Here is a 72,089-nt window from a genome sequence, read left to right as displayed (position 1 = left end):
ATATAGATTTGATAGATACGAATGATAGTTAGATAGATTCGTTAGCCAATAGAATGAGAGCTCAATAGAATAGCCAATAGAATGCGAGCTCAATCTGATTGGCTGATTGGATCAGCCAATCCTATTGAACTTGAATCTGATTGGCTGATTCAATCAGCCAATCAGATTTTTCCTACCTTAATTCCGATTGGCTGATAGAATCCTATCAGCCAATCGGAATTCGAGGGATGCCATCTTGGATGACGTCATTTAAAGGAACCTTCATTCGGACTTAGGACGCTCCGCGCCGGATGGAAGAAGATAGAAGATGCCGCTTGGATGAAGATGTTTGCCGGTCCGGATCTCCTCTTCTTGCCGGATAGGATGAAGACTTTGGAGCCTCTTCTGGACCTCTTCTTGCCGGATAGGAGGAAGACTTCGGACCCTCTTCTGGACGGATCGGTGATACCCGGCGTGGTGAAGACAAGGTAGGAAGATCTTCAGGGGCTTAGTGTTAGGTTTTTTAAGGGGGGTTTGGGTTAGATTAGGGGTGTTTAGACTCGGGGTTCATGTTAGGGTGTTAGGTGCAGACTTAGGAAGTGTTTCCCCATAGGAAACAATGGGGCTGCGTTAGGAGCTGAATGCTGCTTTTTTGCAGGTGTTAGGTTTTTTTTCAGCTCAAACTGCCCCATTGTTTCCTATGGGGGAATCATGCACGAGCACGTTTTTGAAGTTGGCCGCGTCCGTAAGCACCGCTGGTATTTAGAGTTGCAGTGGCGGTAAATATGCCTGTATGCTCCCTTTTCGGAGCCTAACGCAGCCCTTCAGAGAACTCTAAATACCAGCATTGTTTAAAAGGTGCGGGGGGAAAAAAGCATGCGTAGCTAACGCACCCCTTTGGCCGCAGAACTCTAAATCTAGGCGTTAGGTTTTATTTCACAGGTATTATTTAGTTAATAATTGTTACTTTAATTGAGCTCTATTTTAATTATGTTAAAGTTAGGGGGTGTTAGGTTGTAGGGTTAGGGTTATGGTTAGGTTTAGGGTTAGGTTTAGGGGTTAATAGTTGAATTTAGGTTGATGCGATGTGGGGGGCTGGTGGTTTAGGGGTTAATAGGTTTATTTAGCGGTAGTGATGTGGGAGGCCAGAGGTTTAGGAGTTAATAACTTTATTTAGTGGAGGCGATGTTGGGGAGCGACGGAATAGGGGTTAATATCTTTATTATAGTTTGGGCGATGTTGGGGGGTGAGGGAATAGGGGTTAATAACATTTGTATAGTGGTGACGATGTCGGGAAGCGGCGGAATAGGGGTTAATAAATTTTATTAGTGGCGGCGATGTCTGGAGCGGCAGATTAGGGGTTAATAACTTTAATATAGTGTTTGCGATGCGGGAGGGCCTCGGTTTAGGGGTTAATAGGTAGTTTATGGGTGTTGTAACACTTTAGTTATGAGTTTTATGTAACAGATTTGTAGCGTAAAACTCATAACTACTGCTCTCAGATGGAGGTACGAAACTTGTCGTTATAGGGTGTAACGCAAGTTTTTTAGCCTCACCGCAAAACTTGTAATGGTTGCGCTATGGAAGTCCCATGAAAAAACATAATTTTTACGAGTGCGGGACTGACGTTGCGTTACAGGGTAAAAGGCTTGCGGTACAGCTGTATAGACAAGACTTGTAATGGCTGCGGTGCTGTTTTAACGCTGAAATTACCATTTTTTCAACGTTAAAACACGAACACACAACTCGTAATCTACCTGATATTTATTAATTATTAATGACTAATTATTAGATTGTGTGCAGCCATAGCTAATTTGTCTTTTTTATAGCTATTTTGTCTTTATCAGTCAGGAAGGGCTTTGAAAAAGACTCGTTTTGGTAATAATGGGTTAGCTTTGGTTGTAAAAAACTATGCTAAGCAATATAAGCGGCTCTTAAGAGAAAACGTAATAGACCCAGTGATTGTTTTCTAAATCAAACAAACCAAGTAATATTACATTTCCCTAGATCTAAACTAAAGTCTTAAGACTGCTGCTCCTTAACTCGTCCGCCACTTCTGAGATGGCGGACAGCAATCATCCCAATCGGATACGATCTGGATGATTGACACCCCCTGCTAACGACTGATTGGCTGAAAATCTGCATGGGGTGGTATTGCACAAGCATTTCATAAGAAATGCTTGTACAATGATAAATGCAGACAGTGTATGCTGTCGGCATTTATCGATGTCGAGCGGATATGATCTGCTACAGCGGATCATGTCGGTCTGACATTTGTTAAATTGTCCCCTAAGTTATTACTGATTTTTTTTTTTGTATTAGTTTTCTTTTCTTTTTTTCTATACCTAATTTGAATTTAAATATAAAAAAATGATATTACAAAGCTGCTTTCTTGCTGAAAATATCTAAAATAAAAAATATTCCTGTCGACTCCAGTCAAAACAGATGACCCACTGTAACCTAAATTTTGTCTTTTGGTCACTGCAAGATATCTCAGCTAGTTACAGTATCCAAAATTCAGAAGACACAAAACTATAATTTATGAATGATCTTCAGATTCAAACGTTCTATTTATTTTGACAACACATATTTCATTTATTCAACCTGCGTGGATTTGGGAAAAATGGGGGGGGGGGGGGGAATCTGATAGAGAGGCGAAAAAAATCACAGTACAATCATCGAATAAAATCCATAACGTATGAAATGAATGAATGTCATCTTTTGCTCCACAAGTAAAATTGACTGGCAACGTTATGTTTACAATGGCTAAATCAAATGTCCAAGAGAGTTGTTGAGGACTGATTTGGCTGTTAAGTGCTTGTCAAAGCTCACAGGCCCTTTCACGACTCTATAAAATACAAAAGAATTATTGGACCTTCAGGGTCACATAATTCATTGCACAGTAGATTTAACCTGCCGGCAAGTAATTCATATTTGTGGGAATAATATTGTTTTCCACTTTCCGAGAGTTATCGCTGTGTCTCTCTTCCAGGTCACTATGGATATCAAAAATCAATTTAGAAAGATGGATACTGTCAGAGAATAAAGCATGAACGCAATAGTGCCTTCACTTTCTCTCTCTCTAAATACAGAGGCTAAGACAGTTCTACTTTCTTTGTGAACCTTGGCATTGTTCTCAAAAGGACAGTAGACATTACAAATGAAGGTGTTTGTTGAGTGATAAAGGTCAGATTTGCTACACATTTCTAGAGTGAGGTTTTGACTTTTTTTGTTCAGCATTTAACCTGAAAAAAAAATCTATTTGCAGCTTTTTTTTGTCACACTTTGTTTTTTAACTTCTATGTAAAAAAAAACTTTATTTTGTCATTATTTTATTTTTGTTATAATTCTTTATTTAATTTGTGGAGAACCCATTCTAAATAAAACAAGCAGTTGGCTAATGACTGCATCGACCCCGCTTAAAGGGACAGTCTACACCAGAATTTTTATTGTTTTAAAAGATAGATAATCCCTTTATTACCCATTCCCCAGTTTTGCATAACCAGCACAGTTATAATAATATACTTTTAACCTCTGTGATTATCTTGTATCTAAGCCTCTGCAAACTGCCCCTTTATTTCAGTTCTTTTGACAGACTTGCAGTCTAGCCAATCAGTGCCTGCTCCCAGATAACTTCACATGCACGAGCACAGTGTTATCTATATGAAATACGTGAACTTACACCCTCTAGTGGTGAAAAATTGTTAAAATGCATTCTGAAAAGAGGTGGCCTTCAAGGTCTAAGAAATTAGCATATGAACCTCCTAGGTTAAGCTTTCAACTAAGAATACCAAGAGAACAAAGCAAAATTAATGATAAAAGTAAATTGGAAAATGACATGCTCTATCTGAATCATGAAAGTTTTTTTTGGCCTAGACTGTCCCTTTAAGGTTTACCAGCATTAAGCATAAAAAGCTCTATGCATTTCTACAGATACAACTACCTTCCTTAAGAGCATAAACTCACTTCAAAAAGAGTTTAATAATGAATATAATGTAAAATTTCCCAAGCAAAGGGATACAGAATAATATAGTATTGGGGACCACTGATAAACACTCTAACTGTTCATATTGCGTCTAAGTTTGCATGCAAAATCAGCTCTAAAATATCTGTCTGAATATCTAGAAAGGTATTCATTTTTTGTTTTCTAAAATATTTAAATCTACAAAACTAAAGGGTCACTTCCATATAGTAATGCAGATAAAAATATAATTCATATATTATACATTTGTTTAGTGATGGGCAATTTGGCCTCTTCTTCGTCCCTCAGTCTTTTGTTCAACACAGCGACAACAAACTTTTTTGACTTAATTTACTTTACCCCTCAAAACATTTGCACTCCATCACCATCAAATGGATTTTGAGGGTCACATATGTGCCACGTTACTCATGTAAAGTTCCCATTTCAAACCTCCACTGTGCAGACAAATTTAAGAAACTAAATTTGTGTGGTCATTTACTGTTCTGTGTATTGTTTTCCTTTTTTATAATTATCTTGGCTAATCCTAAACACTAATCATCCAATTACAATTAACCTGCACCCCCAATCCAGTGCGACATCCTCTAGTGGTCGGACAACAGATGTAATACCCTAATACCTGCCTCAGTAGACCTAAGCCCTTGAGGCCCATTTATCAAGCTCCGTATGGAGCTTGTGGGCCCGTGTTTCTGGCGAGTCTTCAGACTCGCCAGAAACAGCAGTTATGAAGCAGAGGTCAAAAGACCGCTGCTTTATAACCCTGTCCGCCTGCTCTGAGCAGGCGGACAGGTATCGCCACAATTCAACCCGATCGAGAACGATCAGGTTGATTGTCAACCTCCCTGCTGGCGGCCCATTGGCCGCGAGTCTACAGGGGGCGGCGTTGCACGAGCAGCTCTTGTGAGCTGCTGGTGCAATGCTGAATACGGAGAGCGTATTGCTCTCCACATTCGGATCAGGTCTGCAAAACCTTTGATGCATAGGCCCCCTTGCCTTAACACCTAAGAGACCACTAACTGCAAACTTTCATCCCAAAGACCTTTTCCCTAAATAAACTCACCTCTGGCGGGCTGAATTCCTCTGCCAGAATTCAGCATTGCATAAGAACGCTATTTCGTGGGCAGGAGCGTGGGCAGGAGCTATCAATCTCCCCGGTCGGTCGGCCTAAGAGGTGGAGAAGAAGTTAGGGAAGCAGTGGTCTGATGATCGCTGCTTCATAAATATGGACTGTAGGTTCTCTTGTGAGGACCAGCAGTCATAGGGGGGCGAAGGCAGGCGAAGTCTTTGATAAATCGAGCCCTATAAGGACAGTCAACTACAGAATTGTTGTTGTTTAAAAAGATAGATAATCCCTTTATTACCCATTCCCCAGTTTTGCATAACCAACATAGTTATAATAATACACTTTTTACCTCTGTGATTACCTTGTATCTAAGCCTCTGCAAACTGCCCCCTTATTTCAGTTCTTTTGACAGATTTGCATTTTAGCCAATCAGTGCCCTCTCATAAGTAAATCCACGGGCGTAAGCGCAATGTTATCTATATGGCACACATAAACTAATGCTCTCTAGCTGTGAAAAACTGTCAAATGCATTCAGATAAGAGGCGGCCTTCAAGGGCTTAGAATTAGCATATGAGCCTACCAATGTTTAGCTTTTAACTGAGAATACAAAGAGAACAAAGAAAATGTGATGAAAAAAGTGATTTGGAAAGTGGTTTAAAATTGCATGCCCTATATGAATCATGAAAGTTTGACTAGACTGTCCCTTTAAGTATTTTCCCTTTGAAAATCCTCTTCAGTTTCTTTCTCGTCTTAGTCTAGGCCCTGTCTGAATTGCCATAAATGTATTCTTTTTTGAGGTAAAACCTGATAGATTAATTAATAAATCAATTAAAATGAATGAAAGAAAGAAAGAAAGAAAGAAAGAAAGAAAGAAAGAAAAAAAGAAAGGGGAATTAACTGGGCACACCCTCGTTTCTGATTTGTTAATTGGGGAAGGACGGACAATTCTGGCAATTGCTGGTGCAAGTGATGAAATTAATTTAGTGAGACAGTAAATACTGTGTAATCACAAGATTTTTTTGCAGTTTTGTAATTAATTTATAAATGTGATTTTTTGTAATGCATTTACACCTTGTTTGCATTTAGTAATGTTCTTATGATATAGTGAGAATATTTTCTATCTCTTTTCCTTGAGCTGTCTCATCATTTTCTGATGTATGAAAATGGCCAATTTGGTCATGTTCTAGTTCTCTTAAGTTTAAAGGGACATATAGCTGCAATAAGAAAATGCTCTAAGGTGTTAAAACATTTTCTTATTGCACTATGCAAAATGGGTTAAACACACAGTTAAAGGTAGCACTGGGTGTCAGCACATTTCCAGACCTGAACTGTACACAGCTGGTGATTGGAGCTGTACACAGATATTACTCTTGATTGGCTCCGTGACTGTTTATCACTGGGTCAGTAGTGCCTTCACTTGGATTTAATGCATAGATATATTCAAGCAATAGTGAAATAAGAAAATGATCCAATGTGGCCCTTAAGGTGAAATTCTTTTTTGCTGATCTGCAGACCTGCAATGATAGGAAATTAAACCAGTTAATGGCAAATGACTGCATCATCAAAAAATGTATACATTGTTATACTCTACATAAGCTCATGTTAATCAAGTTAGCTGTGTTGTATAACTAGGTGAGAATAAAAAGCAAACTTAAAATCTAGATGTTTTATTATTTAGATAACACTTAATACACATATACATACACAGCACACAAATGTGACTCTTGAAGTAAAATTATTTGTTGATCTTGATAACACCTATCTATACCTCATATTTATTTCACATTACTGTTTTCACATCCCACTAGCCTACAAAACACTTCCAAAAGTATTCAATATGAAACTACTTTCCAGCTTATTAAATATGTAAAAGCAAGAATTCAGTCAGCACATTTTACTTGTATCTTGTACTACAGCACAGAGAAATCTCTTGAGCTCTCACAATCAGATTTTTAATATAATTGTAAAAATGTATCTTAGTTGTTAACTTTGATAACGTTCCCGTTTGTCTGTAGATCTTTACCTTTAACAGATGACACTTTAATAGACATTGTATCACGTAGTGGTCAGGAAGATAAATTATGTTGTACAATCATGCAATCCACATTCATAATCTCTTCAATCAAATTACGGCCAGTCAATGCATTTCCAAGTTCATGCCAACCCATTACAATGCTTTACAATTTTGCTACCTTTGAAGGTTGTGTCAGCTAAATGAATTTTTCCTTTGCTGACATAGGGCAAGAATCTTATTTGAAGCTCCCTTCCCTTATCTAAGATTTTTTCCCCCGAGTTTGTGAGGATTGGTGTTATAGAGAATGTTGACAGTTTGCTGTGCTGTGGCTTTGTAACCCCTCAGGTGCTGTGAAAGTTAACAGATATCACTCTGGATCTTATCCCAAATCCATACATCTCACATTTTGTCAACTTTATTAGTGTTTTTGTTTGCGCTGCCATTTATCATCCTGATTTTTCTTCACCTCTTGCGTCCTTGAGTGGTGAGTTTGTTGATTTATCCAAGAATAAAAAAGTATTTTTCGTTTAAACGTCTAACATAAAACATTTAAATATTAGGGTCTTTTTAACTTGAAAAGTATATTTCAAAAGAAATATTATTTTCTTAAAATTAAATAGTTGAAACAACCACAACATTTGATGATAATTTAGACCACAAATCCATCTAATTATTTTGTTGTTGTTGTTGAATTGTCAAACTCTATTTAGTTTGTGATTTTGCTCTTGGTCAGGAAAGCTTCAATACATTTTTTTTACTTCACAAAATGCAAATTTGAAGGGACATTAAAGTAATTATTTTTCTATGATGCTTCTAAAAGAATTAATGTAGAATATACCACTTTTTGCAACCCATTACAATCCATTAAAGATGACCATGTAAAAATATATTATTACACTTGGGTGTTGTTTAGCTGCCTTTTCTAAGCCACTCCCCAGAATTTGAATAGTGATAGTTTGAATTAGAAACACAGCTTGCTGACACAATATTTCCAGGTCTTCAATGAATAAATGTATGAATATGGATGTACAAAGGTTGTTACCATGAAATATATGTAGACTTTGACATTTTTGCAGGCTTCTCACAAACCTTTAAGAGAGGAAATTGAACATATATGAGTCTGTGATTTTCTGATGGCTATCACATGACACAGGGGACAAAGAAATGGAAGGAATTTGAAATTTGTCAGAAGGAAATCTACTGCCCCTTTTAAATTCAGAATAAGTTATATTAAACTAGTTTTTATTATGCATGTGTTGATTATGCAATGCTCCTGTATTTAATAGTCCTTTAAACTTTTTTGTTTTATGTATCTTTTTTTCCATGTTGCTTCTAAATATATCAATGCAAAATGTGTTCTAAGTTTTCAATATATTATTAATCTTAATAATCATATTCAAAGAATCTAAATGCACTGGATATTTTTGGACATGGAAAACATTTGTTTTAATTACAACAGATGTTTAGCACAACTACCAGAATTAATGTAGTTGAACAAAGACACCTGGTGAGAGTAAGAATCATTGGTCCTTTTTAACATCTGAATAAGCTGCTTCCATGCATCAAGCCAGTTCGTCCTAATTTACTGGAATGATACATTCACTGCTATCTGTACAAAACCATGTCTTGTGACCTAATAATGGCCTCTGTTACAGTTATGATTTATACAAGTATATGTGTGCCCTTTTCATTTATTATGGCATTGTATTTGCCAGTCTCAAGTTAATTCTTAAACTGAGATGATTACTTATGGCAAACGGTCTGTGTGTCTCTGTAACTGAGTGATGACTTTCGTTCTACAATGGTCTATTAGAATAGAAACCTAGGAGACCTCAGCATAGATAGTAACTAATATACCATACACTGCAAACTATTGTAATTAATCATCATAAACAGATTCACCTGTGTGCGCAAGGAATAAGCCTGTCATTCCCTCCAATCAGCAAGATTACAAGTAGCGTGTTATGAGTTTTCCACGCGATGTGGTCCTTTCACAATCAATTTCCATTGCGCAGGTATTACAAGTCTTAAAAAATCGTGATTGCGGGCGTGCATTCGCCTTTTATGCAACAATCCTTTCCAAACTCGAAGATCTGTAGTTAACGCTTTTCCGCAACAAAAAGTTTCACGAAACACTTAAAAAATGCATTACAATGTACAGTGTACATTTACACTCATATTAATACTGTCTAATAAAAATTCTTAGTAAAAATATTGTACACAAAAGTTATAAGGGCTCAAAGATACAAGATCTCGGGTGTTAGGAAAAAAAAAAAAAAGTCAACGCAGGGGTTTTACATTGACATACATACATATACATAGAGACACATGGATTTATATACATACTGTAGATATATGCTTAACTATGGAGATAATGAAAATATTTTACATTACAATCTTATGCACATTAAACAATATATCAAATGTATTTTCAATGGGATATTCCCATATAGATCTTGAGATATATAGACATATATATATATATTCATATACATATCTCGCAATAAATAGATATATCAATTAAATATATAAAGAGATATTTATTTATAAATAAATAGATCATATTCCATTACAAAAAGATTTTTGCAATATGAAATGTTCTCATTTTCATGTACACTTTTCAAGGAGAATACACTATGGGCGTTCGCAACATAGTTTTTTTTTTCTTTCTATTTGTCTTCTCTATTGACTTCTATGGGGAATATGTGAACACGATTTTGCAGTTTGCATTAGGCAGCTTAATGCACACGCAATATAAGCTATTTTGCCACTTGTAATACCTGCGCAACCCCAAATGCGAAAAAGCCATAACGCGACGTGTTTTTGCAACTGACTTGCAATCTTGCTCAAAGTGAGGTCATTTTTAATCACACTTGCCAGTGGTGCATATGTATAGACATACAGGTGAAACTCAAAAAATTTGAATATCGTGCAAAAATTAATTTACTTCACTAATGCAACCTAAAAGGTGAAACTAATATATGAGATAGACTCATTACATGCAAAGCAAGATAGTTCAAGCCGTGATTTGTCATAATTGTGATGGTTATGGCTTACAGCTCATGAAAACCCCAAATCCACAATCTCAGAAAATTAGAATATTACATGCAATCAATAAAACAAGGATTGTACATACTTGTAGAACAATATCGTAACTTTGAAAAGTATAAGCATGCATACTGTATGTACTCAGAACTTGGTTTGGGCCCCTTTTGCAGCAATTACTGCCTCAATGCGGCGTGGCATGGAAGCTATCAGCCTGTGGCACTGCTGAGGTGTTATGGAAGACCAGGATGCTTCAATAGCGGCCTTCAGCTCTTCTGCATTGTTTGGTCTCATGTCTCTCATCTTTCTCTTGACAATGCCCCATAGATTCTCTATGGGGTTCAGGTCAGGCGAGTTTGCTGGCCAATCAAGCACAGTAATCCCACAGTCATTGAACCAGGTTTTGGTGCTTCTGGCAGTGTGGGCAGGTGCCAAGTCCTGCTGGAAAATGAAGTCAGCATCACCATAGAGCTCGTCTGCGGAAGGAAGCATTAATTGCTCCAAAATCTCCTGGTAGACGGCTGCGTTGACCCTGGACTTAATGAAGCACAGTGGACCAACACCAGCAGAGGACATGGCTCCCCAAATCAACACAGACTGTGGAAACTTCACACTGGACTTCAAGCATCTTGCAGTGTGCGCCTCTCCATTCTTCCTCCATACTCTGGATCCTTGGTTTCCAAATGAGATGCAAAATTTGCTCTCATCAGAAAAGAGGACTTTGGACTACTGAGCAACAGACCAGGTCTGTTTTTCTTTAGCCCAGGTAAGACGCTTCTGACGTTGTTTGTTGTTCAGGAGTGGTTTGACAAGAGGAATACAACATTTGAAGCCCATGTCCAGGATCCTTCTGTGTGTGGTGGCTCTTGATGCACTGACTCCAGCCTCAGTCCACTCCTTGTGAAAGTCCCCAACACTTTTGAATGGCCTTTTCCTGACAATCCTCTCCAGGCTGCGGTCATCCTTGCTGCTTGTGCACCTTTTTCTTCCACACTTTTACCTTCCACATAACTTTCTATTAATGTGCTTTGATACAGCACTTTGGGAACATCCAACTTCATTTGCAATTACCTTTTGAGGCTTTCCCTCCTTATGAAGGGTGTTAACGATGGTTTACTGCACAGCTGTCAGATCAGCAGTCTTTCCCATGATTGTGATTCCTACTAAACCAGACTGAGAGACCATTTAAAGGCTCAGGAACCCTTTGCAGGTGTTATGGCTTAATTAGCTGATTAGAGTGGGACACTTTGAGCCTAGAATATTGCACCTTTTCACAATATTCTAATTTTCTGAGATTGTGGATTTGGGGTTTTCATGAGCTGTAAGCCATAATCATCACAGTTATGACAAATCACGGCTTGAACTATCTTGCTTTGCATGTAATGAGTGTATCTCATATATTAGTTTCACCTTTTAAGTTGCATTAGTGAAATAAATGAACTTTTGCACGATATTCCAATTTTTCGAGTTTCACCTGTATAGGAAAGACTTAAGCAACATTATTGAAGTGAGTGCTAAATCACTATATAAATATATATATATAAATATATATATTGTCATGGTACCAGGGATACCTTCTTACCTGTTCACAGGTGGGTAAGGCGGTGGGTGCTGTCGCAGGTTTCTCCTCGCCAGTGATTGCGCCTATTGTTTCGTTTGCGCATTGGCGTGCGCGTGCATACGCGTGCATGGGTGCACATGTGTGTGGACTGTGTCACAGGTGATTTGCATCTGCTAGGGAAATCTTTGTGACACGCCTCTCTCTGTCTTCTCATTGGTACAAGGTATCTGACGCTATCGTTGTCTTGGATATGGGGGGCGTTCCTGGGCCCTGTTAGGTTTAAATTCCGGTCTGAGCCCTGGCTTGTTGCTGAGTTATTTTGCCAGTTTATCTGCATAACTAAGCATTGTATTTTCTCTATTCCTATTCCCTTCCTTTGATCTTGCATTTCCTGGTTTCTACCCCTGGCCTGACTTCCGCTTGCCATACTTGCTGCCTGGCCCGACTTATATTACCCTGACTACGCCTTTTGGATTTCTCTTGTCTGTACCTTGCCTTTGGATTGTGTGCTTCTTGATATAGGGTCTTCTCTCGTACTCAGGGTAGCCCTGCTCCCTGACATACAGTATATATATATATATTTTGCTGTATATATTGAGAATACAAGCACACTAGATTTAATCTCATTAGTTTATTCCAGTTTTTGGACATTTATACCCAAATGTATTTAAATATATTTAATTATTCTGAATGCATTAATTCCGTACATGCTATGTATTGCATAGCACAATTGTTATTTATTTAGTATTGACATAATCAGTTTTCAGTGAATGGGGTTTTTGGATTTAGATTTCATTAACATTCCCCAAATGCATACCAAGACTACAGAAAGTAAGACAGTTGATATACTGAGTTCTAGCAGATCTCAAGTTAAATACAGTACATGGTAAGAATATATTGAAAAAAATATGTTTGTTACAATTAAATTGATGGAGAAACTGTGAGAAAAAATAAATAAAACAAGCTTTAATACAATGATAAATATAACATATAACAGGCTATAGGGAAACGTTTAATAAACAGTTATCATGCTTAGGTTGGAAGGCAGTACAGAAGCACTGTTCAAAAATATATATAATCTCTTCTTAATCACAGACGTCCTTTAAAAATCGCTTTTTCTTAGTAGTCAGTGGCAATTAGTTTGTTCTGTAAGGTTTTAAATGGTTTTGCTGATATTCTTCACAGTAAAGCTTGTTCTATGCACCAAGAAACGAGAAGTTACAAGCTATACAAAGGATAGTTCCTTACAGCTCTCGGATGTGATGATAATAAGGTCCAGGGCTCTCAGCAATTTTTGAGTTGCTATGTTGCAGGGAGTTTTTTTGCCACAAGATAATAACAATTTCAACAATGGGTTTGATAGAATTTACGCCATTTTTGCTTAAGCAATGATATCATCTTCCTGCTGGTTTTTAGTGGTCCCATTCCAATCCATTAAAATTCCTGCACAAAAACATTGTATGGCAGCTAAGGTAATGTTGGAGTGATTTTATAAATAATAAAAATTTTCTCCTTTAGTAAAATAAATATGTTTTATCAACTTAACAAAAACGGAAACGGATTGTGTTAAAAAACAGCAAACCTGCTTATTTTCTTGCAAATGAGCATTTAGAATTTCTCATTGTAGCGTCTGCCCTCAGGGAGATGAGTGAGGAAACATCTTTTGAACTTAAGAAGAATTCTGCCTCTTCTGAGCATGAGCAAAACAGACAAATTGCTTCCCTAGCATTATCTGAATAGTAAACAAGCTCCTGCTACTATAGAAGATTTATGATATCAAGCTAGATAAACCAAACTGTATAGACCCCAGCTTCCTTGTAGAGCTGTGACAGGAAGTAATGGACACTGCACAAATTAAGTTAAAAAATAGAAATAAAAGGCACAATACTTTGAAAATTATGAAAAATATATACATAGCGCAATGATTTCTATTAAGCATAACCCAGTGCTTTTTTTTAATTAAAACAATGTTACATTTCCAACGTGTCCTTGCAATCAAATAAAGTATTCTGATAATAGTATTTCATTTGTGTTCAGTTTTCATATTTTAAATATATGATTTGAGCAAAACATATTTTTACTTAATTAAAAAAAAAATATTGCGTTCATTAAAGGGACATTAAATCAAATTTTTTTCTTTCATGATTTAGACAGAGCTTGCAATTTTAAAGTAGTTTTCAGTTTAGTTCTATTATCATATTTGCTTTGTTCTCATGCTATTCCTTGTTTAAGAGATATCTAGATAGGTAGCGTGCACATGTCTGGACTACTACATGAGAGGAAATAATGCTGCCATCTGGTGCTCTAGCTAATGTATAACATTGTTACAAAACTGCTGCCATATATTACTGCAGGTACGTGCACACTCCTGAACGTACCTTCCTGCTTTTCAACAAAGGATAACAAGAAAACAAAGACACTTTGATAAAAGAAGTAAATTGGAAAGTTGTTAAAAATAGCATGTTCTTTCTGAATCCTGAAATTAAAGTTTGGGCCCTAATAATCCTGTGAAAGTTGGAATATCGTTGTCTAATTGCCCTGATGCAAAATATATATGGGATGATATTGTGCCACAAATCAATGATTAAATGAGTTGGATTTGCTTTGAAACGGAAAGCTAAAAAGTAATGAAGGTACTTTCCATCAGAAGTCTGATAGATTGCAAAGGGGCTTAGGTTGGTTTGTGTATCTTGTCTGTATTACTATGGATAATAAAGACAGTTGTCTCTGCAGGATCCTATTACCCTGTGTCATAACCTATAAAAAAGCAACTTGACGCAATAGAGTATCTTACAGGGCAATGTCGTTCTACCCTACCCTTCTGATACCCTTGAGTCACTAACAGTCCCATTTTCCTTTCTAAGTGTTAGATCAATGGAATAACTTAGTTCACATAACCTCTGGGAGTTGACGTGCCATTTTTGTATTAGGAGATAATGGGCTGGGTAGGTAGCTTAAGAAGACAGAGATAAAAATCAGAAAAATAAAAATCAATTAATATTAATATAGAGAGCCTACGTCTGGCGAAGGTAAAGCGTTGTGTATTTTTCCACAGGGGCTGTAAGTTCATTTGTTTGTTTTACAATCACTTGTTCAGAAAGCTGTGACTTGATGAGGTTAAAGAGATCCTCCAAGCAAAATCCTATTGATTTTAATTACTGAAAACAGCCCACAGGGACTATAGGCTTTTGCTGTTTATTTAGCCGTCGCTTTGCTGAGGCATTGTGTAATAGCGATAGCATCGGTTGCCCTCATTATTACGACAAAAAAAGCACAAAAGGTGCATCAAGCCCCAGGGTGAGAAACGACACATCCTCCATCACAATAAAAGCTCCCAATTCATAGAAAATGTCTTTTCAATGAGACAATCCCATTTTGGTTTTACCAAAAACACCTTGTAAGCAAAATTAGTAAAATCAGCCCCTCTGCTGCTAATATATTGCTATTCAGTCTTCTGTGATAGTAAAAGAGTTAATATAGATCTTTTTTTGTGTGTGTGTGTTTTTTTTTTTTTAAAGGAAGAATCCTTGTGCTTGGCAATTTGTGTGCAAATAATAAAGCTTTGTAGGGTCTATGAGATTATTATTATCAGGTATTTGTAGAGCGCCAACAGATTTCGCCAATATGATATAGAATAACATATTTATTTGAAATAGATTACTAGTGTATGTTGGAATTACAGTAATTTATCACATACAATCATTCACTCAGCTTAGATTTTAAATGATTCAGGAAATATAAGAATATTTTTTCTCTGATAGACTTTGGCAACTTACAGCATTAGTTGATCAGAATGTCAATAAAGTTTTATTTTCTCTTTTGAAAATACTGTAACCTGCTTGTTTGGCTCCCTAGTTCCTATGCAATTAAATTTGACTAAAGCTCCATTATCTCTATTCATTACTGAATTGTCTCTGAGAAATGGGTAGACTGGAGAAGCTGGGGTTTTAGTTAGCTGTCAGACATGTGTTACTTGTTTATTTAGTGGCAGTTGTTCATAGACGTGTGCAGACAAAAAAATGGAATGAATCAGTTGCAATGGAAAAAAATATATTTTGTTTCGTCTGATTTTAGTTAAGAGGGTCATTCAGAATTTGTTTGGTAACACACATCCATTTGTTTGCGATTTCCCATGGGTAAGCCAAACAGGGCAGCAACTGCACCGAATCTTAAATGCAGTTAAGTAGTAGTGCTACTGCGACAAGCCAGCAACAGCACAACAGAAGTATTTTTTTAAGGGGGACTTTTTAAGGACTAGTCAAGAACAAAAGTGAAGCTTACATATGTATTGTCTGACACCAGAATCAATAAACTGACAAAGACTTTGCTAAATATTTATTGAATAGGGTAAATTTAAACTTTCAAAGCATTTCTCTCCTAATAGTATAAATTTGAACTTTTTAAAGTATTTCCCACCTGAAAAAAAAACCCTTTTCTGCCTGCAAAAGCCTTATCCTCCTTTAGATTAATGGGACCCCATTTATTAACCAATTGATGCAGCTTCAAGGCCTAGAATTTCAGGATTTGGGATGATTGACAAGCCCTGCTCTCACTCTATTGATTGTGTCAGAGCAGGAGCGTGGCTGCACAAGCAATTGTGGGGAAACAGGTTCCTGGGAGCAAACCTTGTCCACTTGGCAATATTATATTTATTACAATTCTATTCATTTATTATTTATCCTCAGTCTCATTTGCTCATTATTTTGTATTATTTTGACATTTTCATTTCCAGCACTGTATCCACCCCACTTTCTTATTATATAAATGGAGCTCATGGTCTTAACTGCACCAATGAATCAACTACATTTTTAAATGGTGATCACCTGCCTCAGGTAAGTTCTTCTAGTGGCGATGGGGGCTACTACAGAGCCCTTATCTACTGCTCTGATTTAATTACAGGGATATGAGACCCCTCATATCAAAAAGGAAACTCCCTCCTTTTAAATGAATTGTCACACCCTCTCTAATTGTCAGGTGATCACGGTAGTAGTTGTGATCAACTGCCCCAATTATTCACCCATGCAGTGTGTGATGAGGAGGTGGCACTTTCAATGCTTCTATCTTCCCCTAAAACACAGAGAAGTGTGAAACCCTAGCTATTGTATGGGGTTCCCCTCTCCCCTAAAGACAGCATACAAAACACACACACAATAACTCTGGAATTGTAATCACCTGTTTACTAGGTTGTAATCACCTGTTTACTAGGTTGTAATCACCTGTTTACTAGGTTGTAATCACCTGTTTACTAGGTTGTAATCACCTGTTTACTAGGTTGTAATCATCTGGTTATGGAGCTCTCTGCTTTAAAATTGAGCTTAGCAATCCAAAAAAATAAAAAAGAAATCACTTCAGATGGGAAAGCACCCCATCTTTTAAAAGAGGAGAAGCCCCTCTTCCAAACAAGGAGTCAAATGCCCAAGTGGCTATCAGCTGAACACAATGAATATGGCGATCACCTCACATAACTATAGGCATATGGAATAATAGCAGAGGGTGTTGTATCCTCCTATGTTACCCCCCACAATACATGGAGAAACTTGAGCCCACTTATTTAAAAGCAATGGTCATGTGTTTTACCAGCTGTAGGGTAATTCTCATAACAATGTAAAATACCTTTCAACACTGCTTTTTGGAGTTATGGCATTTTTCAAGACGCCTTTATTGCACCTCACCATGGAAATATATAATAAGATTCCTCATTTGAAAGAGTAACACCCCATAATTCAAATAAGGGGTTTCATTTTCTTATAGCTGTCAGTTGTTTGTAACAGTTAAAGGGACAGTCAACACCAGAATTTTTGTTGTTTAAAAAGAAAGATAATCCCTTTATTACCCATTCCACAGTTTTGCATAACCAACACAGTTATAATAATACACTTTTTACCTCTATGATTACCTTGTATCTAAGCCTCTGCAGACTGCCCCCTTATTTCAGTTCTTTTGACAGACTTGCATTTTAGCCAATCAGTGCTCACTCCTAGGTCTCTTCACGGGCATGAGCTCAATGCTATCTATATGAAGCACATGAACTAATGCTCTCTAGTGGTCAAAATGCATTCAGATTAGAGGCAGTCTTCATGGTCTAAGAACTTAGCATATGAACCTCCTCGGATTAGCTTTCAACTAAGAATACCAAGAGAACAAAGCAAAATTGGTGATAAAAGTAAATTGGGAAGTTGTTTAAAATGGCATGCCCCTTTTAAATCATGAAAGTTTTTTTGGACTTGACTGTCGCTTTAACAGTAATATTACTAATAATAGTTTTATATTGTTTGTAGGATTAATTTTAATGCAACTTTTTATGTTTTGTTTTTTAAGGATTTTTTGAAGATCTGTTTGCACATGGGTAGGAGCATGAGTATGATTTGATATTTAACAACTACTCTTTTTCTGCATAAATGAAAAAAAAGCAAAATTACAAAAATAATACATTTTATTTTCTGATTTTCCATTAATAATTTTTATTGAACGGTATAAAGTCTAGTGTTTTAAGAAGGTGAACTTATTCTAAATGTGGCACCATGAAATGTGTGTTTGAAACATTTAGAAATGAATTACTCCCTTGCTGCTATTTAGCATGTGTGCCATAGAAAATTACAGATTTTTTTTTAAAATTTTATTTATGATATTTTTCCCCCATATTATGTTATGTTTGCAAAGCTGAAAGAAGCAAGATATGATTTGTTTGGGTACCTCAGAATTTAAATATTGAAGTTGATGTATAAATTTAACAAGTGCTAGACAACTGAAAACAGGTCTAGCACAGGGGTGTGAAATGATTCGGCACTCAATTGGTTAAACATGTTTAAAATATATGCATTGTTATTTTACCCAGCAAAAATGTTAAAGGGACACTGAACCCAATTTTTTTCTTTCGTGATTCAGATAGAGCAGGCAATTTTAAGCCACTTTCTAATTTACTCCTATTATCAAATTTTCTTCATTCTCTTGGTATCTTTATTTGAAATGCAAGAATGTAAGTTTAGATGCCGACCCATTTTTGGTGAATAATCTGGGTTATTCTTGCTGATTGGTGGATAAATTAATCCACCAATAAAAAAGTGCTGTTCAGAGTTCTGAACCCAAAAAGAAGCTTAGATGCCTTCTTTTTTAAATAAAGATAGCAAGTGAACGAAGAAAAATTTATAATAGGAGTAAATTAGAAAGTTGCTTAAAATTGCATACTCTATCTGAATCACGAAAGAAAAAAAAATTGGGTTCAGTGTTTCTTTAAGTACAATATATTATATAATTTATATTAAACATTTAAATGGAAACAATACTAACAACTGTGTACTTCCTACTAATGTCCTCTGGCTGACAAGGACAACTCCTACAGCTCTATTGGAGCAGAGAGACATGAGAAAAAAACATTGGTTTAATTCAGGAATATGCATTTTTCTTTCTAAAAACATAACAATGGTCATACATTTTTAAATAAGGTCTTAGAAATAGCAACGAAAACAAACTACTTTAAATATTAAAAACAATGTTAAAACTGTATATTTCATAACCAATAGGTAAAAATAAACTAAATAATACAATTAACCTTAGAGTTAGCTCTTTCATTTTATAACTAATTTATTTGACACCCTTTAAAATCGATAGCGCAAAGTGTGTTATCTTGTACTCATTCTCATGCTAAGAATAACTCTCAATCTAGTATTACAAATGGATAGTAATTTTAGTAATTTTAACCAGAGCAACTTAACATGGACAAAACCTTTTTAGCGTGCCCTTTAAATACAGAGCACAGTGAGTGCTATTAGTGTGTTTACTGTGCTCATGTTTAGTACTTGATCATAAACCAAAATACAGCTGAAAAATGTAGCACTTTTTGAGACATGAAATAAACAATTATTATTAACTAGTCCTAAAGCCCGTTCACACGGGCCATTTTTTGCAGTACAGCGGTCCCACCCCTTGCGCTCCCTCCCTCCCCCTCTCTTTTGCTCTCTCTCTCCCCCCTCTCTTTTGCTCTCTCTCTCTCCCCCTCTCTTTTGCGCTCTCTCTCCCCTTCTCTTTTGAGCTCTCTCTCTCCCCCCCTCTTTTGCGCTCTCTCTCCCCATCTCTTTTACGCTCTCTCTCTCCCCCCTCTCTTTTGCGCTCTCTCTCACCCTCTCTTTTGCGCCTTCTCCCCCATCTTTTGCGCCCTCTCTCCCCCTCTTTTGCGCTCTCTCTCCCCCCTCTCTTTTGCGCTCTCTCTCTCTCCCCCTCTCTTTTGCTCTCTCTCTCTCTCTCCCCTCTCTTTTGCTCTCTCTCTCTCCCCCTCTCTTTTGCGCTCTCTCTCCCCTTCTCTTTTGAGCTCTCTCTCTCCCCCCCTCTTTTGCGCTCTCTCTCCCCATCTCTTTTACGCTCTCTCTCTCCCCCCTCTCTTTTGCGCTCTCTCTCACCCTCTCTTTTGCGCTCTCTCCCCCATCTTTTGCGCCCTCTCTCCCCCTCTTTTGCGCTCTCTCTCCCCCCTCTCTTTTGCGCTCTCTCTCTCTCCCCTCTCTTTTGCTCTCTCTCTCTCTCCCCTCTCTTTTGCGCTCTCCCCGCCCCTCTCTTTTGCACTCTGCCCGCCCCTCTCTTTTGCGCTCTCTCCCATCTCTCTTTTGCGCTCTCTTCCCCCTCTCTTTTGCGCTCTTCCCCCCTCTCTTTTGTGCTCTTCCCCCTCTCTTTTGCGCTCTCTTTCTCCCCCCTCTATTTTGTGCTCTCTCTCCCCCTCTCTTTTGCACTCTCTTTCTCCCCCCTCTCTTTTGTGCTCTGTCTCCCCCCTCTCTTTTGCGCTCTCCCCCTCTCTTTTGTGCACTGTCCCCCCTCTCTTTTGCTGTCTCTTTCCCTCTCTTTATGCCCCCTCTTCTGCTCTCTCTCTCTCCCCTCTCTTTTGCGCTCTCTCTCTCCCCCTCTCTTTTGCGCTCTATCTCCCCCCTCTCTTTTGCGCTCTCCCCCTCTCTTTTGTGCACTCTCCCCCCTCTCTTTTGCTGTCTCTCTCCCTCTCTTTATCCCCCCTCTTCTGCTCTCTCTCTCCCCCTCTCTTTTGCGCTCTCTCCCCCTCAGTTTTGCGCTCTCTCTCCCCCTCTCATTTGCACTCTCTCTCTCCTCCCTCTCTTTTGCGCTCTCTCTCCCCCTCTCTTTTGCGCTCTCTCTCTCCCCCTCTCTTTTGCGCTCTCTCTCTCCCCTCTTTTGCGCTCTCTACCCCCCCTCTCTTTTGCACTCTCTTTCTCCCATCTTTCTTTTGCACTCTCTCTCCCCCCTCTCTTTTGCGATCTCTCCCCCCTCTCTTTTGCACTCTCTCCCCCTCTCTTTTGCGTGCTCTCTCTCCCCCTCTCTTTTGCGCTCTCTCCCCCCTCTCTTTTGCGCTCTCTCCCCCTCTCTTTTGCGCGCTCTCTCTCCCCCCTCTCTTTTGCGCTCTCTCCCCCCTCTCTTTTGCGCTCTCTCTCCCCCCTCTTTTGCGCTCTCTCCCCCTCCCTCTCTCCCCCCTCTCTCTCTCCCCCTCTCTCCCCCCTCTCTCTCTCCCCCCTCTCTCTCTCTCCCCCATTTCTCTCTCTCTCTCTCTCCCCCTCTCTCTCTCCCCCCTCTCTCCCCCCCCCCCCCCCTCTCTCTCTCTCTCTCTCTCTCTCCCCCCTTTCTCTCTCTCCCCCTTTCTATCTCTCTCTCTCTCTCTTCCCCTCTCTCTCTCCCCCCCTCTCTCCCCCTCTCTCTCTCCCCCCCTCTCTCTCTCTCTCTCTCTCAATCTCTCTCTCTCTCCCCCATCTCTTTTTATCCCCCCCTCTCTCTCTCCCCTCTCTTTTTATCCCCCCCTCTCTCTCCCCTCTCTTTTTTTCTCCCCCCTCTTTCTCCCCTCTCTTTTTATCTCCCCCCCCTCTCTATCTCTCTCCCCTCAATCTTGCGTGAGCGACCGTGCCCGGCCACGCCCCATTTATGCCGGCCACGCCCCGTCACGACCGACCATGCCCCCTTCACGTCCGGCCACGCCCCCTGATCACGCCCGGCCAAGCCCACTTCTGCCGCAGCTCAGGTAGGGACTCAAAGGCCAGGTGTGTTTGTCCTCGTGCTGTCTCTACTGCGCATGACAGCTTCGGACAAACACACTTGGCCTTTTATTATATAAGATAATAAAGTACAGGGCTACATGAAGAACTCTACTACTTGCGCACCATTGGCTTAGCGCACCATCTGACATATAACTTGAGCGATATCGGACATGAAATTTACTGTGCACCCCAATAAGAAGTCTGTTGTGTGAGGGATTTAGCGATCCAGTGTTATTCCCCATGCAGATGCAGGATCATAGACTATCACTTGAGTAATAGAAAATAACTTTGGAATTGCAATAAGAGCGCAAAAATAGATGCTCTATAGATTACGCTCTAGCAATGTTAATGCACAATACCTAGAATATTTTTGCCCACGCCTTATAATCTATACCTACATTTTAAGTATAATATATATTGTATAGTGTAAGTATATTGTGTATAATATTTAAATACATGTTTAAAAAACAAAAAAAAAAAAAATGTGTATACTTTCATTGAACTGTAAATATATTACAAAATTCTATTTAGTTTGTGTTCTATTACTCACTAAACAAACAAAAAACAAAAAACAAAAACAATATAAGCTTTAACAGACATCTGATGAATAGTTGGACAGCACCATAAAGATTCTGTGATGGCAATAACTCCCTACTGCAGTGTATGATACCTATTAGGAATGCTGAATCATATATTGATACTGAATGACACCTTTAGGTCATTGAAATCAAAACTGACAGCTGCCCAAAACCTTCACGCTGTGTTTCACAATCCAACTTAAATAAGTAGTTATTTGTTTCAATTTCAGCTCTCAACCCTGTTTTAGTAAGAGACCTCTAGCAGTTCCAACCTTGTACCCTGTGTGTGTAATACGTCCTTAGCTGAGCACTGCGCCGCATGTTTAAATTGTAACTTCACTATAGGTATGATCTTTTTTTTATTGACTAGTAGATGCCAGCTGTTAAAGATTAGATCTTCATAGTAGGTCAATTTGAAAATGGGATTTATTGCACGCAGTAAATTGCTATTGTTAAATTACTGAAGAAGTATTTTAATGTAGGGAAAAACACTGGATATCTATGAAGCTGAACCAAATTGTTATAAGGTTTAATATGTCTGTTATCTAAGACAAAACACTAGTTAATAGTTTGAGATAAAAATATTTTTTACTTATCCAGAAACTGCGTGGTAATGTAATTTATTTCATTACACCAGAAAGATTAGTCATTAGTTTTCTTAAAGGGAGAGTCTACTCCAGAATTGTTATTGTTTAAAAAGATAGATAATCCCTTTATTCCCCAGTTTTGCATAACCAACATGGTTATATTATTATACTTTTTACCTCTGTGATCACAAGATGTCTTGATAAAGCCCCTACTAGGGCGAAACGCATCGACTTGTTGCTGACCACCATTTGAGGATTTCCAGTATTGCTAACAGAGGATATCAAGAAGAGTAACCCTTAACCTGTAGGATCTTGCGACCAAGAACAGGGAAAGGTGTAATACCACAAACGGACGTTTGTTTTCTTTGTGTTCCTGAAAACACGCCTGGGCGTGCAACATAGTAATGGTTCTGGGTCCACTGCTTTATCCAAATGAAAGTGACATCATCTGAGTCACGTGGGCCCTAAGGGAGATGCTGCAAAGTCACCGGAGAAGAACGCTGCAAGTTGAAATTGTCAGTTAGACGTTTCTGAGGCTACCGGTAAGACCGAATCCTTTTATTCTTACAAACAGTAAACAATCACAAAAGGCAGAACCCATCCTCCAGGTTAATACACAGGTATATACAGGTGAAATCTTGACCTGTGTGGACAGGTAATAGCCATTACTGTAAATATGCTACATGAGGATATATATCCTTAATTGTAAAAGAAGGCTATACGGACAATACATATTTAGGTTTTAAGGTGGAATCAGTATTGTTTTACAGTTTTAGGGGCCAATTTTTCAAGCTCTGTGTGGAGCTGATGTCCCTGTTTCCGCACGAGCCTTCAGGCTCGCCGGAAACAGTCGTTATGAAGCAGCAGTCTAAAGACCGCTGCTCCATAACTTGTCCACCTACTCTGAGGCCGCGGACAGAAATCAACCTGATCGAATACGATCGGGTTGATTGACACCCCCTGCTAGCTAGCGGCTATCTGCAGGGGGTGGCATTGCACCAGTAGTTCACAAGAACTACTGGTACAATGATAAATGCCGAAAGCCTATGCTGTCTGCATTTATCGATATGCAGCTGACATGATACGCTACATTGTATCATGTCCGCTCGCACTATGATAAATTGACACCTTATTGTTAATTTTATTGCTGCATTGCTTATGCGATTTTTATATTCACCTAAGAAGTTGATCTGGCTTTTATTTCTATAAAAGCACAAACATAAGTACTGTATCTAATTAGATTTTGTAACCCAGGGAGACGTCCCTATATGCCCTTTATGCTGCACATATTGTTTTATAAATTGCTACACAAATAAATATAGTTTGTTTTACCTATAATAGGACTTCAAGTTTTATTTTTCCTCCAGGATTCCTTAGCTTTTTCTAAACACTCCTTTACTTCTGCTTTTATCATTGTAAAGTACACTTAGAGCAATAAATTTTTTTCGCTCATGAGGGCTAACTGCACTAAAGGTAAAAAGTTAGAGCTCCTAGGTTAGCACTGGTATTACAAGTTGAAAGTAAAAAGTTAGCTTGAGAGAGGGAAACTCCATATCTCCATAGACTTCTATGGGGTAAGCTAAAGATATTGTTTTTCTATTTTTTGCTTGCACGCTAATCCGAAACTGCGCTGAAGCTGAAGGTGCATTAAAAATACTGTCCTTCACTTAGTAAAATTATTCTACAACCCCGATTCTGAAAAGTTGGGACAGTATGAAAAATGCAAAAAAACAAACAAAAAGAGTCATTTGAAAATTTAATTCACCCTGTACTATATTGAAAACACATTATTAACACATTATTTGATGTTTTACTTTGTGAATTGTATTTTTGAAAATATACACTCATTTCAAATCTGAAGACTGCAACACACTTCAAAAAAGTTGGGAAAGTCGACTCTTTACCACTGTGCAACATGAACTTTAATGTTAATAACACTTATTAAGCATTTGGGCACTGAAGACACAAGTTGGTTAAGTCTAGCAAGCAGAATTTCCCCCCATTCATCCATTAGGCATGTCTTCAGCTGCGCAACTGTAAGGGGCCTTCATTGCCTTATTTTGTGCTTCATAATGCACCACACATTATCAATTGGAGACAGGTCAGGACTCTAGGCAGGCCATGCTAGCACCCACGCTCTCTGCTTACGCAACCATGATCTTGTAATCCAGGCAGAATGTGTTTTGCCGCTATCCTGCTGGAATGACGCTGATAACAGCTTGGGTGGTCATTTTTCTCTTTGGCCCGGAGAACACAACGACTGTTTTTTCCAAAAACTATTTAAAATGTTGACCCGTTGGACCACAAAACACAATTCCACTGTGCTACTGTCCATCTCAGATGAGACCGAGCCCAGAGAAGTCAGCAGCTCTTCTGGACAGTGTTGATGTATGACTTCTGCTTTGCATAGTAAAGCCTTAACTTGCATCTGTGGATGCAGCGGCGAATGGTGTTGACTGACAATGGTTTACCAAAGTATTCCTGAGTCCATGTCAGGACTTACATTACAGACTCATGACAATTTTTGAGACAGTGATGTCTGAGGTATCGAAGATCACGCACATTCAGAAGTAGTTTTCAGCTTTGCCCCTTACGCACAGAGATTTGACCGGATTCCTTGAATCTTTTTATTACATTGTGTACTCTAGAAGGTGAAATGCCCCAAATCTTATAGATTTGTCTTTGGGGAATGTTGTTCTCAAAGTGTTGGATTATTCGCTGACGCATCTGTTGGCAGATTGGCGAGCCTCGACCCATCCTTGCTCTTGAAGGACTAGGCCTTTTTCGGAGGCTCCTTATATACTGTGATTACACGATTGCCTCACCTTCTTATTTCAACTTGTCGTATCGCTGTTACTCCTAAATTGCCCCATCCCAACTTTTTTGGAACGTGTTTGAAATGAGTGTATATTGAAAAAAATACATTAACTTTTTCAGAATTGGGGTTGTATTAAATAAATATTGTTAAATAAATATAGACTATTATTTGAATTTTAGAACACGCAAAAAAACAGAAAACAAACCAAAAACACAGGCAGAGAAGTTTGAGACTTACAGACAGGGAAAAATAGTAATTTTTGATAATTCTATTTAAAAAAAAATAATTACAAAGTTTAGATTTCAGAATAAGTTTGGATTTTTCAATTCCGGATTTGGATTTTGGTATTTATATTTGATATTATATATATATATATATATATATATATATATATATATATATATATATATATATATATATATATATATATATATATATATATATGTATATATATATATATATATATATATATATATATATATATATTTAACCCCTTAATGACCGGACCATTTTTCAAGTTTCTTACCCTTAATGACAATGGCTATTTTTACATTTCTGCAGTGTTTGTGTTTAGCTGTAATTTTCCTCTTAGTCATTTATTTTACCCACACATATTATATACCATTTTTCTCGCCATTAAATGGACTTTCTAAAGATACCATTATTTTCATCATATCTTATAATTTACTATAAAAAAAATTATAAAATATGAGGAAAAAATTGAAAAAAACACACTTTTTCTAACTTTGACCCCAAAAATCTGTTACACATCTACGACCACCAAAAAACACCCATGCTAAATAGTTTCTAAATTTTGTCCCGAGTTTAGAAATACCCAATGTTTACATGATCTTTGCTTTTTTTGCAAGTTATAGGGCAATAAATACAAGTAGCACTTTGCTATTTCCAAACCACTTTTTTTCAAAATTAGCGCTTGTTACATTGGAACACTGATATCTGTCCGGAATCTCTGAATATCCCTTGACATGTATATATTTTTTTTTAGAAGACAACCCAAAGTATTGATTTATGCCCATTTTGGTATATTTCATGCCACCATTTCACTGCCAAATGTGAGCAAATAAAAAAAAATCGTTCACTTTTTCACAAATTTTGTCACAAACTTTAGGTTTCTCACTGAAATTATTTACAAACAGCTTGTGCAATTATGGCACAAATGGTTGTAAATGCTTCTCTGGTAATTAGAAGGCCACTAAATGCCGCTGTGCACCACACGTGTATTATGCCCAGCAGTGAAGGGGTTAATTAGGGAGCTTGTAGAGACCTTGAAGGGTTAATTTTAGCTTTAGTGTAGTAGACAACCCAAAGTATTGATCTAGGCCGATTTTGGTACATTTCATGCCACCATTTCACCGCCAAATGCGAGCAAATAAAAAAAAAGTTAAATTTTTCACAATTTTAGGTTTCTCACTGAAATTATTTACAAACAGCTTGTGCAATTATGTCACAAATGGTTGTAAATGCTTCTCTGGGATCTCCTTTGTTCAGAAATAGCAGACATATATGGCTTTGGCGTTGCTTTTTGGCAATTAGGAGGCCACTAAATGCTGCTGCGCACAACACTTGTATTATGCCCAGCAGTTAACGGGTTAATTAGGTAGCTTTTAGAGAGCTTGCAGGGTTAATTTTAGCTTTAGTGTAGAGATCAGCCTGCCACCTGACACATCCCACCCCCTGATCCCTCCCAAATAGCTCTCTTCCCTCCCCCACCCCATAATTGTCCCCGCCATCTTAAGTACTGGCAGAAAGTCTGCCAGTACTAAAATAAAAGGTGTTTTTTTTGTTTTTGTTTTTTTAATTATTCATCTGTGATGGACCCCTGCCTTAGCCCCCAACCTCCCTGATCCCCCCCAAACAGCTCTCTAACCCTCCCAACCTACCTATTTGCCACCATCTTGGGTACTGGCAGCTGTCTGCCAGTACCCAGTTTTCCCCAAAAAAGAAAGGTTTTTTTTTTTCGTTTTTTTTTCTTAAATACAGCATTTTCTGTAGTGTAGCTGCCCCCTACCCTAGCAGATTTAAAAAAAAACAATTTAAAAAAAATTTATTTAAAAAAAAACAAAAAACGTTTTCTGCCCCTCTCTCTCTTAACACTAATCATTGGGGGCAGTGGTTGCTGCACACACACGCGCACGCGCCCCCGCAGGCCCCCCTCCGCATGCTCCCAGCATCTGGCGTGCACAATGGACTTGCAGGAACCGGATGCCGGGTAGCGATGGGCCGCCCACCCACCTCCCTTGTAAGCTCCCACCAACGAACGAACGGCACCATCGCTACCGGTGCAGAGAGGGCCACAGCGTGGCTCTCTCTGCATCAGATGCTTTTTAAAGGGTATTGCAGGATGTCTCAATATCGAGGCATCACTGCAATACCCTGAGAGCTGCTGGAAGCGATTGCGATCGCTTCCAGCACTCTCTTAGACAACTGACGTACCAGGTACGTCCATTGTCACTAACTGTCAGTTTTTGCAGGACGTACCTGGTACGTCAGTTGTCATTAAGGGGTTAAATATATATATATTTAATAGACATATACATGATAACACACACGGCAAAATCTGCAGGAAATGAGAGAAAACGGAAATCACGATTAACATCTAAAAAATGGTGTTTAAAAAAATGCGGCGAGATTACGAGTTTTGCGGTAACAGGGGTGCGTTGCTAACGAGCCTTTTTTTTCAACGCTCCCTTAAGACAACGCTGGTATTACAGGTTTTTTTAAACCTGGCGTTAGCCGCAAAAAGGTGAGCGTAGAGCAAAATTTAGCTCCACATCTCACCTCAATACCAGTGTTGCTTACGGTAGCGGTAATCTGGCTAAACATGCTTGTGCACGATTTCCCCATAGGAAACAATGGGGCTGAGCCGGCTGAAAAAAAACCTAACATCTGCAAAAAAGCAGCGTTCAGCTCCTAACGCAGCCCCATTGATTCCTATGGGGAAATACTTTTTATGTCTACACCTAACACCCTAACATGAACCCCGAGTCTAAACACAGCTAATCTTACACTTATTAACCCCTAATCTGCCGCCCCCGACATCGTCGCCACCTATATTATATTATTAACCCCTAATCTGCCGCTCCGGACACCACCGCCACCTACATTATACTAATGAACCCCTAATCTGCTGCCCCCAACATCGCCAAAACCTACATTATATTTATTAACCCCTAATCTGCCCCCTCCAACGTCGCCGCAACTTTATTAAATGTATTAACCCCTAATCTGCCGCTGCCAACGTCGCCGCCACTATAATAAAGTTATTAACCCCTAAACCTAAGTCTAACCCTAACACCCCCCTAACTTAAATATAATTTAAATAAATCTAAATAAAATAACTACAATTAAATAAATGATTCCTATTTAAAACTAAATACTTACCTATAAAATAAACCCTAAAATAGCTACAATATAACTAATAGTTACATTGTAGCTATTTTAGGATTTATTTCTATTTTACAGGCAACTTTGTATTTATTTTAACTAGGTACAATAGTTATTAAATAGTTATTAACTATTTAATAACTACCTAGCTAAAATAAATACAAAAGTACCTGTAAAATAAACCCTAACCTAAGTTACAATTACACCTAACACTACACTATAATTAAATAAATTACCTAAACTACCTACAATTAATTACAATTAAATTAAATAAACTAAAGTACGAAAAACAACAAACACTAAATTACAGAAAATAAAAAAATAATTACAATTTTTTTAAACTAATTACACCTACTCTAATCCCCCTAATAAAATAACAAAGCCCCCCAAAGTTATAAAAATCCCTACCCTATACTAAATTACAAATAGCCCTTAAAAGGGCCTTTTGCGGGGCATTGCCCCAAAGTAATCAGCTCTTTTACCTGTAAAAAAAAATACAATACCCCCCAACATTAAAACCCACCACCCACACACCCAACCCTACTCTAAAACCCACCCAATCCCCCCTTAATAAAACCTAACACTACCCCCTTGAAGATCACCCTACCTTGAGCTGTCTTCACCCAGCCGGGCACAAGTGGACCTCCAGAGGGGCAGAAGTCTTCATCCGATCCAGGCAGAAGAGGACCTCCAGACGGGCAGAAGGCTTCATCCAGGCGGCATCTTCTATCTTCATCCATCCGGAGCGGAGCGGGTCCATCTTCAATCCAGCCGACGTGGAGCATCCTCTTCAAATGAAGTACAAGCGAAGAATGAAGGTTCATTTAAATGACGTCATCCAAGATGGCGTCCCTTGAATTCCGATTGGCTGATAGGATTCTATCAGCCAATCGGAATTAAGGTAGGAAAAATCCTATTGGCTGATGCAATCAGCCAATAGGATTGAGGTTGCATTCTATTGGCTGATTGGAAGAGCCAATAGAATGCAAGCTCAATCCTATTGGCTGATTGGATCAGCCAATAGGATTTTTCCTACCTTAATTCCGATTGGCTGATAGAATCCTATCAGCCAATCGGAATTCAAGGGACGCCATCTTGGATGACGTCATTTAAAGGAACCTTCATTCTTCGCTTGGACTTCTTTTGAAGAGGATGCTCCGCGTTGGCTGGATTGAAGATGGACCCCCTCCGCTCCGGATGGATGAAGATAGAAGTTGCCGCCTGGATGAAGCCTTCGGCCCGTCTGGAGGTCCTCTTCTGCCCGATTCGAATGAAGACTTCTGCCCCTCTGGAGGTCCACTTGTGCCCAGCTGGGTGAAGACGTCTCAAGGTAGGGTGATCTTCAAGGGGGTAGTGTTAGATTTTTATAAAGGGGGGATTGGGTGGGTTTTAGAGTAGAGTTGGGTGTGTGGGTAAAAGAGCTGATTACTTTGGGGCAATGCCCCGCAAAAGGCCCTTTGTAATAGGGTAGGGATTTTTATTACTTTGGGGGGCTTTTTTATTTTATTAGGGGGATTAGAGTAGGTGTAATTAGTTTAAAAGAATTGTAATTATGTAGTTTAGTGTTTGTTGTTTTTCGTACTTTAGTTTATTTAATTTAATTGTAATTAATTGTAGGTAGTTTAGGTAATTTATTTAATGATAGTGTAGTGTTAGGTGTAATTGTAATTTAGGTTAGGATTTATTTTACAGTTAAATTTGTATTTATTTTAGCTAGGTAGTTATTAAATAGTTAATAACTATTTAATAACTATTGTACCTAGTTAAAATAAATACAAAGTTGCCTGTAAAATAAAAATAAACCCTGAGATAGCTACAATGTAACTATTAGTTATATTGTAGCTAGCTTAGGGTTTATTTTACAGGTAAGTATTTAGTTTTAAATAGGAATAATTTATTTAATTGTAGTAATTTTATTTAGATTATTTTAAATTATATTTAAGTTAGGGGAGGGTTAGGGTTAGACTTAGGTTTAAGGGTTAATACCTTTAATATAGTAGCAGCGACGTTGGGGGTGGCAGATTAGGGGTTAATAAATGTAGGTAGGTGTCGGCGATGATAGGGATGGCAGATTAGGGGTTAATAAAATTTAACTAGTGTTTGCGAGGAGGAAGTGCAGCGGTTTAGAGGTTAATATATTTATTACAGTGGCAGCAATGTCCGGTCGGCAGATTAGGGGTTAAATACTTTATTTAAGTGTTTGCGATGTGGGGGGGCCTCGGTTTAGGGGTTAATAGGTAGTTTATGAGTGTTAGTGTACTTTTTATCACTTTAGTTAAGAGTTTTATGTTACAGCGTTAGCCCATAAAACTCTTAACTACTGACTTTTAAATGCGGTAGGAGTCTTCTTCTTCTTCCAAGACTCGTAATACCGGCGTTAGTCAAATCCCAATAAAAAGATAGGATACGCAATTGACGTAAGGGGATTTGCTGTAAGCTTGAGTCGCGGAAGAAAAGTGAGCGGTACACCTGTACCTGCCAGACTCGTAATACCAGCGGGCGTTAAAAAGCAGCAAGACTCGTAATTTAGCCGATGGTGTTTTGAAAATTTTTGATTTACACTATCTAGACCTTTGTGGCACCATATTCTACAGTAATATAAATTCTGCAACCACAAACTTTCTTTTGTACAGCGAGGTTGGTAAAAGTTAACATTTAGTTTTCGAAGATAAGCTGCAGACACTTTCTTCTTATGGAAATTAATTTCCTGCAGTATTATTCTTGATTTTAGATGAAAATCTTGCCACATCAGAAAATTAGAGTTTCTCAATCAATTACAAAATTTTTGCACATTTATGTTCATTTAAAGTCAATTTAAAATATGCATCCGAAACTGCACTGCAAAATATCTGCGGAAAAAAAAGTTTTAAAAATCAATTAGAACTTTTGTTTTAAAGGGACATTAATATAGGTAAGGTAATATAAAATCATAAACTACATATACTATAAACTATATATATATATATATATATATATATATATATATATAGAGAGAGAGAGAGAGAGAGGTAACCTAAGTTACAACATGGCAGCTCCCATTGTTTTATAGACACTAAGGGGCATATTTATGATTGTGCGAGCAGACATGATACGATATAGTGGATCGTGTCCACTGTACATCGATAAATGCAGACAGCATACGCTCTCTGCATTTATCATTGCACCAGCAGTTCTTGTGTACTGCTTGTGCATTGCCGCTCCCTGCATATTCCCTGGCGATTTCTGTCCGCCGCCTCAGAGCAGGCAGACAGGTTATGGAGCAGCGGAGCTTGATAAATTTGCCCCTAAGGGCTAGATTACAAGTGGAGCGCTAACAGCTGTGCTCGAGGGGAAAGGATGTTTCGTGGCTCTTTGCATGCATTGGAAATAGCTTGCGTATTACGTGTTAAAAGTAAATGTGTTTTCGTGAGTGCAATTTAATATAATGCTCATCGGGATAGTGTGACTAATTTTTTCTTCGAATGCATCATTCTATCTAGCATTTATTTAGGGCCAGATTACAAGTGGATCAGTTATTATCACTCACACTTGAGTGCGAACTTCCCTAGAAGTAAGGTTTTTGCTCGCAATGGTTACCACGTGTATTACAAATTGAAAGTAAAAAGTTTTCGCTTGCACGCTAACACGACACACGCAAATAGGCGAAGTTACAATATCGTGATCACAATAACGTATTCCCCTAAAGATTTCAATGGAGCACGAAAAGTGGAAAAAAACCAAGCCTACCTGCATGTAAACCCAAACTCGTTTAACCAAGTCTGCTAACCCGACATGAAATATTATTATTTCACATTCTAACGTTCTTCACATAGCAGAATATATACTTTTTATTTAGAAATACATATTTCTACATCTATATGATGTATTTTTTGGTAAAATATATATCTATACGTATATATATATATATATAAAAGTTTTTTTGTCCTCACTAAACCTCATGTTGTTGTATGCTGTTACATACAATTTTAAGGAATAAAATTGACTACCTTTTTTCAACCATCTCGTTCTGGAATACCCTTTTTTTGCATTATTACTGTGGATTGTGGGGAATCCACTTTTTTCCTATTTAGAACAAGAATCTACAAGTCTATGGGACGTCTAAATCTCCTCCAGGATTTGCGCCATACCTGTGGTCTGGGAACAGCGGTATAGTCTATCACTCCCCACTGTTTAAGGACTACCTTGATAATTGCTCACATCAGCTCCTTTACTGGAATTGCACATATGTTGTTCAAAATCTGAGAAGCACTTCAAATGTGGGATTGCACCATCTGAGTGGTTGGCGATTCTCTGAGCTACCGGTGATGTCATCGAGAAGAAAAGCCGGTAGGGCTGAGGATTGGCCCGCTCCTAAACACGTAGTACGCCACACACAGCTAGCACGAGAAGAAGGTATACACCGCTCGTGCCAGAATGCTACACTAGGAGACCGGCTGTACTTGGCTTCTATCCGCCTGAGACGCTACATTCTACTTCAGAGTGGGTGAGTGAACAACCGCTAGTTCCTTCAGTTCCACACTTTAGCGCAAATTTAAATTGCTGTTCGGGTTTTCTTATTGCATAGACTCACATTATTGTTTGTAACGGGTTAACACGCAAAGCGGACCCCTGCATCATGGCTTATCATTACTATTTTTGTGGGATATGAACTCGAACAGCATTTGTTTAAATAACAGCATTAATTTGCATTATCTATAATTGACACCGTATTCATAGATTGGTTCGCCAGTCGATTTGTTTATATATATATATATATATATATATATATACATAGGTATAGGTATATATATATATATATATATATATATATACAGATATTTATAGGAATATCTAATTAAGAATACTTAGAACATATTCCCCTATATGAAGAACATTGGAATGTGAAGAACATTGGAATGTGAATTATTTACAGCAAATACATAGTTAAACATCTTATTAAATATGAATATTGCATAAAAATGATTTTACAAGTAGTTTTCAACTATTTAATAAAAAATGTACATTATTTACTATGTGAAGAACATAGGAATGTAAAATATGCATTTTGCGAATCGCGTTTCTCAATTAAGATCGAGGTCGGGTTAGCACACAAGAAAACTTAGGATTCTATTTGCTCCCTTCATCCTGCCGCAACCACCTACATAATATCTCCAAAATGTGTCCGTTTCTGAGTGCTGAAACCACCAAGCAAATAATCCGCAACCTGGTAATTTCCTGACTTGACTACTGTAATAACCTGCTAACTGTACTTACTCTCTCCCACCCCCCCTTCAATCCATCCTAAAAATCCATCCTAAATGCCTCTGTCATGCTAATCTACCTCTCCTCCACTCTGTATCTGTTGCCCCTCTCTGTGAGTCCTTTCACTGGCTCCCTATTCACAGCAGAATTAAATTTAAAATTCATTGGAGCCCTTTTTTGTCAAGTAGACGAAAACATGTAAAATAATTTTTATGCAATATTCATATTTAAAAGTGTTATACTGTATATTTACTGTGAAAAAATTACATTCCAATGTCCTGCCCATTGCAGAATATATTCTAAGTATATCTAAATACGTATATATTCCTATATATATATATATATATATGTATATATCTATACCTATATATAATCATGCATTTATATAGGTATAAGTATATATTGTACCAAATTAGCATCAGATATATGTAGAAATGATTTTTATTTATGAATAAATAGATCATATTCTTCTATGTGACGAACATTGCAATGTGAAATATTCATATTTTAATGTCAGGTTAGCGCCCTTGTGAATATGCTTTCGGGTTAGCATGGGAGTGGGGTTTTTTTTCAACTTTTTTTTCTCCATGTCATGCTAATCTACCTCTCCTCCACTCTGTATCTGTTGCCCCTCTCTGTGAGTCCTTTCACTGGCTCCCTATTCACAGCAGAATTAAATTTAAAATTCATTGGAGCCCTTTTTTGTCAAGTAGACGAAAACATGTAAAATAATTTTTATGCAATATTCATATTTAAAAGTGTTATACTGTATATTTACTGTGAAAAAATTACATTCCAATGTCCTGCCCATTGCAGAATATATTCTAAGTATATCTAAATACGTATATATTCCTATATATATATATATATATGTATATATCTATACCTATATATAATCATGCATTTATATAGGTATAAGTATATATTGTACCAAATTAGCATCAGATATATGTAGAAATGATTTTTATTTATGAATAAATAGATCATATTCTTCTATGTGACGAACATTGCAATGTGAAATATTCATATTTTAATGTCAGGTTAGCGCCCTTGTGAATATGCTTTCAGGTTAGCATGGGAGTAGGGTTTTTTTTTCAACTTTTTTTTCTCCATTGATATCTATGGGGAAATAGGTTTTTTGCGTGGACAATAAGTTTGACTTTTTGTGCGCATCAGGTTAGCGCGTGAGCGATAACTTTTTACTTTAAACTTGCAATACAAGTGCAACCTGACGCACACAAAAAGTTTACTTCCAGCGCAGTTAGCGCGTGAGCAAAAGCGCAAAATAGCGCTCTACTCACAATCTGGTTCTAAATGTCAAATTTTTAGATCAAGGAACTTGCACTACCCTCTCTACCAGAAATGAACCAACATGTATATTGAGACCTCACATTGTAAGGAGTAAAGTTTCTTTTCTACAAATGATAGGTCACAGGATCCTATAAATCAGTGGTTCTCAACCAAAGTGACCTCAAGGCCCGGTAAATTTTAGCTGGAAATGTCCAGGGCCCGGTATATATATATATATATATATATATATATATATATATATAGTAAGCATCAGGGATTTGCCATATCACTAACTAAGCAGTTCAGTGTAGGTTTAGTGGGGGGCCTGGAGTGTGGGGGTCCTGCCGAGGGTCTGTCGCTGTGAGGGCCATGGAGTGTGAGGTCTGGCCCTGGAGGTTGGGGGCCCTTTCATTTGGCCCTTAATATTGGGGGTCCTGGCTCTGGAGGTTGATGGGCCTGTTGGGGTTAGAGCAGGGAGGCTACCATGTTCATTTGCATACATTTGGGTCAGTGTGAGACAGTTTTCCTGGGGCCTTGATTGGTCTCAGTCTGCCCCTGGTGTGCAGTGGGGTAAGAGTGTGCAGTGGGGGCATGACAGGTCAGGGCCCACCAGCAGGGCCATCACGGCCCGGTACTGGGCCACGGCCCGGCTGTTGAGAAACCAGGCTATAAATATCATATGGTTGATGTAAAAATGGCAATTATGAATCTTGATAGATATTTGCTGCAGAATTTAAAAATAAGTTATTGGTACATGAACAGTGATCACAATCTTTCTTAGTCAAACAAAGCTGAGACTGACAACTGCCACAATTTTCCTTCTCCCTTTCCCCACAATGGCACCTGGAAATACCAATAGTGGCTGTCAATAACTGAAATTTGATATGGGTTAATGGAGTCCATATTATTTTTATATTTTAATTCATGAGAAAACCTTGTTTAATGCTTTCCTAAGGTTTTCATCTAAAATCAAGATCACTACAAGAAATTCATTTTCATAAGAAGAAGGTGGTTACAACTTACCTTCTATAATGGGATTTTAACAGTTCTCATACTGAGACAAGTTTGAAAAATTTGCCAAAAGTTCCAAACCTCATTGTACCCAATAAGGTGTGTCTTTGCCGAATATCTGTTACTGTAAGAAGATGGTGAAACGAGGTTCTAGATAATGTAAATCGCGTTTTATCAAAACATATTTGTTTGTACTTCAGTTTAATGTAAAAAAAATGATTACTGATAGAAATTCAATTTAAGAACTTATGAAAATGTAAGCATGTAAGTATGAAATAAAAACAAACATTTAACAGCATGTTTGCTAAACGCCATTTCTATATGTTCCAGTTGTTATCTCCATTTTCTCTCGTCTCCTACAAATTTTGTAAAAAGAGATATCACATATGTCTGTTAAATGATAAATACATAAGTAAATGTCTGTCCTGCCCACTACCAAGGGACTATACTATAGTATTAAATATAGGTTTAATAATAAATCTAGACCATATCTTGTATTGATATCTATACATTTAAAGTGGTGCCTGTGTCTATTTCAGATTTCGCATAAATGTTTAAAAGGCAAGTTTTGCACCCCTTGTCTGTTGAACCTGATGTGTTCATTATGTTGCTGATATATAGTGCAAAACCTGTGATGGTGGTGGGGTTTGTGATTGGTAAAGCAGATGCTGCCCATATATTGTATGGGTGATTTTCCCGCTATCTGCTCCAAATGATCTGATCTTTTTCCAGTACAGAAATCTCTTGGATTGTGACCACTTAGAACTTGAAAAACACATACCAGGAGCCGCAAAATACCAGGTAGACAGGATTGGAAAGATTGAAATTGACCCCTATATTGGTTACATTTTATTTTTCACACCCATGATGGTATGTATGAAAAGAATTTTAAAAAGTAGAAATGAAAAGGTCATATATGCCATCAAGTCTTAGCATAGGGGTAATGTAGATGGCTTGGCATGGCTAGGGGTCTATGTTGGTTCACTAACAAGACTAGACCTTGTGACTCTCACTTTCATACCAATGCAGAAAAATGGTTGTAGATTGTGATATCTGTTAATGGACCAACAAAATCAAGTTTTTTATTTTTTTATTTCATAAGCTTTTAAGAAGTCACAGTCTCTTCTTCAGATGTACATCATCTTCTCATAACTTGGTCTAAGTCTCTTATTTGTGCACTCCCTGATTGTTCTTCAACATCCATTGGAAGCATAAATAGAGAATTTCCTTTTTTACCCTTGTGGATGATAAATCTTTTAAACATAATTAACTCATGCAAGGAGATGTGACAAATATTTAGAGACTCTGGGGGGTAGTTATCAAGCCGTCAACTTTTCTGACTTCGCCGGCCCAATACGCCCGCCTAAGCTCGCCTACCTTCGCCGCCGCGGACCTGAAAAAATACGCCTAAGTTATCAAAAAAAGCTGTCAAAAAGCCGCGGGGCGATGAGCAGCGGACTATGAGAGTTATCACTCATCCAATCTCGCTGCTCTTTGGCTGTTTAACAGCTTTCTTGCTAGCCTGTCACTAAGCACTCACACTAAACTACACTGTTCTACCCCCTATACCGGCGCCCCCGGAGCCCCCCGCAACTAAATAAAGTTACTAACCCCTAAACCGCCGCTCCTAGACCCTGCCGCAAGTCTTATAAATGTATTAACCCCTAAACCGCCGCTCCTAGACCCCGCCGCAAGTCTTATAAATGTATTAACCCCTAAACCGCCGCTCCCGGACACCGCTGCCACCTACATTATACCTAGTAACCCCTATCCTGCCCCCCCTATACCGTCGCCCTCTATAATAAAGTTATTAACCCCTATCCTGCTGATCCCGCACCTTGCCGCAAATAAAAAAATAGTTTAACCCCTAAACCGCCGCTCCCTGAACCCGCCGCAACCTATATTAAATTTATTAACCCCTATCCTGCCCCCCCTACACCGTCGCCACCTATAATAAATTTATTAACCCCTATCCTGCCCCCCCTACACCGTCGCCACCTATAATAAATTTATTAACCCCTATCCTGCCCCCCCTACACCGTCGCCACCTATAATAAACTTATTAACCCCTATCCTGCCCCCCCTACACCGTCGCCACCTATAATAAATTTATTAACCCCTATCCTGCCCCCCACTACACCGCCGCCACTGTAATAAAATTATTAACCCCTAAACCTAAGTCTAACACTAACCCTAACACCCCCCTAACTTAAATATTAATTAAATACATATAAATAATATGTATATTATTAACTAAGTTAATCCTATTTAAAACTAAATACTTACCTATAAAATAAACCCTAATATAGCTACAATATAAATAATAATTATATTGTAGCTATCTTAGGATTTATTTTTATTTTACAGGTACCTTTCAATTTATTTTAACTAGGTACAATAGCTATTAAATAGTTATTAACTATTTAATAGCTTACCTAGCTAAAATAAAGAGAAATTTACCTGTAAAATAAAAACTAACCTAAGTTACAATTACACCTAACACTACACTATACTTTAATAAATTATTCCTATTTAAAACTAAATACTTACCTGTAAAATAAACCCTAATATAGCTACAATATAATTAATAATTACATTGTAGCTATCTTAGGATTTATATTTATTTTACAGGTAACTTTGTATTTATTTTATCTAGTTAGAATAGTTATTAAATAGTTATTAACTATTTAATAACTACCTAGCTAAAAGAAATACAAAATTACCTGTAAAATAAATCCTAACCTAAGTTACAATTAAACCTAACACTACACTATCATTAAATAAATTAAATAAACTACCTACAAATAACTACAATTAAATACAATTACATAAACTAACTAAAGTACAAAAAAATAAAAAAAGCTAAGTTACAAAAAATAAAAAAAATAAGTTACAAACATTTAAAAACATATTACAACAATTTTAAGCTACTTACACCTAATCTAAGCCCCCTAATAAAATAACAAACCCCCCCAAAATAAAAAAATGCCCTACCCTATTCTACATTAAAAAAGTTCAAAGCTCTTTTACCTTACCAGCCCTTAAAAGGGCCTTTTGTGGGGGCATGCCCCAAAGTTCAGCTCTTTTGCCAGAAGTTATCCTCCAAGGGGCGCTGAAGAAATCTTCCATCCGATGAAGTGATCCTCCAAGCGGCGCTGAAGAAATCTTCCATCCGGGCGAGGTCATCTTCGAAGCCGGGTCTTGAATCTTCATCCCGCCGACGCGGAACATCCTTCTTTCCCGATGAACTACCGACGAATGAAGGCTCCTTTAAGAGATGTCATCCAAGATGGCGTCCCTTCAATTCCGATTGGCTGATAGGATTCTATCAGCCAATCGGAATTAAGGTAGGAAAAATCTGATTGGCTGATGGAATCAGCCAATCAGATTCAAGTTCAATCCGATTGGCTGATCCAATCAGCCAATCAGATTGAGCTTGCATTCTATTGGCTGATCGGAACAGCCAATAGAATGCAAGCTCAATCTGATGCCAATCGGATTGAACTTGAATCTGATTGGCTGATTCCATCAGCCAATCAGATTTTTCCTACCTTAATTCCGATTGGCTGATAGAATCCTATCAGCCAATCGGAATTGAAGGGACGCCATCTTGGATGACGTCCCTTAAAGGAGCCTTCATTCGTCGGTAGTTCGTCGGGAAAGAAGGATGTTCCGCGTCGGCGGGATGAAGATTCAAGACCCGGCTTTGAAGATGACCTCGCCCGGATAGAAGACTTCTTCAGCGCCTCTTGGAAGATGACCTCGCCCGGATGGAAGATTTCTTCAGCGCCGCTTGGAGGATCACTTCATCGGATGGAAGATTTATTCAGCGCCCCTTGGAGGATAACTTCTGCCGGTCCGGATGTCCTCTTCAGTTCCATCGGTGGCTTGGCTGAGTGAAGACAACTAAAGGTAGGATGATCTTCAGGGGATTAGTGTTAGGTTATTTTAAGGGGGGTTTGGGTTAGATTAGGGGTATGTGGGTGGTGAGTTTTAATGTTGGGGGGGGTTGTATTTTTCTTTTACAGGCAAAAGAGCTGAACTTTGGGGCATGCCCCCACAAAAGGCCCTTTTAAGGGCTGGTAAGGTAAAAGAGCTTTGAACTTTTTTAATGTAGAGTAGGGTAGGGCATTTTCTTTATTTTGGGGGGGTTTGTTATTTTATAAGGGGGCTTAGATTAGGTGTAAGTAGCTTAAAATTGTTGTAATATGTTTTTAAATGTTTGTAACTTATTTTCTTTATTTTTTGTAACTTAGCTTTTTTTATTTTTTGTACTTTAGTTAGTTTATGTAATTGTATTTAATTGTAGTTATTTGTAGGTAGTTTATTTAATTTATTTAACGATAGTGTAGTGTTAGGTTTAATTGTAACTTAGGTTAGGATTTATTTTACAGGTAATTTTGTATTTCTTTTAGCTAGGTAGTTATTAAATAGTTAATAACTATTTAATAACTATTCTAACTAGCTAAAATAAATACAAAGTTACCTGTAAAATAAATATAAATCCTAAGATAGCTACAATGTAATTATTAATTATATTGTAGCTATATTAGGGTTTATTTTACAGGTAAGTATTTAGTTTTAAATATGAATAATTTATTAAGTATAGTGTAGTGTTAGGTGTAATTGTAACTTAGGTTAGTTTTTATTTTACAGGTAAATTTCTCTTTATTTTAGCTAGGTATTATTATTTATATTGTAGCTATATTAGGGTTTATTTAAAAGGTAAGTATTTAGTTTTAAATAGGATTCATTTAGTTCATAATAGAAATATGATTTAGATTTATTTAATTAATATTTAAGTTAGGGGGTGTTAGGGTTAGTGTTAGACTTAGGGTTAGGGGTTAATCATTTTATTACAGTGGCGGCGGTGTAGTGGGGGGCAGGATAGGGGTAAATAAATTTATTATAGGTGGCGACGGTGTAGAAGGGGGCAGGATAGGGGTTAATAAATTTATTATAGGTGGCGACGGTGTAGAAGGGGGCAGGATAGGGGTTAATAAATTTATTATAGGTGGCGACGGTGTAGGGGGGCAGGATAGGGGTTACTAGGTATAATGTAGTTGGCGGTGGGCTCCGGGAGCGGTGGTTTAGGGGTTAATATGTATAGAGTAGCTTGCGGTGGGCTCCGGGAGCGGCGGTTTAGGGGTTAACATATTTATTATAATGTCGGTGGGCTCCGGGAGCGGCGGTTTAGGGGGTAATAACTTTATTTAGTTGCGGCGGTGTAGGGGGGACAGATTAGAGGTGTTTAGACTCGGGGTACATGTTAGGGTGTAAGGTGCAGACAGCTCCCATAGGAATGAATGGGATGTCTGTCAGCAGCGAACTTGTACTTTCGCTATGGTCAGACTCCCATTGATTCCTATGGAATCCGCCGCCTCCAGGCTGGCGGTTTGAAAACCAGGTACGCTGGGCCGTAAATGTGCCGAGCGTACCTGCTAGTTTTTTGATAACTAGCAAAAGTAGTGAGATTGTGCCGCACTTGTGTGCGGAACATCTGGAGTGACGTAAGAATCAATCTGTGTCGGACGGAGTCCGGCGGATCGAAGTTTACGTCACAAAATTCTACTTTTGCCGGTCTTTAGCCTTTGATAACTAAGGCGAATCAGCCTCGCCACAAATACGCTGTGGAATTCCAGCGTATTTGAGGTTGACGGCTTGATAACTACCCCCCTCAGTGTGTGACCCATACATACACATTGTATAACCCGAGGTGACTGAAGCTTGGTATCCTTAATTTGTACAAATTTTAGATTTAACATTTCACAATTGTTTTATCTCTAAAAGCAAGATGTTCTACTTGAATAAATAACATAAAGGGCCATAATACCCAAATGTTTAAACACTTGAAAGTGATGCAGTATAGCTGTAAAAAGCTGACTAGAAAATATCTCCTGAACATCTCTATGTAAAAAAGAAAGATATTTTACCTCAAAAGTTCCTCAGTAGCCAACTCCCATTGTAAAGGATTTCTAAGCAGTATTTTAGTGTGTCTGTCCTGGGACATCTTAGGGGATGAGCCTCATGAACTCTCATATTATTTCACCAATCAGGTAAAGGAAGCTTACTATGAAATCTCATGAGAGTTAAGTCAAATCTCATGAGTTCACAGTAAGAGTTCATGACCTCAGCACTGCTGATGCTGATTGGCTGCTGTTCATTTCTTCATTTTTTTTTTTTTTTTTTACCTGCAGCTGGGAGAAGGTGAAGTATAACTTTTTACACAGAACTTACTCTGCTGAGCTGAGGAGATTGTGAGGTAAAATATCTTCCTTTTTTACATAGAGATGCTCAGGTGATATTTTCCTGTCAGCTTTTTATAGTTATACTGCATCAGTTTCAAGTGATTTAGCATATGAGTATTATGTCCCTTTAAGCACTTTCCCAATAAACATTGCTAAGCACACTTGGGGCTACGTTGTATTACTTACCTAATGAGAAAGAGACAAATACAGGAAAAGTACCATTTGTCTTTTTAGCTTGCAGTTACTGTAATATTACTAAAGCAAACAAAGAAGACAAGGAAATACACAGTGACTGATGAAACAGGCCTGAAAAAACACTTGACTTACACTCCATGCATCCATGATAAGACAGCTGATGTCCTGAGATCAGTAACATTGGAAGCTTTTATGACAGAAATGGTTACTAAAACATCAATGTCACTTCCGTGATTCTTTGGTTCTAATTAAAAGTTTTAATTTTAAAATAGCATTGTTAAAAATGGCACTCAAAATTGTTGCTGCAGGTGGAAATAAGACAACCCGTAGTCTTAAAAAATACATTAAATAATAAGCAAATGCTAGATTCGATGATGAAACCTAGGTTTTCCTTATCTAATCTCTTCTGTTGAGAGCATAAAAAAAATCACTAAAGTGGGCAAACAATGGATATAACAATATTAAAGGGACTTTAAACTCTGTAATATGGTTGCTTAATCACCTTAGCTATAGTTCTTACTAACTGGCCTCAGCAGAGGATATGAGATAAGAAATAAGAGAACAGGTCTTTGAAGGAATAATGTACTCAGGCAAGCAGCTAATAATAGTTCGAGTTCAAACTTGCTTCACGGACACCCTTTCAAATGGGCTGGTTGTTGATCTATACATGGTATTCATATAACAGCACAGTAAATTGTAGAGAGAAACTGTGTGGACTTTATAAGGTACATTACGAGCAGGTGGAAAAAACTTTTATGCTTTAAGTAACGGATCGATCATTGAGATGTTTAAAGATGACTTAAAAAGTATCAGTGGTATGCAACACAAATCTCATGCTTGTTGGTCTTCCTTCAGACCGCAACTTCTGCCAAATCACATTGGTTGGTAATTCAGCCTACTCGTAATGTACCTAATAAAGTCCACACAGTCTCTCTCTACAATTTACCATGTTGTTATATGAATATCGTGTATAGATCAACATATGTATTGTTTTTAATTTCATCAAGATATCATCTAACTTGCAGCATACTTCCTTACTGACATTTGGCCGTTCCGGCATGGGAATGACAAGCACAGTGACGTGTGCAGTACTATGCTAATTAGCCATGTGTTGATACTGGCCTTACAAGTATTATGATTGGCGGATGGCGCTATGATGCGCACCAATGAGATTGAGCGGTTTAACCAGATGGGGCATAGCCTTTGCACACGTGCGGTGGGTGCCGAAATTGGCGTCTGCACAACTGAGACCAACACAGGGGTAAGGGTATAAAAGATTGCTGCATATGCTTTTAAAACAGACTCCCGGATGCCAGGTTGCAACATCTTCCTGTACACAGACTGAATCCATTTGAAAAAGGTGCCCCCCCGAAACATCATGGGACTTTTTATGGAGTTTTATATAAATATAGCGAGTGCTGTCTTTACATGGAGACTCTATATATATATATATATATATATATATATATATATATATATATATATAATTAAGAATAAATAGAACATGTGCTGCTATGTGTAGAACATTCAAATGTGAAGTATTCATATTTCATGTCTGGTTAGCGCACTTGAGTAAACATAATTGGGTTAGTGGACGAGTAAGGGTATTTTTTTTTGCAGTTTGAGCACTCCATCAAAGTCTATAGGGGATTAAGTTAATGCGTTTGTCATATTCGAAGTTTGGCTTTTCATGCGTTGGATTAGTGCTTGTGCGCAAACTTTTTACTTTGAACTTGAAATATGAGCACAACTCAACCTGTGCAAAAAGCCTCCGTCTAGCTCATTTGTACTCCACTCCTAACCTAGCCCATAAGCAATTATTAGTTGACTTATTTATCAATAGGACTGTACAAAGGACAAGAGGTCATATATGGAGAACAATGATTTCCCCTACCATAACATAAGGGGTTCTTTACAGTAAAAACAATAACAATATGCAATTCTCTGCCTAATGAGGTTGTTTTAGCAAATAAAGGAGATGCTTTAACCCCTTAATGACCACAATGTACCCTGTATGTCACTAGTTGTTAATGGTTTTTTCAGGACATAATAGCACAAGTCTAGCAAGAACACGCTATTAATTCCCTCCCTCCAGCAGGCTTTGTGGAATAGAGCAGTCTCAACGATCAAGTCCCAAAAAAAGGCCAGCAACATACAGGGTACGTCGCTGGTCCTTAAGGGGTTAAAAAGAGGTCTAGATGCTATTTTGGCAAAGAAGCAAATACAGGAATATAATAGTATTGGTGGTACAGTAGCTTAGTGATCTAAGGAGAAATCTAATTGACATTTTGGCATCAAGAAATAATGATTTGCTTTGTTTTAGATCAACAGTAATTACAGGAATGTGTGAAAGGTTTAATTATAATTATACAACTGTACAATGCAACTGTACTAGAAATGTATATTCATAGCAATTAAAATAAAGAAAAAGCAAGCAGTAAGTATTTTTTTTGCCAAAAGATTTTTTTATCACTATTTCTCCCTAATTTTAAAGACATGGTCAATTTGTAGCAAATGATTGCTTCTATAAAAAAAAACCTTTAGCTGAAAGCCAGACGACTATGGTAAATGAAGTAATAAATAGGTTTTGGAAATGTATATAGATTTATAAAGTAAAATATCTCATATTTGACACCCTTTCAGACAGATAGCATGTCTAACTGTATGAAATTGACCTGCTTAAAGGTTTTTTTATTGCAGCTAAATTATTGGATCATGGTCACTGACAGCTGTTTGTGACGGTAATTACCTGCTATATGGTAGCTGCTAAAAGCCACAATCTACTGCAGCTAAACAATTAGGTTTAGGGACAGACATGGAGGGCAGGTAGACAAGACTCTTCCTGGCAGACTACTGTCCGCTCAAGATAAGCCATGCAGATTAGCTAAAATAACTTTATCTTTCCACATGTCCTTAATAATCCCTTTTTGCCCTCATTCACGGCAAAGTAGCTGGCATATAAATGATGGTGGGTGAAAGCAGTCACTACCTCCTTGACATAGCCTCTTCAATTTAGTAGATGTTACCATACAATTAGTTTTAAATATCAATTTCATGGCAGCTTATGAGGTGGAGAATGGAAAAATAGCAGATGAAGATTCCCATCACAAAATAGACTATTGACAGAATGACAGAGAGTTTAGTATTTTGACTTGGCTTACACTCAGTTTTGCTGACTTGAAAAATACATTATAATAGTTAAAGAAAGTAGATGGAATAAACTTCACATCATAATATTCACAAATAAAAATAGCCAACAATGGGCTGGATTGCAAGCAGAGTGGAAAAATATTAGCTATATATAATATAGATCAAATATAATATAGATATTATAATCAATAATATATAACTTTTTGGGGGCTCATCTTGCAAGTTAAAAGTAATATATTAGTGCTTGAGTGAAAGGGCGCGCTAACATTTGGGTATCAGATAGCTCAGGTGCTCTAAATCCCTCACATAATAGACTCATATCAGTTATCAATTGGGTGCTAAGCTGAAGGTACACAAAACCGAATGTCAAATAGAGTTCTTCACTTACTCTTAAACTTTTTTTTATTGAAATATAAGTTTAAAACACTGCACATATACATGCATACGTATGTACAAACATACACATGCATACACAAACACATACTGTACATACAAAAACAAATAAATACACATACACATACATACATATGTACACACATACACAAACACATATATTCATATGTATGTACAGACATACACATACATACACACACATACATACACAAACACCTACAAACATATGTATGTACACACATACACAAACACATACTACAGATGTATGTACACGCATGCACATACATATATTGCACACATACATACGTAAGTACACACATACACACATATACACAAACACATACATACACAAACACATACATACATACACATACATACAGTTGCAAGAAAAAGTATGTGAACCCTTTGAAATTATATGAATTTCTGCACAAATTGGTCATAAAATGCGATCTGATCATCATCTAAGTCACAACAATAGACAGTCACAGTCTGCTTAAACTAATAACACACAAAGAATGAAATGTTGCCATGTTTTTATTGAACACACCATGTAAACATTCACAGTGCATGTGGAAAAAGTATGTGAACCCTTGGATTTAATAACTGGTTGAACCTCCTTTGACAGCAATAACTTCAACCAAATGTTTCCTGTAGTTGCAGATCAGACGTGCACAACGGTCAGGAGTAATTCTTGACCATTCCTCTTTACAGAACTGTTTCAGTTCAGCAATATTCTTGGGATGTCTGGTGTGAATAGCTTTCTTGAGTTCATGCCACAGCATCTCAATCGGGTTGAGGTCAGGACTGGGCCACTTCAGAAGGCGTATTTTCTTCTGTTTAAGCCATTCTGTTGTTGATTTACTTCTATGCTTTGGGTCATTGTCCTGTTGCAACACCCATCTTCTGTTGAGCTTCAGCTGGTAGACAGATGGCCTTAAGTTCTCCTGCAAAATGTCTTGATAAACTTGGGAATTCATTTTTCCTTCGATGATAGCAATCCGTCCAGGCCCTGACGCAGCAAAGCAGCCCCAAACCATGATGCCCCCACCACCATACTTCACAGTTGGGATGAGGTTTTGATGTTGGTGTGCTGTGCCTCTTTTTCGCCACACATAGTGTTGTGTGTTTCTTCCAAACAACTCAACTTTGGTTTCATCTGTCCACAGAATATTTTGCCAGTACTGCTGTGGAACATCCAGGTGCTCTTGTGCAAACTGTAAACGTGCAGCAATGTTTTGTTTGGACAGCATGGCTTCCTCTGTGGTATCCTCCCATGAAATCCATTCTTGTTTAGTGTTTTACATATTGTAGATTCCCTAACAGGGATGTTAGCATTTGCCGGTGACTTTTGTAAGTCCTTAGCTGACACTCTAGGATTCTTCTTCACCTCATTGAGCAGTCTACGCTGTGCTCTTGCAGTCATCTTTACAGGACGACCACTTCTAGGGAGAGTAGCAGCAGTGCTGAACTTTCTCCATTTACAGACAATTTGTCTTACCGTGGACTGATGAACAGCAAGGCTTTTGGAGATACTTTTATAACCCTTTCCAGCTTTATGCAAGTCAACAATTCTTAATCGTAGGTCTTCTGAGAGCTCTTTTGTGCGAGGCATCATTCACATCAGGCAATGCTTCTTGTGAAAAGCAAACCCAGAACTGGTGTGTGTTTTTTATAGGGCAGGGCAGCTGTAACCAACACCTCCAATCTCATATCATTGATTGGACTCCAGTTGGCTGACATCTCACTCCAATTAGCTCTTGGAGATGTCATTAGTCTATGGGTTCACACACTTTTTCCACCTGCACTGTGAATGTTTACATGGTGTGTTCAATAAAAACATGGCAACATTTCCTTCTTTGTGTGTTATTAGTTTAAGCAGACTGTGATTGTCTATTGTTGTGACTTAGATGATGATCAGATCACATTTTATGACCAATTTATGCAGAAATCCATATCATTCCAAAGGGTTCACATACTTTTTCTTGCAACTGTATGTATGTACACACAAACACATACATACACTGACAACATACATACATACATATGTACACACATACATTCATATGTATGAACATACAAACACATACATACACTGCACACACACATATAAACACTGCACCCATACATACAGTATCCCACAAAAGTGAGTACACCCCTCACATTTTTGTAAATATTTTATTATATCTTTTGATGTGACAACAGTGAAGAAATGACACTTTGCTACAATGTAAAGTAGTGAATGTACAGCCTGTATAACAGTGTAAATTTACTGTACCCTCAAAGTAACTCAACACACAGCCATTCATTTCTAAACTGTTGGCAACAAAAGTGAGTACAACCCCTAACTGGAAATGTCCAAATTGGGCCCAATTTATTGGGTGTCAATATTTTGTGTGGCCACCATTATTTTCCAGCACTGTCTTAACCCTCTTGGGCATGGATTTAACCAGAGCTTCACAGGTTGCCACTGGATTTCTCTTCCATTCCTCCATGACGACATCACAGAGCTGGTGGATGTTAGAGACCTTGCGCTCCCTTACCTTCCGTTTGAGGATGCCCCACAGATGCTCAATAGGGTTTAGGTCTGGAGACATGCTTAGCCAGTCCATCACCTTTACTCTCAGCTTCTTTAGCAAGGCAGTGGTCGCCTTGGAGATGTGTTTGGGGTTGTTATCATGTTGTAATACTGCCCTGCGGCCCAGTCTTCGAAGGAAGGGGATCCTGCTCTGCTTCAGTATGTCACAGATTTTCAAAAAGATAAAATTTGATCAGCGCAGAAGATCACACAAACCATCTAAAAAGGAACTCCCCAAAAATCCCTCAAAAATGACAACAGTGAAAAAATAATAATAATAATAGATTGCGCAAAAAATGCTGAAGGTGGAAGTGTAAAAATATATAAACAATATATAATATATAAAAACCTTTTAATGGGGATTCATTTAGATCAGTGCAATTTTAAATTTAAAGGTGAAAAAATCTTGGTGGATAAGATGAGTATATACACTCTGGTAGTTTGTAATCCGCTAAAATGCTAAAAAAGTGTAATAGTTGTAAACTCAATTGTCTAATGAAGTGAATAACTGGTAATAAAATATGTGGTGATAAAATATACTAGTGATGTATAATTTCAGTAATCAGTACATGTGTCCTCTCATAAAGATAAAATATATTTATTCAACAATATAACTAAAAAAATACATTTGCGGCCGCACAGCAAGTATAAAATGGTACTATTAAGTTGATACAATTAATACAAGATACAGTTGATACAATTAATAAACACAATTACAACAGCACAATAGTCAAATAAAAATATTAAATGTCTTGAAAGTTCAGAAAGGAATATTATGAAAAGTTCAGTATACAAAACTGCTCGATGGAGGAAAAAACCTTCCGGTATAAATGGTAGCCGACTCCGGAGCTTTTAGATTTTGATGAAATCCCTCAGAACAACCGCTACCAGGTTCTGTTAATGGGAGAGAGGAACTCTTTAATGCAGTGTCTACAGCAATAACGCTTAAGAGTATATCCGTACTCATATTTAGGTTTACTTTATCCGGCGTGAATCCACAGTGTGAGCGAAGTCTGGGGTACAGGTTCTCCTCTACAACACACAGGGAAGGGTTACAAGCAGTTCGGGCTTGTAATGGAAAATGTTAGCTAGGAGACACTACTTGCAGTCTGAACATAAATATCAACAGACACAAATGTAGGCCACACCAAACACAGCTAACTGCCTATAGCAAAGGTGCTGATTACAGCAGGTGTGTGCTTCCAAATGGAAGCTGAATGTACACTGAGCAACGCGTTTCAAAAAAACGCGTTGCTCAGTGTACATTCAGCTTCCATTTGGAAGCACACACCTGCTGTAATCAGCACCTTTGCTACAGGCAAAGGGGGTGTACTCACTTTTGTTGCCAACGGTTTAGACATTAATGGCAGTGTGTTGAGTTATTTTGAGAGGACAACAAATTTACACTGTTATACAGGCTGTACACTCACTACTTTACATTTTAGCAAAGTGTCATTTCTTCTATGTTGTCACATGAAAAGATATAATAGAATATTTACAAAAATGTGAGGGGTGCACTTACTTTTGTGGGATACTGTACATACATATGTACACATATACACATATATACATAAACACATATATACAAATACACATACATATATGCAAATATTCAAACTTTACTTTATCTGCTATCTAAAAGTACTGGATTTTCCAGCACAATTTAGTATTGGGCTCAAGCGCAGCACTTTACTCACCACTTGTAATATAAGTGATAATAGCTCACCCTCTGCTATTCATTTATAAAATATAGAGTGTGCTAAAAAAAATCAGCCACGTGAATATTGTCCGGTAAACCTTTTTTACCATCCACTTATAATACCATATTGTGCTCTATTTTTAGTGCAAGGTCGTGGTTAAGGATAACACACCCTAGACTATTCATTGTGCTCCACTTGTGATCTAGCACTATAAACATTAATAGAGTAATAATCAGGAAAATATGAATTAAAGGGGAGCATATATACAGACACAGTACATGCATTATACATGTGCATATATTTATATGTCCATATGTACTTTTATTATAATCATTGTAAAAATTATTTTAACAGCATAAAATGTAAAAACATTATGAATACTGGGTCATATTACAAGTGGAGCACTAATTATTGCTCACGCTCACACTTGAAGTAACTTTTTTGCGTTCGTCGGAAACCGCCTATGTTGCAAGTTGAAAGTGAAATGTTTTCACTCACACACTAACTTGACGAGCAAAAAAAGCCTAACTTACAATATAGCGATTGAGTTATAGACTTTAATTTAGCACTAAAAGTGGAAAAAACACCCAACTCTTGCGTAAACCTGATCACACTAACCAACATGAAATATAGGTTAGCGCACATGAAAACATAGGATTCTTAAGGCACGTTATTGAAATATTACATATAAAATATTATTAAAAATGAATAAACATACTGTAAGATATTCTAACGAATCCATAGAATAGAAACATATGTATTTTACAGAATATTTATTAGTTTTTTATCATTTATATTTTTTTTATTAATATTTTATATGTAATATTTCAATAACGTGCCTTAAGAATCCTAAGTTCTCGTGTGTAGCGTTAAGATCTAAATTGAGAAACGCAATGCGCAAAATGAATTTTTTACATCCATATGTTCTTAACATAGAAAATAATGTACTTTTTATTATTAAATATATATTTTATATAAACATAAATACATATGTGCACACATCTATACATATATATATATATATACATAATACATATACACATACTTATACATCTTTAGACATGTATATGTATGTACAGGGCTTTTTTTGTAGGGGTACTCACCGGTACTGAGTACCCCCACCTCTGCCAACTCATATTATTATTATCGGTTATTTGTAGAGCGCCAACAGATTCCGCAGCACTATAAACATAGGCAGAATACAAGGAAACATTTATAGGGATCAAATGGGTAGAGGGGCCTGCCAAGAGTCGCACTGTTGTAGTCAGCTCTAAAGAAGGTGATCTACAAACAGCATGACTCTTAGGCTTACATGCTAAGGGGGTTCAAGGGGATAGCAATGGAGGAGAGGAAACGGTATAAAGAAAGGTTAGTGTAGGTTGTATGCATCCCTGAACAGTAGAGTCTTTAGGGAGCACTAGATGCTTTCAAAACTAGGGAAGAGTCTTGTGGAGCGAAGCAGAAAGTTCCACAAGATGGGAGCCAGTCTGGAGAAGTCCTGTAAGCGGGAGTGTGAGGAGGTAACAAGAGAGGAGGAGAGCAGGAGTTAATGAGCAGAGCGAAGGGGATGGGAGGGAGAGTATCTGGGTATGGGAGGGAGAGTATCTGGAGACAAGGTCTGAGATATAAGGGGGAACAGTGCAGTTAAGGGCTTTGTATGTCAGAGTGAACATTTTGTGTTTAATCCTAGAGGCAATAGGAAGCCAGTGAAGGGATTGGCAGAGAGGTGCAGCAGATGAAGAGCGACGTGTAAGGAAGATGAGCCTGGCAGAGGCATTCATTATGTATTGTAAAGGAGCTAGGCGGCAGTTGGGGAGATCAGAGTGGACAGATTTGCAGTAATCGAGGCCGGAAAGAATGAGAGAGTGGATTTAAATCTTAGTTGTGTCTTGTGTAAGGAAATGTCTAATTTTAGAGATGTTTTTTAAGGTGGAAGTGGCAGGCTTTAGCCAAGGACTGAATATGAGGAGTGAAAAATCTGAGTCAAGTGTTACCCCAAGACTTCAGGCATGCGGGTTAGGGGTAATGATGGAGTTGTCGACAGTTATAGAGAGATTGGGGTTGGAGATTTTTGAAGAAGGAGTGAAAATAAGGAGCTCAGTTTTGGAGAGATTTAGCTTGAGGTAGTGAGAGGACATCCAGGAAGAGATGTGAGAAAGACAGTTAGTGACAGTTAATGACACGGGAAACTCATAAGAGGTAATATTTGAAATTATCATGTAAATACTCTAGTTTTCACAAGAGGGGCTGCAAGATACAATAAACGTTGTAAATAAAGTTGTCCCCTTGCTTTTATCAAAGTTACTGAGCAGAATATATCAATTAAAAATCAATGAGTACTGGCACCTTTTATTTTACAAAAAAAGCACTGTGTATGTATAAATCTCTATGTTAATGCCCTTTGCGGCTTTTTTTCTTCTAACACCTGAGACCTCATATCTTTGAGCCCTTATAACTTTTTATTGCAATTTTTTTAAAAATAATTTTTATCAGACAAGCAGCCTGATTACAAGTTATGGCGTTATGGCTGCTAGCTAATTTCGTGTACGTTATTTTCATTGCTCACCTCCCTATAGCGCTGCTATTACAGGTTTGCAAAAAGCAGGCTTGCGCGGGCGATATGGTGGCGTTGAGCTCCATGCTTCACCCAAATACAAGAGCTGCTTTGACGTGCTTGTGCACAATTTCCCCATAGACATCAATGGGGAGAGCAGGCAAAAAAAAGCCTAACACCTGTGATCGCGAAAACAAAAGCTCCGTAACGCAGCCCCATTGATGTCTATGGGGAAAGAAAAAGTTATGTTTAAACCTAACACCCTAACATAAAAACCACTTTTAAACACCCCTAATCTGCTGCCCCTGACATTGCCGCAACCTACATTACAGTTATTAACCCCTAATCTGCCACCCTTAACATGCCGCCACCTACATAAAACTATTAACCCCTAATCTGCCGCTCCCGATATTGCTGCAACCTACATTACAGTTATTAACCCCTAATCTGCTGCCCCTAACATCGCCGCCACCTAAATACACTAATTAACCCCTAATTTGCTGCCCTAAACATCGCAGCCACCTACATTACAGTTATTAACCCATAATCTGCTGCCCCCAATTATGCCGCCACTATACTAAAGTTATTACCCTTAAACCTCTGGCCTCCAACATCACTAACACTAAATAAATATATTAACCCCTAAACCTAACCCTAATGTAACCCTAACCCTAAGCATAACCCTAACCCCTCTAACTTAAATATAATTAAAATTAATCTAAATAAAACTTACCATTATTACCTAAATAATTCCTATTTAAAACTAAATAGAAACTTACCTGTAAAAAAAAAACCTAAGCTAGCTACAATATAACTAATAGTTATATTGTAGCTATCTTAGGTTTTATTTTTATTTCACACGTAAGTTTGTATTTATTTTAACTAGGTAAACTAGCTAGTAAATAGGTATTAACTATTTAATAGCTACCTAGTTAAAATAAATACAAAGTTATCTGTAAAATATAACCTAACCTGCATCACACTAAAACCTAACAATACAATAAAATTAAATACATTAAATTATTTAAATGCAATTATCTAAATTACAAAAAATAATAAACACTAAATTACACAAAATAAAAAAACGAAATTATCAAAAATAAAAATGAATTACTCCTAATCTAATAGCCCTATCAAAATAAAAAAGCCCCCCCAAAATAAAAAAACCCTAGCCTACACTAAACTGCCAATGGCCCTTAAATCCGGCGCAGAGCATCCTCTTCTTCCGATGGTCGCTTGAATATTAAGTTTCCCTTTAAAGGGACAGTTTACTCAAAAATTTTCTACCCTTTAATTTGTTCCCAATGATCCACTTTACCTGCTGGAGTGTATTAAATTGTTTACAAGTAGCTCCTTTACCCTTATATTGGCATTTGAAATTGTTAATTTAGCATGTGGTATCCCCACCTATTCTGAAAGTTTGTGGCCGCGCGTACCAGCTATAGATAAGCTTTGTAAACACAGCCAGCAGAAGAAATTACACTCCCAGTGTGATAAAGCAGAGATAAGGTAATAAAATGTTGATTTTCCATTGTTCTCTCAAAGTACTGGTGATTGTTTTAAGGACAGATATAAGATAAAGAAGCAGGTATATGTGCACAATGTGATACAGTAATGAGATCTGATTATACCTACAAGCTCAACCTATTTTATTAGGCTGTGGCTTCAAAATACAAAATCAGAGCTTTAATATACAGAAATAAACCTTAAAAAGCTAATTTTCATACATTTTTTACTCTGCAGTTGGTAAAAAAAGCAATTGTAAACACATTAAGGGAAAAACTATTTTACAGTATACTGTCCCTTTAAGTGACGTCATTCAAGGCGTCCCTTACATTCCGATTTACTGATAGGATTCTATCAGCCAATAGGTATGAAAGGGGAAAAAATCCTATTGGCTGTTTCAATCAGCCAATAGGATTTAGCTTTCATCCTATTGGCTGATCCAATCAGCCAATAGGATTGAGCTTGCATTCTATTGGCTGATTGAAATAGCCAATAGAATGCAAGCTCAATCCTATTGGCTGATTGGATCAGCCAATAGGATGAAAGCTCAATCCTATTGGCTGATTGCAACAGCCAATAGGATTTTTTCCCCTTTAATTCCTGTTGGCTGATAGAATTCTATCAGTCAATTGGAATGTAAGGGACGCCATCTTGGATGACGTCACTTAAAGGGAAACTTAATTTTCAAGCGACCATCGGAAGAAGAGGATGCTCTGCGCCGGATTTAAGGGCCATTGGCAGTTTAGTGTAGGCTAGGGTTTTTTTTATTTTGGGGGGGCTTTTTATTTTGATAGGGCTATTAGATTAGGAGTAATTCATTTTTATTTTTGATTATTTAGTTTTTTATTTTGTGTAATTTAGTGTTTATTTTTTTTGTAATTTAGATAATTGTATTTGATTCATTTAATTTATTTAATTTTACTGCAATGTTAGGTTTTAGTGCAAGGCTAGTTAGTTTATGAGTGTTAGTGCACTTTGTGACAGTTTAGTTATGAGTTTTATGTTACAGCTTTGTAGCATAAAACTCATAGCTACTGACTTTAGATGACGGTACAGATCTTTTCATTTTAGAGTGTACTGCTCACTTTTTAGCCTCACCGCAAAACTCGTAATAGCAGCGCTATGGAAGTCCCATTGAAAAAGGACTTTTCTTAAAGTGCAGTACTGATGTTGCGTGACGGCCAAAAAGGTGTGCGGTACACCTATTCTGACAAGACTTGTAATAGCGGCGTTAGTGAAAAAGCATCGTTATAAAGCATAACGATGCTTTTTCACTCATAACGCAAAACTCGTAATCTAGCTGATAGTTAATATGAGTGTAACTGTTCTGTGAAATGAATTTTTGATGTTTTTTGTGACACTTTTTATTTGAGCATAACAGTTAACCAGAGCTTTGAGGTTGCAATAATCCGACACACGTTAAATTCAATTGCTCTCGAGTGAACAAATTTAAATTTTTAACTGTTAATATGCTCGCTACTTCCGATGCACAAACACCCGCGATAAACCCCTTATCATTTGCGCGTAACAGTTAGTGCCCCACTAGTAATCTGGCCCACATTGTATGTTGCAATGTTTTTAACAAAAAAGTAAAAAAAATGCCCTTATTCCATTAATAGGGTGGTCGCGCTAAATATTCTAGTATAGTTTAGGCATTTACTTGAGCACAAACTATAACTTTAAACTTATAATGTGAGCATAAGTTAGTGTGGTAGCGATATTCATTGAAAGTATAGTTTGCACTTGAGCAACATGCTTTACCAAAGACTTTTAATATTAAGTCACGTGCTAATGTTACTGCAGTCCAGTGATATTGCGTATTGTGACCCCCGCTATGATTGAAGAGCCCCTTGTAATCTGGCCTTAATTAAAAAAAAAAAATTAAGTTTACCTTAGCTGCATCAAGGCAAAAAATGAAGAAAGGTCAAGCCAATGAGTACCTCTTACAAAGGTCCAGGTATCCTCAGGAACACATTTATTACAGGTTGAGGAACACAGTGTTAGGGCATTTCTGGGCATGGTTTAGGTGCTTTTTGGATTTGACTTGTAAATCTGGATCATAACTAGGGGGAAAGAACATCCAAGTTTCGACCATTCAAAGCAAAATAGTTGGGAGCTCTGCTATGTTATCTGTGCATCTGGTTTACAAAAGATAAGTAAGTTTTAATGAGCTGACTACACTGCACAGTGTAGGAACTGGTGAAGTTGTGGAGGTGGAGGGGATGGAGGGATTATTAGGGAATTTTGCTTATTGCTAGCAAGATGACCCAAAAGGAACACTAGGATGACCAATTTGCTATAATTGTCAGGTTTTTGCATTAATGGAAAAGGTCCCTAGACAGCATTCAAGAGCAGTTAAATAATAAAGAGAAATAATAAAGAATCTAGCAACAAAGTTATATGAGCAAATATTTCTTCAAGTTGAGTAAGATTTACAAGTTGTTGAAATGACTCATTTAGAACATTTCATTCTCAAACATGTATCATCACATGAAAACATTATTTTTCAGCTCTGTCAACCACTACTGTAGAATGGGTACTGTCACTATATTGTGATAAAAATGTGAAAAATGTGGATCGTATTCATGCTGGAGAAAAAGATGAACTCATCGATGTGTTTTCTGATGAGTTACCTTTGATTTTCATTTGGTGATAGGAAAAAAAGAAAAGAAAATCATTTGATATAATGCAAAACACTTGATAAAGTGTTGTCATTTTCAGTGTGTTTATATATTTGCTTTTTCCTATTTAACTGTGACTTGCTATAGCCTATAAACTGTAAATCTTAAAGGGACAGTCTACACCAGAATTTTTATTGATTAAAAAGATAGATAATCCCTTTATTACCCATTCCCTAGTTTTGCACAACCAGCACAGTTATATAAATACACTTTTTACCTCTGTGATTACCTTGTATCTAAGCCTCTGCAAACTTCCCCCTTTTTTTTGTTCTTTTGACAGACATCTATTTTAGCCAATTAGAGCTGGCTCACCTGAACTCCACGTGCATTAACACAGTGTTCTCTTACAACACACATGAACTAACACCCTCTAGATGTGAAAAACTGTCAAAATGCCCTGAGAGAAGAGGCAGCCTTCAAGGGCATAGAAATTAGCATATGAACCTCCTAGCTTTAGCTTTCGACTAAGAATACCAAGAGTACAAAGCAAAATTGGCGATAAAAGTAAATTGGACTAGACTGTCCCTTTAAAGTTCTTCAACACTTCATATGATTCCCATATAGCAGTTTTTATCAACAGCTGTACTGGAAGGGATGTAAACCTATTATTTCATTTGTGCTTTGTGCAATGTATAGGCAATATTGGTTGGATATTGGGCTACACTGCTTGGTATATGCAGACTCAAATTGGCTATGAGTCAGGGGCATATTTAGGTTTTGTGCTGCCCTAGGCACTCAGAATCCTGCTGCCCTCTCCCCCCCCCCCCTGGATTTAGGTCATTCTTGGACATATCATTTTTTTGGTTAGGGAGTTGTGATTTCTTTTTTTTTTTTTCTTCTTTTTTTTTTGCTGCTGCATTTTAAAATTACATTTTCCCCAGCCAGGGCTTGCATACAGTCTCAGGTAGGTTGAATTAGCACAAATCCCATAAAAAAGTAAGTGGAAGTAAAAGTTGCTGTATATCAGTGTCATCATAGTATAGTTATCAAACATCCATATGAATGGTCACCAGGAGCCAATGACTTTAGAAAATCCCATAAAAAAGTAAGTTGGGTTGGAAGCTGCTTACAGGAAAGATTTCCCAGAAAGCAGAAGCTCCTCCCTATTCTGTAAATCACAGATAAATGTGTAACAAGAATTCATGCAGTGTCCCGTAGAAACAGATAAATCAAAAAGTGGAGGCATGAAAGTTGGAAGTAAAAGTCTCTGTATCATGTCATAGTATAGTTAATATCAAACAAAATCATCCAATTCCATCATTCCAAGGCAGCACTTTTTAACAGAGTTACAGAGCCAAGCCAACCAATTAGCATTTAAAGCAGCCAGGGCCCAGGCACATAAAGAAATAAAGAATAATAGTAAGTACTCACTGCTCAGCTCAATCACTCATATGCCTGTTGTATTGTGCAGCGTAATTGTGCAGCTTTATTGACAGAAAGTCAGTTTATAGAAATAGATGTGGACATTAAAAGTCAACTCCACATGTATTTCTATAACTGACTTAACTGTCAATAAAGCTGCACAATACACTGCACAATACTAACAGGTATGATTATTGAACAGAGCAGTGAATACTATTATTCTTTATGTGCCTGCCCGCCGGGTCAACCCCCACCTCACCAGTCCTCCCGCCGGGTCACCCCCCTCCTCACCAGTCCTCTCTGGTCCGATGCGATCCCACTCACAGTCGCTCCTCACTGCCCTGGGAGGGAGATCACATGCGCACGTGCGTGTCTCCCTCCATCCATGTGCGGCAACTGTGACTGAGTGAGCAGACAGGAAGGCGGGCGGACAGGAAGGCAGGCGGAAGTTAGAAAACGTCACTAACCTCGGCAAAAGCCGGGTCACGTGACCGCCGAACACAAAAAATTTATATTTTAGCGAAAAAAATAATAAATATATATGCAGTTGCCAACATATAAGTGCCCGAGTGCCTCCCCCACCAAATCTGCCGCAATAGGCACCGGCCTTGTTGGCCTAGGCATAAATACGCCCCTGCTATGAGTATAAAAAGTTATTAAAAGTCTGGCTTAATGGGAGATTAAACTTCTGGGTACAACTACAGTAGTATTACTCACCTTGATATTGTTTTTCCTCCTGTGCCTGCAGCTCTCGTCAAAGCTAGCCTTTCAAAAGTGCTGGATAGTGAAGCTTTGCATCTTCACACTGGGTGCTGCCATCTTGGAATTAAAGTATTCTTGTGTCCTGTGGCAGTAGCAGTGCACATTCACAGATCAATGATATTGTTGTCTTCTTGACAAGCCATATTATGCACTTCAGTTAAGTGTGCACAAAACAGAGCAGTAGCCATACATATGTGCAGTGTTGAATTTATCTTTATTATTCCTGAGGGCTTTTTATATTTGTTATATAACTTTTAAACTATGTAAAAAATGTAAAAATGTAACTCTTTTCCTTTTGATTGTGAGGGCTAACAAACAACTCAGCTGTTGTTCAACCTGGCAGATTGCTTTTCTTTCTGTATGTACAATATATGTATTATGGCCCTGGGGAAAGTCTCCTTAAGGGTGATGAGGGAAATCAGACGTGGACTCCTTGCCCAATGTGCCTAGAGGGATATTGCTGCACCTCACTGACGAGCCCCAAAGAAAGCCAAAGTAATTGTCTGGGGTTGCCGTTTTTCTTTTTCAGAGGAGAATTGCCTGGTATTTCGGGGCTGGACTGACCTTGTTAGGTGGGATTGGACTGATATACTTCAGAAAAGTTCTCCTTTGTTAAAAGCATAATTGGGCTAAAAGAAGCTACTTCCAGGTGGTTACTGGGCCATAGAACAAGCCACTGATCTGTTGTTCATTCCTGGCAGATTGCTTCTCTTTCCGTATGTACAGCTGTCAAGAAGCCAGCAAAGTCACTCATCTGTGAAAGCGCACTGCTTCTGTCACAGGATGGAACAATATGCACATACCAAGATGGCAGCACTATGAGTTTATATAAGAGAACGGCTTTAAAGAGAGGTTGAGGTGGGAAATTAATAGTATGGTGAGTAGTAACCTAGTTAACTGTAGTACCCAGCGGTTTAATGTCTCTTTAATACAGTGTCCATGTAAAAGCCTCAGAAATAATTTCAAATGATCACAGCTGGTCACAATAAAAATCAAAGGTCTTCATTCCAAAATCTGAATTTGTGCACAAAAACATTATACAGCTTGAGGTATTTGGGGTTTTAAATATCCCAGTTTCCAGATCAAAACTAGGGATTTCCATAGGCCTGCCCATGGGTCATGACACAGCCAACCCAGCGCATATCACATCTATGGCTCCACCCCTCCAGATGTGACTCTGCCAACACAACACCCATGGCCTTATAGGTAAAGTCAGCTCCAAAGCAGCAATGCGCTACTGAAGCTAAGAGAACACATCTGGTAAGAGAATGGCATATGTGTGTAGCTACCAGTCAGCAGCTAGCTACAAGTAGTGTATTGCTGCTTCTGATCCTACCTAGGTATACTTTTCAACCAATGATAAAACAAAACACATTCAATTTTACAACAAAAGGACATTTGAAAAGTCTCTTAAAATTGCATGCTCTCTGAACCATGAAAGTTTAATTTTGATGTTTCTCTTTAACCCAGGAAAGATGAAAGCCTGGTTTGGTCCTGTCAGGATTTGAGCTTGTGGTTGGGACAGGTACATTATGTGCTGCACCTGGCCTTTGCAAGGGACATTAAATATTTATATTTATTTATGGATAGTATATATCATTTGAATGTCTCTTTAGCAAACTTACAGGTAGATTATGAGTTATGCGCACTATAGGGAATTAAACGAATGCAATAAAAGTTGCGTTATTTAACCCTCTATAGCGCTGCCATTACAGCACTGCGTGCGATATGGCTGCGTTGAGCTCCATACCACACAAAATACAAGCGCTGTTTTGACGTGCTTGTGCACGCTTTCCCTATAAACATCAATGGGGAGAGCGGGTCAGAAAAAAAACTAACACCTGCGATCGCGGAATGAAAAGCTCTGTAACGCAGCCCCATTGATGTCTATGGGGGTAAAAAAAGTAAAGTTTAAACCTAACACCCTAACATAAACCCTAAGTCTAAACACCCCTAATCTGCTGCCCCTGACATCGCCGCCACCTACATAATGTTATTAACCCCTAATCTGCTGCCCCCAAAATCGCTGCCACCTACATAATGTTATTAACCCCTAATCTGCTGCCCCTGACATCGCTGCCTCCTACATAATGTTATTAACCCCTAATCTGCTGCTCCCGACATCGCTGCCACCTACATAATGTTATTAACCCCTAATCTGCTGCCCCCGAAATTGCTGCCACCTACATAATGTTATTAACCCATAATCTGCTGCCCCCAACATCGCTGACACCTACATAATGTTATTAACCCCTAATCTGCCGCCCCCGACATCGCCGCCACCTAAATGAATCTATTAACCCCTAATCTGCCGCTCCTGATATCACCGCCACTATATTAAAGTTATTAACCCCTATTCCCTCACACCCCAACATCGCCCACACTATAATAAATCTATTAACCCCTATTACATCGCTCCCCGACATCGCCGCCACTAAATAAATCTATTAACCCCTAAACCGCCAGCCCCCCACATCGCAACAACCTAAATTAAACTATTAACTCCTAAACCTAACCCTAAACCTAAACCTAACACCCCCCCCAACTTTAACATAATTAAAATAGAGCTAAATTAAAGTTACAATTATTAACTAAATAATAACTATTTAAAACTAAATACATACTTACCTGTGAAATAAAGCTAGCTACAATAAACTGTAACTATTAGTTATATTGTAGCTAGGTTAGGTTTTATTTTTATTTCACAGGTAAGTTTGTATTTATTTTAACTAGGTAGACTAGTTAGTAAATAGTTATTAACTATTTGCTAACTACTTAGTTAAAATAAATACTCTAATCACAGTTACCTGTGAAATAAAACCAAAGCTGCCTTACACTAAAACCTGCCATTACAAAAAATAACAAACAAAATGATCCAAAACAATAAAAATTATTCCTATTCTAATACCCTTTAAAAAAAAAACACCCCTCTTTTGCTAAAAAAGAAAATCAAACACCCTCTAACAGTATACAAACCCCCACCCCCCCAAACCCACAAAATAAAAATAAAGTAAAACCTAATCTGAAAAGGGCATTTGTATGGGCATTGCCCTTAAAAGGGCATTCAGCTCTTTTGCTGCCCATTAAAAATAAAAAATGTATATTCTAAAAAGAAAAACCCACCCCAAAAGAAAAAAAAACATTACACAAAATAACTAACGAATTATCAAAAATAATAACAATTATTCCTATTCTAATACCCATTTAAAAAAACAAAAAACACCCAAAAATAAATAAGCTAATCTATAATAAACTACCAATAGCCCTTAAAATGGCCTTTTGTAGGGCATTGTCCTAAGTTAAACAGCTCTTTTACATGAAAAAAATTACAAAGACCCACTAACATTACAAACCCCCACCCCCCAAACCCACAAAATAAAAAAAACTATCTAAAAAAAAATAATCTACCCCTTGCCATGAAAAGGGCATTTGTATGGGCATTGCCCTGAAAAGGGCGTTTAGCTCTTTTACAAAAAGCCCAAACCCTAAACTAAAAAAAAAAAAACACCCAAAAAAGTTTAAAAAATCCTAACTCTAACCCCCGAAGATCCACTTACAGTTGCTGAAGTCCCGCTTGAAGGATCTTCATCCCAACGGCTCCATCTTCATCCAGGCAGCTCCATCTTCATCCAGACGGCAGGCAGCTCCATCTTCATCCAGGTGGCATCTTCTATCTTCATCCCGGTGGCATTTTTTTTTTAGTTTAGGGTTTGGACTTTTTGTAAAAGAGCTGAATGCCTTTTTCAGGGCAATGCAAAAGAGCTAAATGCCGTTTTAAGGGCAAATGCCCATACAAATGCCCTTTTTAGGGCAATGGGTAGCTTAGGTTTTTGTAGAGTTAGTTTTTTTTTATTTTGGGGGGTTGGTTGTGTGGTGGGTTTTACTGTTGGGGTTCTTTGTATTTTTTTTACAGGTATATATTTTTTTTACAGGTATATACAGTTTATTGTAGGATAGGGTTTTTTAGGCATTTTTATTTGTATAGGGCTATTAGATTAGGTGTAATTCTTTTTTATTTTTGATCATTTTATTTGTTATTTTTCATAATTTAGTGTTTGTTATTTTTTGTAATTTAGTATTTTTTATTTTTTGTATTTAGAAAATTTGTAATTTTTATAGTAGTGTTAGGATTTTTTTAATGTGTAATATAGTTTATTTAATTGGTAGTTAGATTAATTTTAGTTTAATAGTTATATTAGTTTAATTGTTAGTTTAAACTTAAATTTTTTAATTTGATGGGTAAGTTTTAATTTATTTAAGATAGGGAAATTGTAATTTTAATATAAAACTAGAGGGGGCATTAGGTTCAGGGGTTACTAGTTTAAATTAGTCTATTGCAATGTGGGGGGCTTTCAGTTTAGGGGTTAATAGTTTAATTTAGTAATTTTTGTTGTGGGGGACTTGTGGTTTAGGAGTTAATAGGTTTATTATAGTGGGGGCGGTGTAGTGCTTAATAACTTTAGTATAGTGGGGGGCGATGTGGGCGGGCAGCATATTAGGGGTTAATTATATTTAAATAGTGTTTGCGATGCGGGAGGGCAGCGGTTTAGGGGTTAATAACTTTATTATAGTGGTGACGATGTCGGGGAGTGGCGGTATAGGGGTCAATACATTTTATTAGTGGCGGCAATGTCAGGAGCCATAGATTAGGGGTTAATAACTTTATTATAGTGTTTGCAATGTGGAAAGGCCTCGGTTTAGGGGTTAATAGGTAGTTTATGGGTGTTAGTGTACTTTGTAAGACTTTAGTTATGAGTTTTATGTAACAGTTTTGTTGCGTAAAACTCATAACTACTGCTTTTAGATGGCGTTACGGATTTTGTTGTTATAGGGTGTAACGCAAGCTTTTTAGCCAGAACGCAAAACTCGTAATGGCAGCGCTATGGAAGTCCCATGAAAGAATGTCATTTTTTCAAGTGCGGGACTGACGTTGCGTTACAGGCTAAAAGGCTTGCGGTACAGCTATACCAACAAGACTTGTAATGGCTGCGGTGCTGCTTTAACGCTGAAATTACCATTTTTTAGCTTTAAAACATGAACGCAAAACTTGTAATCTAGGTGAGAGTAATTCTTATCACTTAAATTTGTGAGGTCGTTAACTCTGAAAAAATATTTTGCTAAAAGCGATCTAACCTCAGAAAATGAAACACCAGAAGATATATAATTTGAACAGAGATCAGAAATAGAGGTAAATATTAATAAGAAAAACTGTCACAATATGCCTAAACAGGGGTCTAGATTTTATCCAACACAAACCAGAGGTAAACAGCTAGAGCCGTTTCAGAAAAGAGTTATGGAGGATCTCATTGAGTTAAAAACACATAAACAAATAGAGACATCTAAACCTAATCTGACAAAGGGAGAAAAAGAAGCTCTAGTAACATTGGAAAAAAATGGCAACATTGTTATAAAGAGATCTGATAAAGGGAGTAGTGTGGTGGTATGTGATAGGGACTGGTATGTCTCCGAATCTAAAAGACAGTTAAATTATACGAATGTATACCTAAAATGATCTATGAATCCTACAGTGTATATTCAACGAAAACTGCGCTCTGTTTTAGATGAAGGCCTTGAATATGGCTATATAGATAGGGTCACCTTTGAGGGCTTATATTTTGAGTTCCCTAGAGTACCCATCTTTTACCATTTGCCTAAAACGCATAAAGGGCTAGTTTACATAAAAGGAAGGCCCATTGTATCTGGTCTGGGGTCCATTTTGGAACTCCTCTCAAACTGGGTAGATGATATTTTGCAACCATTAGTCCTTAAACTTGACAGTAACCTTGAAGACACTAAGCATGTCCTGAACTCATTTAAAGATTTTATGTGGAAAAAGACCTACAACAGGTTAACTGTGGACGTCGTTTCACTATATTCTACAATTTCACATGACCTAGGTTTAAAAGCTATAGCATACTTTTTGAAACTTGAGAGTAACTTTGATGAAAGTTTTGTGACTTATGTACTGGATGTTATCAAATTCCTCCTTGAACACAATTTCCTAGTGTTTGAGAGGGAATATTACCTCCAAAAACAAGGTACTGCTATAGTGGCGCGGTTTCCGCCCTCATATGCAAACCTGTTTATGGGGTGGCTGGAACAGTGTCTAATACAGAGTGAGGATAATCCATTCAAGAGGTCTATAGTCCTTTATAAAAGGTTTATAGACGATCTGATCATCGCCTGGGATGGAGATCAAGAAGGGTCGGACCTCTTTGTAGCATATCTGAATAGAAATACCTTGGGTATGAAGTTTACACATGAATGGAACAAAAATAAAATCAACTATTTAGATATCCTACTATGCGGAGACCCAAATAATGAAAAAGTAAACACTGATCTTTACAGAAAACCCATAGCTGGGAATGCCCTCTTGCATGCAACAAGTAGTCATCCTAAGCATGTGGTCAAAGGGATTATCAAAGGACAAATGATGAGAATCATAAGAAATTGTTCCTTAGAAAGTAAATATACTGCAGCTAAAAATGAAATGACTGAAAGAATGACAGATAGAGGTTACCCAAAAAAAAAAACAAATCGAAAAGATGAGTAAACAAATAGACAAAATGGACAGAGAAGAGCTCCTAAGTGAGAAAGAAACAAAACAAACAAAAAAAAAAAAGGTTGTATTTTGTACACAGTATTCTAATCAGTACCCAGTGATATGTGATACTATTCAAAAGTATCTACCTATGTTATATGGGGACTCAACCATTAAAGAAACAATTGAGAAAGGATGCAGATTTATATACAAAATAGGTAAAACCCTAGGGAACATCCTATCCCCTAGCCAGCTTAAAAATAAAACAACGGTACAGGGTAGTGCCTGGTTGCAAACAACAGGCACCTACAGATGCAGCAAAAATAGGTGTAGAGCTTGTAACTATGTCATCAAAGCAAAGAAGTTTAGATCCTATGTGACTAATGAGGAATTTGAAGTTAAAGGCTGTAATAATTGCAGCACTAATTACGTAATTTATCTGATATAATGTGAGGAACATAAAAAGCAGTACGTAGGGATGACAACCCGTGACGTAAGGACACGAATCAGGGAACATCTCTCATATATCGAAAATGAAGTGTCTTGCTCAGCACTAGCAAAACACTTCATTGAAGATCATAATCAAGATCTAAAGAAGTTTAAATGGAATGCCATTGAGGAGATAAGAAAGCCGCTAAGAGGAGGGGATAGGCTTAACCAGCTTAAAAGACAAGAGGCATACTGGATCTTTAAGCTAGGGACACAGGTGCCCCTTGTATTTAATTCAGAAAATTATATCATCAACTGCTGGTTTTAGATCAGTAAATTCAGAGACTGTTAGGATAATTTAACTTGCAAGGTATAGATGGGTACAAACTTTGATTTATACATCAAACCCCTTTCTAGGATAAATCATTTGAATGTATTACTAAGGTTAGGTTATCCTCATTGGATAGTATCCCTCATAATCACTAATATAGGTTTAGAAAAAGAAGTATGGGTATAAAGCATTGTTAATGAAGATGTGATTCTAGAGTATGTATACATTATTTCTACCATTTTATGCAAATTCTGTTGTAAACACCCTTTATGATTATACGCTCTCCGCATTTAACATTGAACCAGCAGCTCACAAGAGCTGCTGGTGCAACGCCGCCCCTTGCTGATTCGCGGCCAATTGGCCACCAGCAAGGAGGTGTCAATCAACCCGATCGTACTCGATCGAATCATCAGAGCAGGCGGACAGGGTTATGGAGCAGCTGTCTTTAGACCGCTGCTTCATAACTGGTGTTTCTGGCGAGTCTGAAGACTCGCCAGAAACATGGGCCCAAAATCTCCATTCGGAGCTTGATAAATGGGCCCCATAGTGTCCTAGGATGCAACTATATATATATATACACGATGAAGGAAGGCACTCACTGGTCTTTTCATCAAAAACTTTATTTAGCGTGACGTTTCGGGGACACACTTCCCTATATATAACTAATTTGGCAATGAAACCATAGTCTATTAATATTTACTGTAATATTTATTTGGTTAAACACTGGCAGTAAACTATGATTTATTTTTTAAATCTTATGACAATATAGGATAATATTTAATAATAACTTTTCATTTCACAAAGCTAAGCTGAATAGCTGTAATTTAATCTTATATACATTTGGTTGTATCATATTATTATCTGCTCTAGAATTATATGCCATTTGTGATATAAATGTAACAGGGAAAACGAACTATCGGGATCCTGGATAAAAGAATGTAGCCATCTGCAATCTGTTTTATTTTATTCTATATGCATCTGAAGCCAGGCGATATAAGGTGTTCAAACTATTGTACTAATAGGATTTCAGTCAGTAATGAGTTAAGTGAGAGTAGTGCAAATAACTACCCGAGTGTTCAATACCATAGGTTTTAGGACAGAAGGCATGGTCTATGATTACGGCACAACCGTTTAGCCGAAATGCGTAGTATTTTTAACTAATAAAGTGGATTTTTTTTTTTACCAGCAAAGGATCGCCTATTTCTTCATTTGCTTTAATTCTTATCACTAGCATAATATATTCAAAGAGATAATACAAATGAATTAGCTAATCTATTATTTGTGACACATCTGTTTTACACTATCTTTTCATCTTTTACATCTTGCATTTTATCTTTTTATTTTCTATTGCAATATTATATTTTAAGATGGAATAAAGATGCATACATAGAAGGTGTCCTTTGTAAAGAAACACAAAACCAAGTAGTACAGTCTCTTCCTATTAAAAAGCTTAGCAAGGCTTTTTTCTATTTACTTCATTGTTAACATGTGGGAGTTTTTGTAAATACGTATTTTAATACACTTTTCTATAGACAATACACTGTTAAAACTTTATGTTATACAACTATAGAAAAGTTTTAACTTTTTTGTTCTACTCATGGTACTTATAAAAGTAAAAGAAGAGTTAAATATACATATGTCAATTCGATAAAAGTAATAGGTTGCAATCGATATAGGGACGTCTACTCAAAAATGTTCAAATACAGCAACAGATATAAAGCAGATAAAAGAAAAATGGTGAATAAAATCTCAGCATATATAAAATATAAGAAACAGATTCTGCATATGAAAGAACAATGTTAGTGGCCTTAATCACCTAAATTGTGAGTTCTCAGGAGGTATACAGAGTATACCTGTAGGAGTTTCAGTTCAGATATCCCCTCGATCTGATCTGACCGCATCCAGAGGGATCGTGAAAGCAGTGGGGATAAGAGGTTACCTTAAATACTCTGGATACTCCGTTTTGAGTTGCTTTGTAGACCTCTATATCCCTATATCATCTGTAGGCACATCCAGCATGCATATGCAGTGTGTGTGAAAAGCTCCGTCATGGATGTGAAGTCACCTGACTCCCCTCTGCACTTCAGAGGTCGAAGGTCAGATGTGTTGGCTCAGCAAAATTTGCTGATATTAATCGATGCAATGTGCGGTCCTCCTAATAGTGGATCCGGATAGCTTATGTTAAATGTCCAACACCTCCCTTTGTCCAATCTCTTGGGCTCCTCTGGGTGGGTGTATATCCAATGCAGCGAGGTCACACTGTGTGTCAGGGACCTCAGATCCGGAGTAAAAACTTCAGTAAAAAGCCAAATAATTTGACTGAAAGCGAGTCCTGGTCAACGCGTTTTGCCCATTAGGGGCTTTATCAAGACGTGCACATACTGCTCACTTTTAGATTTAAAAAGGCCTCCCTTAATTCCGATTGTTTGACCTTGCTGCATTGGATATATCAGTGTTGCTAGACATAACATGAGTTTTGAATCTTTTTTTTTTTTTTAAATAAAACATGTTTGGCCTTTTCTGTAAGAGTGGAGGGAGATGGTTCCAGACTGTAGCACCTAACTTGTGAAAGGAACCAACACATGACAGAGAAAGAGGTGGGAAGCCTACTAGAAGGTGTCTATCCTGAATCTGAAAAAGAACAGTTAGATGGTAGTGTGGTATTAATTAATAACCACAGTTAGGAGCCAATGTTTTGAGCCCATGTCAATGGTTTTGTTTCAGGGATTGAGGGATGTGGAAAGTTATTAATTTAATCCACTCAATTCTCCTTTCTCTGGTTAGGTAGGCAACTTTATTCATGGATTGTTATTGCGTAAAAGTCTATCAAATTTTACTTATCTATTCTGTAATGCCTTAGTTTGTACTTTTAATCATTTTGTAAACTTACTTCCAACACCCACCTTTAAGTTTAATCACTTGGTGTGTGTGGCAAATAGTGTCTTGAATGCAGGGGTCAAGTCGAGCGGGAACGCATGGGAAAAGAGTTCCTGCACTATTTTTGCAGGGGGAACTAAGTTTATGTCTCGGTATCTCAGCTCAGTAACAGCGGGGCACATCTCCTAGGGCGACCAGGGACCCAGCCAGAGCAGGCCAACAATGGCCAAGGGAAGGGGGAGTTACGTAGCCAATTTAAGGAGTGTTTCCCAAGGTTCCCATATCTGACTAAAGATAGCAGATTGGTTGTGTATGCGGAAGACATAGTCTTCCATTGATTTGATGTAGTGCAAATGGTCAACCACTGCTTGCCATCGTGGGGGCTGTTGTTTCTTCCAGTTTCTGGCTATCAGCATCTTTACAGATGTCAGCAGGTAGACCAACAGATATCTCTTATACTTCGGAATCTTTTTTATCCCTATATGCAGAAGGGCTAGGCTCGGGGCATCAGGTGTCGGGAGCTCCAGCGCTGCGCAAATCGCAGAGGTCTTAGACCAGAGCGGTCTTAGTCGATCGCACGACCACCACACATGTAGTGGTGTGCCGATCTCGCCACATTCTCTCCAACACAGGGGAGAGTGGCTAGGGTATATAGTGCGAAGCTTGGTCGGCACCAGGTGCCATCTTGTAATGATCTTGAAGTAAAGTTCGTATAGAGTGACACAATGGAGAGCAGCTTTGGTTAGTTGTATAGCCCTAGACCAGCCCAACGGAGTGAAGGTCAAACCCAATTCAGTTTCCCAGGAGATCATATGCCTTGTCTTTACAAGGGTAGGGAGCCCTAGAAGAGATTGGTAGTGAGCAGTCAGGGGTTTGTACAGTTGTTGGTTAGTTTTCCATCTTATCTCCCAGATGGTGGGGGCCCTGATCTTGTCAGTCAGGAATCCCCAAGCCTTCATAAGGGATCTGAGTCTCGTGAGGTCAAAGTCTAGCTGACGAGGGATGCCAAATCTGGCTATCATATCTTGGTTTGTGAGGAGGTTTTCATTCTGGTAAAAGTCACCCAGGGAGGCAATCTCATGGGTCCTCCAGAGAGCTAGCTTGACATTAGGTAGTTCCCGTAGGAGTGACAAGACAGGATGAATGGGGGACGGATGCGGGGCTATCAACTGGTTGTGTCTCAATTGGAACCAAGTTGTTTGGCAACCTTTGATAAGCTGGTTTGAGACTGGTATTCGAGCAGCTAAATGTTGGGGGACCCATAGTAGGTCTGAAAGATCTATTTATGCCGGGAGGGAAGCTTGTTCTAGTTCCCTCCACCTAGTAGGAGGTAAGGTAGGTCCCTACGCTGAGACATGCGTAAGCATGGCCGCCTGGTGATATAGCTGAACGTTAGGTAGGCCCAGTCCACCTCTGGTTACTGGGGCCTGCAACGTGGCTGCCGCTACTCTCGGTCTCTTGCCTTCCCAAACATATGAGTTGAATAAGGTTTGGAAACCGCGTAAGATCCGTTCTGGGACTGGGATGGGGATGCACCTCATAATGTAGGTTAATTTGGGGAGGATCATCATTTTAAGGCCAGCTATTCTGCCCATCCATGAGATTTCCTCGTATTTCTTAGACTTCAGCTTAGGGTCTAACCTCTTTAGTAGAGTCGCATAATTCTCCTGTATCACTGTGTCCTTTACATGGGACAGAAATATCCATGGGTGTCTGATACCGATCGTAGACCACTTAAATGAATAAGACCTCCTGAGATGTCTCTGTTCCTTCTCCCCAACAAATATCGTGTAGGCCTCTGTTTTAGCGACATTAATTTTGTAGTTTGATATTTTGCCAAAGGCATCAATAATTTCAAGGAGAGGGGGCAAAGAATCTAGCGGGTTTGTTAAGAAGAGGGTGAGATCATCGGCGAAAAGCGCTACCTTCTGTAGGGTATCATGTATCTGAAGGCCTTGGACTCCTATATTTTCCCTAATTGCCTCTGCTAGTGGCTCCATAACTAGGGCGAAAAGAAGCGGGGACAGGGGGCACCCCTGCCTGGTCCCGTTGCTGATGGGAAATTTAGGCGAACAAAAACCCAATCCCTTAACCACCGCCGTCGGGCAGGCGTAGAGGGCTGCGACAGCAGTCTGGAACACTCTGGGGAGCCCAAAACGCTCCATAGTGCAGAACATGTATTCCCACCTCACCCTGTC

Source organism: Bombina bombina, chromosome 2, assembly GCF_027579735.1.
Source record: "Bombina bombina isolate aBomBom1 chromosome 2, aBomBom1.pri, whole genome shotgun sequence".
Lineage (NCBI taxonomy): Eukaryota > Metazoa > Chordata > Amphibia > Anura > Bombinatoridae > Bombina > Bombina bombina.
Note: the sequence above shows the minus strand (reverse complement) of the source record.